This window comes from Scyliorhinus torazame, chromosome 23 (assembly GCF_047496885.1).
Source record: "Scyliorhinus torazame isolate Kashiwa2021f chromosome 23, sScyTor2.1, whole genome shotgun sequence".
NCBI classification, from domain to species: domain Eukaryota; kingdom Metazoa; phylum Chordata; class Chondrichthyes; order Carcharhiniformes; family Scyliorhinidae; genus Scyliorhinus; species Scyliorhinus torazame.
Window position 1 is genome coordinate 43017229 of NC_092729.1, and position 72089 is coordinate 43089317.

The window sequence follows — 72089 nt, forward strand, 5'->3', positions numbered from 1 at the left end:
CCTGACACCAGGCTGTGGATGGTCCTGTCAAATCTGATACAACAAGGTGCTGGTTACAGAACGGTGTTGCCTCCTTCAGCACGGCCTGGAGCCTGACACCAGGCTGTGGATGGTCCTGTCAAATCTGATATAACAAGGAGCTGGTTACAGAACGGTGTCACCTCCTTCAGCACGGCCTGTAGCCTGACACCAGGCTGTGGATGGTCCTGTCAAATCAGATAAACAAGGTGCTGGTTACAGAACGGTGTCACCTTCTTCAGCACGGCCTGGAGCCTGACACCAGGCTGTGGATGGTCCTGTCAAATCTGATATAACAAGGTGCTGGTTACAGAACGGTGTCACCTTCTTCAGCACGGCCTGGAGCCTGATACCAGGCTGTGGATGGTCCTGTCAAATCATGTTAGAACAAGGAGCTGGTTACAGAACGGTGTCGCCTCCTTCAGCACTGCCTCGAGCCTGACACCAGGCTGTGGATGGTCCTGTCAAATCTGATAGAACAAGGAGCTGGTTACAGAACGGTGTCGCCTCCTTCAGCACGGCCTGGAGCCTGACACCAGGCTGTGGATGGTCCTGTCAAATCTGATATAACAAGGAGCTGGTTACAGAACGGTGTCACCTCCTTCAGTACGGCCTGGGGCCTGATACCAGACTGTGGATCGTCCTGTCAAATCTGATATAACAAGGAGCTGGTTACAGAACGGTGTCGCCTCCTTCAGCACGGCCTGGAGCCTGACACCAGGCTGTGGATGGTCCTGTCAAATCTGAAACAACAAGGAGCTGGTTACAGAACGGTGTAACCTCCTTCAGTACGGCCTGGGGACTGACACCAGGCTGTGGATGGTCCTGTCAAATCTGATACAAGAAGGAGCTGGTTACAGAAAGGTTTCGCCTCCTTCAGCCCGGCCTGGAGCCTGACACCAGGCTGTGGATGGTCCTGTCAAATCTGATACAACAAGGTGCTGGTTACAGAACGGTGTCGCCTCCTTCAGCACGGCCTGGAGCCTGACACCAGGTTGTGGATGGTCCTGTCAAATCTGATATAACAAGGAGCTGGTTACAGAACGGTGTCACCTCCTTCAGCACTGCCTGGAGCCTGACACCAGGCTGTGGATGGTCCTGTCAAATAATGTTAGAACAAGGAGCTGGATACAGAACGGTGTCGCCTCCTTCAGCACGGCCTGGAGCCTGACACCAGGCTGTGGATGGGCCTGTCAAAATTGATACAACAAGGAGCTGGTTACAGATAGGTGTTGCCTCCTTCAGCACGGCCTGGAGCCTGACACCAGGCTGTGGATGGTCCTGTCAAATCTGTTATAACAAGGAGCTGGTTACAGAACGGTGTCGCCTCCTTCAGCACAGCCTGGAGCCTGAGACCAGGCTGTGGATGGTCCTGTCAAATCTGATACAACAAGGTGCTGGTTACAGAACGGAGTCACCTCCTTCAGCACGGCCTGGAGCCTGACACCAGGCTGTGGATGGTCCTGTCAAATCTGATATAACAAGGAGCTGGTTACAGAACGGTGTCGCCTCCTTCAGCACGGCCTGGAGCCTGACACCAGCCTGTGGATGGTCCTGTCAAATCTGATATAACAAGGAGCTGGTTACAGAACGGTGTCGCCTCCTTCAGCACCGCCTGGAGCCTGACACCAGGCTGTGGATGGTCCTGTCAAATCTGATACAACAAGGTGCTGGTTACAGAACGGTGTCACCTTCTTCAGCACGGCCTGGAGCCTGATACCAGGCTGTGGATGGTCCTGTCAAATCATGTTAGAACAAGGAGCTGGTTACAGAACGGTGTCGCCTCCTTCAGCACGGCCTCGAGCCTGACACCAGGCTGTGGATGGTCCTGTCAAATCTGATAGAACAAGGAGCTGGTTACAGAACGGTGTCGCCTCCTTCAGCACGGCCTGGAGCCTGACACCAGGCTGTGGATGGTCCTGTCAAATCTGATATAACAAGGAGCTGGTTACAGAACGGTGTCACCTCCTTCAGTACGGCCTGGGGCCTGACACCAGACTGTGGATCGTCCTGTCAAATCTGATATAACAAGGAGCTGGTTACAGAACGGTGTCGCCTCCTTCAGCACGGCCTGGAGCCTGACACCAGGCTGTGGATGGTCCTGTCAAATCTGAAACAACAAGGAGCTGGTTACAGAACGGTGTAACCTCCTTCAGTACGGCCTGGGGACTGACACCAGGCTGTGGATGGTCCTGTCAAATCTGATACAAGAAGGAGCTGGTTACAGAAAGGTTTCGCCTCCTTCAGCCCGGCCTGGAGCCTGACACCAGTCTGTGGATGGTCCTGTCAAATCTGATACAACAAGGTGCTGGTTACAGAACGGTGTCGCCTCCTTCAGCACGGCCTGGAGCCTGACACCAGGTTGTGGATGGTCCTGTCAAATCTGATATAACAAGGAGCTGGTTACAGAACGGTGTCACCTCCTTCAGCACTGCCTGGAGCCTGACACCAGGCTGTGGATGGTCCTGTCAAATAATGTTAGAACAAGGAGCTGGATACAGAACGGTGTCGCCTCCTTCAGCACGGCCTGGAGCCTGACACCAGGCTGTGGATGGGCCTGTCAAAATTGATACAACAAGGAGCTGGTTACAGATAGGTGTTGCCTCCTTCAGCACGGCCTGGAGCCTGACACCAGGCTGTGGATGGTCCTGTCAAATCTGTTATAACAAGGAGCTGGTTACAGAACGGTGTCGCCTCCTTCAGCACAGCCTGGAGCCTGAGACCAGGCTGTGGATGGTCCTGTCAAATCTGATACAACAAGGTGCTGGTTACAGAACGGAGTCACCTCCTTCAGCACGGCCTGGAGCCTGACACCAGGCTGTGGATGGTCCTGTCAAATCTGCTATAACAAGGAGCCGGTTACAGAACGTTGTCGCCTCCTTCAGCACGGCCTGGAGCCTGACACCAGGCTGTGGATGGTCCTGTCAAATCTGATATAACACGGAGCTGGTTACAGAACGGTGTCGCCTCCTTCAGCACGGCCTAGAGCCTGCACCAGGCTGTGGATGGATCTGTCAAATCTGATAGAACAAGGAGCTTTTTACAGAACGGTGTCGCCTACTTCAGCCCGGCCTGGAGCCTGACACCAGGCTGTGGATGGTCCTTTCAAATCTGTTACAACAAGGTGCTGGTTACAGAACGGTGTCACCTCCTTCAGCACGGCCTGGAGCCTGACACCAGGCTGTGGATGGTCCTGTCAAATCTGATATAACAAGGAGCTGGTTACAGAACGGTGTCGCCTCCTTCAGCACGGCCTGGAGCCTGACACCAGGCTGTGGATGGTCTTGTCAAATCTGATATAACAAGGAGCTGGTTACAGAACGGTGTCGCCTCCTTCAGCACGGCCTGGAGCCTGACACCAGGCTGTGGATGGTCCTGTCCAATCTGATATAACAAGGAGCTGGTTACAGAACGCTGTCGCCTCCTTCAGCACGGCCTGGAGCCTGACACTAGGCTGTGGATGGTCCTGTCAAATCTGACACAACAAGGTCCTGGTTACAGAATGGTGTCGCCTCCTTCAGCACGGCCTGGAGCCTGACACCAGGCTGTCGATGGTCCTGTCAAATCTGATATAACAAGGAGCTGGTTACAGAACGGTGCCGCCTCCTTTAGCACGGCCTGGAGCCTGACACCAGGCTGTGGATGGTCCTGTCAAATCTGATATAACAAGGAGCTGGTTACAGAACGGTGTCGCCTCCTTCAGCACGGCCTGGAGCCTGACACCAGGTTGTGGACGGTCCTGTCAAATCTGATATAACAAGGAGCTGGTTACAGAATGGTGTCGCCTCCTTCAGCACGGCCTGGAGTCTGACACCAGGCTGTGGATGGTCCTGTCAAATCTGATATAACAAGGTGCTGGTTACGGAACGGTGTCGCCTCCTTCAGCACGGCCTGGAGCCTGACACCAGGCTGTGGATGGTCCTGTCAAATCTGATATAACAAGGTGCTGGTTACAGAACGATGTCGCCTCCTTCAGCAGGGACTGGAGCCTGACACTAGGCTGTGGATGGTCCTGTCAAATCTGATAGAACAAGGAGCTTTTTACAGAACGGTGTCACCTCCTTCAGCACGGCCTGGAGCCTGACACCAGGCTGTGGATGGTCCGGTCAAATCTGATATAACAAGGAGCTGGTTGCAGAACGCTGTCACCTCCTTCAGCACGGCCTGGAGCCTTACACCAGGCTGTGGATGGTCCTGTCAAATCTGATATAACAAGGAGCTGGTTACAGAACGGTGTCGCCTCCTTCAGCACGGCCTGGAGCCTGACACCAGGCTGTGGATGGTCCTGTCAAATCTGAAACAACAAGGAGCTGGTTACAGAACGGTGTCACCTCCTTCAGCACGGCCTGGAGCCTGACACCAGGCTGTGGATGGTCCTGTCAAATCTGATATAACAAGGAGCTGGTTACAGAACGGTGTCACCTCCTTCAGCACGGCCTGGAGCCTGACACCAGGCTGTGGATGGCCCTGTCAAATCTGACATAACAAGGAGCTGGTTACAGAACGGTGTCACCTCCTTCAGCAGGGCCTGGAGCCTGACACCAGGCTGTGGATGGTCCTGTCAAATCTGATACAACAAGGTGCTGGTTACAGAACGGTGTTGCCTCCTTCAGCACGGCCTGGAGCCTGACACCAGGCTGTGGATGGTCCTGTCAAATCTGATATAACAAGGAGCTGGTTACAGAACGGTGTCACCTCCTTCAGCACGGCCTGGAGCCTGACACCAGGCTGTGGATGGTCCTGTCAAATCAGATAAACAAGGTGCTGGTTACAGAACGGTGTCACCTTCTTCAGCACGGCCTGGAGCCTGACACCAGGCTGTGGATGGTCCTGTCAAATCTGATATAACAAGGAGCTGGTTACAGAACGGTGTCGCCTCCTTCAGCACGGCCTGGAGCCTGACACCAGCCTGTGGATGGTCCTGTCAAATCTGATATAACAAGGAGCTGGTTACAGAACGGTGTCGCCTCCTTCAGCACCGCCTGGAGCCTGACACCAGGCTGTGGATGGTCCTGTCAAATCTGATACAACAAGGTGCTGGTTACAGAACGGTGTCACCTTCTTCAGCACGGCCTGGAGCCTGATACCAGGCTGTGGATGGTCCTGTCAAATCATGTTAGAACAAGGAGCTGGTAACAGAACGGTTTCGCCTCCTTCAGCACGGCCTGGAGCCTGACACCAGGCTGTGGATGGTCCTGTCAAATCTGATAGAACAAGGAGCTGGTTACAGAACGGTGTCGCCTCCTTCAGCACGGCCTGGAGCCTGACACCAGGCTGTGGATGGTCCTGTCAAATCTGATATAACAAGGAGCTGGTTACAGAACGGTGTCACCTCCTTCAGTACGGCCTGGGGCCTGACACCAGACTGTGGATCGTCCTGTCAAATCTGATATAACAAGGAGCTGGTTACAGAACGGTGTCGCCTCCTTCAGCACGGCCTGGAGCCTGACACCAGGCTGTGGATGGTCCTGTCAAATCTGAAACAACAAGGAGCTGGTTACAGAACGGTGTAACCTCCTTCAGTACGGCCTGGGGACTGACACCAGGCTGTGGATGGTCCTGTCAAATCTGATACAACAAGGAGCTGGTTACAGAAAGGTTTCGCCTCCTTCAGCCCGGCCTGGAGCCTGACACCAGGCTGTGGATGGTCCTGTCAAATCTGATACAACAAGGTGCTGGTTACAGAACGGTGTCGCCTCCTTCAGCACGGCCTGGAGCCTGACACCAGGTTGTGGATGGTCCTGTCAAATCTGATATAACAAGGAGCTGGTTACAGAACGGTGTCACCTCCTTCAGCACTGCCTGGAGCCTGACACCAGGCTGTGGATGGTCCTGTCAAATAATGTTAGAACAAGGAGCTGGATACAGAACGGTGTCGCCTCCTTCAGCACGGCCTGGAGCCTGACACCAGGCTGTGGATGGGCCTGTCAAAATTGATACAACAAGGAGCTGGTTACAGATAGGTGTTGCCTCCTTCAGCACGGCCTGGAGCCTGACACCAGGCTGTGGATGGTCCTGTCAAATCTGTTATAACAAGGAGCTGGTTACAGAACGGTGTCGCCTCCTTCAGCACAGCCTGGAGCCTGAGACCAGGCTGTGGATGGTCCTGTCAAATCTGATACAACAAGGTGCTGGTTACAGAACGGAGTCACCTCCTTCAGCACGGCCTGGAGCCTGACACCAGGCTGTGGATGGTCCTGTCAAATCTGCTATAACAAGGAGCCGGTTACAGAACGTTGTCGCCTCCTTCAGCACGGCCTGGAGCCTGACACCAGGCTGTGGATGGTCCTGTCAAATCTGATATAACACGGAGCTGGTTACAGAACGGTGTCGCCTCCTTCAGCACGGCCTAGAGCCTGCACCAGGCTGTGGATGGATCTGTCAAATCTGATAGAACAAGGAGCTTTTTACAGAACGGTGTCGCCTACTTCAGCCCGGCCTGGAGCCTGACACCAGGCTGTGGATGGTCCTTTCAAATCTGTTACAACAAGGTGCTGGTTACAGAACGGTGTCACCTCCTTCAGCACGGCCTGGAGCCTGACACCAGGCTGTGGATGGTCCTGTCAAATCTGATATAACAAGGAGCTGGTTACAGAACGGTGTCGCCTCCTTCAGCACGGCCTGGAGCCTGACACCAGGCTGTGGATGGTCTTGTCAAATCTGATATAACAAGGAGCTGGTTACAGAACGGTGTCGCCTCCTTCAGCACGGCCTGGAGCCTGACACCAGGCTGTGGATGGTCCTGTCCAATCTGATATAACAAGGAGCTGGTTACAGAACGCTGTCGCCTCCTTCAGCACGGCCTGGAGCCTGACACTAGGCTGTGGATGGTCCTGTCAAATCTGATATAACAAGGAGCTGGTTACAGAACGGTGCCGCCTCCTTTAGCACGGCCTGGAGCCTGACACCAGGCTGTGGATGGTCCTGTCAAATCTGATATAACAAGGAGCTGGTTACAGAACGGTGTCGCCTCCTTCAGCACGGCCTGGAGCCTGACACCAGGTTGTGGACGGTCCTGTCAAATCTGATATAACAAGGAGCTGGTTACAGAATGGTGTCGCCTCCTTCAGCACGGCCTGGAGTCTGACACCAGGCTGTGGATGGTCCTGTCAAATCTGATATAACAAGGTGCTGGTTACGGAACGGTGTCGCCTCCTTCAGCACGGCCTGGAGCCTGACACCAGGCTGTGGATGGTCCTGTCAAATCTGATATAACAAGGTGCTGGTTACAGAACGATGTCGCCTCCTTCAGCAGGGACTGGAGCCTGACACTAGGCTGTGGATGGTCCTGTCAAATCTGATAGAACAAGGAGCTTTTTACAGAACGGTGTCACCTCCTTCAGCACGGCCTGGAGCCTGACACCAGGCTGTGGATGGTCCGGTCAAATCTGATATAACAAGGAGCTGGTTACAGAACGCTGTCACCTCCTTCAGCACGGTCTGGAGCCTGACACCAGGCTGTGGATGGTCCTGTCAAATCTGATACAACAAGGAGCTGGTTACAGAACGCTGTCACCTCCTTCAGCACGGCCTGGAGCCTGACACCAGGCTGTGGATGGTCCTGTCAAATCTGATACAACAAGGAGCTGGTTACAGAACGGTGTCACCTCCTTCAGTACGGCCTGGGGCCTGACACCAGGCTGTGGGTGGTCCTGTCCAATCTGATACAACAAGGAGCTGGTTACAGAACGGTATCGCCTCCTTCAGCACGGCCTGGAGCCTGACACCAGGCTGTGGATGGTCCTGTCAAATCTGATATAACAAGGAGCTGGTTACAGAACGGTCTCGCCTCCTTCAGCACGGCCTGGAGCCTGACACCAGGCTGTGGATGGTCCTGTCAAATATGATACAACAAGGAGCTGGTTACAGAACGGTGTCACCTCCTTCAGTACGGCCTGGGGCCTGACACCAGGCTGTGGATGGTCCTGTCAAATCTGATACAACAAGGAGCTGGTTACAGAACGGTGTCGCCTCCTTCAGCCCGGCCTGGAGCCTGACACCAGGCTGTGGATGGTCCTGTCAAATCTGATACAACAAGGTGCTGGTTACAGAACGGTGTCGCCTCCTTCAGCACGGCCTGGAGCCTGACACCAGGCTGTGGATGGTCCTGTCAAATCTGATATAACAAGGAGCTGGTTACAGAACGGTGTCACCTCCTTCAGCACGGCCTGGAACCTGACACCAGGCTGTGGATGGTCCTGTCAAATCTGATATAACAAGGAGCTGGTTACAGAACAGTGTCGCCTCCTTCAGCACGGCCTGGAGCCTGACACCAGATTGTGGATGGTCCTGTCAAATCTGATATAACAAGGAGCTGGTTACAGAACGGTGCCGCCTCCTTCAGCACAGCTTGGAGCCTGACACCAGGCTGTGGATGGTCCTGTCAAATCTGATACAACAAGGAGCTGGTAACAGAACGGTGTCACCTCCTTCAGCACGGCCTGGAGCCTGACACCAGGCTGTGGATGGTCCTGTCAAATCTGATATAACAAGGTGCTGGTTACAGAACGATGTCGCCTCCTTCAGCACGGACTGGAGCCTGACACTAGGCTGTGGATGGTCCTGTCAAATCTGATAGAACAAGGAGCTTTTTACAGAACGGTGTCACCTCCTTCAGCACGGCCTGGAGCCTGACACCAGGCTGTGGATGGTCCTGTCAAATCTGACACTACAAGGTCCTGGTTACAGGACGGTGTCGCCTCCTTCAGCACGGCCTGGAGCCTGACACCAGGCTGTGGATGGTCCTGTCAAATCTGATATAACAAGGAGCTGGTTACAGAACGCTGTCACCTCCTTCAGCACGGCCTGGAGCCTGACACCAGGCTGTGGATGGTCCTGTCAAATCTGATATAACAAGGAGCTGGTTACAGAACGGTGTCGCCTCCTTCAGCACGGCCTGGAGCCTGACACCAGGCTGTGGATGGTCCTGTCAAATCTGATACAACAAGGAGCTGGTTACAGAACGGTGTCACCTCCTTCAGTACGGCCTGGGGCCTGACACCAGGCTGTGGATGGTCCTGTCAAATCTGATACAACAAGGAGCTGGTTACAGAACGGTGTCGCCTCCTTCAGCCCGGCCTGTAGCCTGACACCAGGCTGTGGATGGTCCTGTCAAATCTGATACAACAAGGTGCTGGTTACAGAACGGTGTCGCCTCCTTCAGCACGGACTGGAGCCTGACACCAGGCTGTGGATGGTCCTGTCAAATCTGATATAACAAGGAGCTGGTTACAGAACTGTGTCACCTCCTTCAGCACGGCCTGGAGCCTGACACCAGGTTGTGGATGGTCCTGTCAAATCTGATATAACAAGGAGCTGGTTACAGAACGGTGTCACCTCCTTCAGCACGGCCTGGAGCCTGACACCAGGCTGTAGATGGTCCTGTCAAATCTGATATAACAAGGAGCTGGTTACAGAACGGTGTCGCCTCCTTCAGCACGGCCTGGAGCCTGACACCAGGCTGTGGATGGTCCTGTCAAATCTGATACAACAAGGAGCTGGTTACAGAACGGTGTCACCTCCTTCAGTACGGCCTGGTCCTGACACCAGGCTGTGGATGGTCCTGTCAAATCTGATACAACAAGGAGCTGGTTCCAGAACGGTGTCGCCTCCTTCAGCCCGGCCTGGAGCCTGACACCAGGCTGTGGATGGTCCTGTCAAATCTGATACAACAATGTGCTGGTTACAGAACGGTGTCGACTCCTTCATCACGGCCTGGAGCCTGACACCAGGCTGTGGATGGTCCTGTCAAATCTGATATAACAAGGAGCTGGTTACAGAACGGTGTCACCTCCTTCAGCACGGCCTGGAGCCTGACACCAGGCTGTGGATGGTCCTGTCAAATCTGATATAACAAGGAGCTGGTTACAGAACGGTGTCGCCTCCTTCAGCACGGCCTCGAGCCTGACACCAGGCTGTGGATGGGCCTGTCCAATCTGATAGAACAAGGAGCTTTTTACAGAACGGTGTCGCCTCCTTCAGCACCGCCTGTAGCCTGACACCAGGCTGTGGATGGTCCTGTCAAATCTGATACAACACGTTGCTGGTTACAGAACGGTGTCACCTTCTTCAGCACGGCCTGGAGCCTGATACCAGGCTGTGGATGGTCCTGTCAAATCATGTTAGAACAAGGAGCTGGTTACAGAACGGTGTCGCCTCCTTCAGCACGGCCTCGAGCCTGACACCAGGCTGTGGATGGTCCTGTCAAATCTGATATAACAAGGAGCTGGTTACAGAACGGTGTCGCCTCCTTCAGCACGGCCTCGAGCCTGACACCAGGCTGTGGATGGGCCTGTCAAATCTGATATAACTAGGTCCTGGTTACAGAACGGTGTCACCTCCTTCAGCACGGCATGGAGCCTGACACCAGGCTGTGGATGGTCCTGTCAAATCTGATACAACAAGGTGCTGGTTACAGAACGGTGTCGCCTCCTTCAGCACGGCCTGGAGCCTGACACCAGGCTGTGGATGGTCCTGTCAAATCTGATATAACAAGGAGCTGGTTACAGAACGGTGTCACCTCCTTCAGCACGGCCTGGAACCTGACACCAGGCTGTGGATGGTCCTGTCAAATCTGATATAACAAGGAGCTGGTTACAGAACAGTGTCGCCTCCTTCAGCACGGCCTGGAGCCTGACACCAGATTGTGGATGGTCCTGTCAAATCTGATATAACAAGGAGCTGGTTACAGAACGGTGCCGCCTCCTTCAGCACAGCTTGGAGCCTGACACCAGGCTGTGGATGGTCCTGTCAAATCTGATACAACAAGGAGCTGGTAACAGAACGGTGTCACCTCCTTCAGCACGGCCTGGAGCCTGACACCAGGCTGTGGATGGTCCTGTCAAATCTGATATAACAAGGTGCTAGTTACAGAACGATGTCGCCTCCTTCAGCACGGACTGGAGCCTGACACTAGGCTGTGGATGGTCCTGTCAAATCTGATAGAACAAGGAGCTTTTTACAGAACGGTGTCACCTCCTTCAGCACGGCCTGGAGCCTGACACCAGGCTGTGGATGGTCCTGTCAAATCTGACACAACAACGTCCTGGTTACAGGACGGTGTCGCCTCCTTCAGCACGGCCTGGAGCCTGACACCAGGCTGTGGATGGTCCTGTCAAATCTGATATAACAAGGAGCTGGTTACAGAACGCTGTCACCTCCTTCAGCACGGCCTGGAGCCTGACACCAGGCTGTGAATGGTCCTGTCAAATCTGATATAACAAGGAGCTGGTTACAGAACGGTGTCGCCTCCTTCAGCACGGCCTGGAGCCTGACACCAGGCTGTGGATGGTCCTGTCAAATCTGATACAACAAGGAGCTGGTTACAGAACGGTGTCACCTCCTTCAGTACGGCCTGGGGCCTGACACCAGGCTGTGGATGGTCCTGTCAAATCTGATACAACAAGGAGCTGGTTACAGAACGGTGTCGCCTCCTTCAGCCCGGCCTGTAGCCTGACACCAGGCTGTGGATGGTCCTGTCAAATCTGATACAACAAGGTGCTGGTTACAGAACGGTGTCGCCTCCTTCAGCACGGACTGGAGCCTGACACCAGGCTGTGGATGGTCCTGTCAAATCTGATATAACAAGGAGCTGGTTACAGAACTGTGTCACCTCCTTCAGCACGGCCTGGAGCCTGACACCAGGTTGTGGATGGTCCTGTCAAATCTGATATAACAAGGAGCTGGTTACAGAACGGTGTCACCTCCTTCAGCACGGCCTGGAGCCTGACACCAGGCTGTGGATGGTCCTGTCAAATCTGATATAACAAGGAGCTGGTTACAGAACGGTGTCGCCTCCTTCAGCACGGCCTGGAGCCTGACACCGGGCTGTGGATGGTCCTGTCAAATCTGATACAACAAGGAGCTGGTTACAGAACGGTGTCGACTCCTTCATCACGGCCTGGAGCCTGACACCAGGCTGTGGATGGTCCTGTCAAATCTGATATAACAAGGAGCTGGTTACAGAACGGTGTCACCTCCTTCAGCACGGCCTGGAGCCTGACACCAGGCTGTGGATGGTCCTGTCAAATCTGATATAACACGGAGCTGGTTACAGAACGGTGTCACCTCCTTCAGCACGGCCTGGAGCCTGACACCAGGCTGTGGATGGTCCTGTCAAATCTGATACAACAAGGTGCTGGTTACAGAACGGTATCACCTTCTTCAGCACGGGCTGGAGCCTGATGCCAGGCTGTGGATGGTCCTGTCAAATCATGTTCGAACAAGGAGCTGGTTACAGAACGGTGTAGCCTCCTTCAGCATGGCCTGGAGCCTGACACCAGGCTGTGGATGGGCCTGTCCAATCTGATAGAACAAGGAGCTTTTTACAGAACGGTGTCGCCTCCTTCAGCACCGCCTGGAGCCTGACACCAGGCTGTGGATGGTCCTGTCAAATCTGATACAACAAGTTGCTGGTTACAGAACGGTGTCACCTTCTTCAGCACGGCCTGGAGCCTGATACCAGGCTGTGGATGGTCCTGTCAAATCATGTTAGAACAAGGAGCTGGTTACAGAACGGTGTCGCCTCCTTCAGCACGGCCTCGAGCCTGACACCAGGCTGTGGATGGTCCTGTCAAATCTGATATAACAAGGAGCTGGTTACAGAACGGTGTCGCCTCCTTCAGCACGGCCTCGAGCCTGACACCAGGCTGTGGATGGGCCTGTCAAATCTGATATAACTAGTTCCTGGTTACAGAACGGTGTCACCTCCTTCAGCACGGCATGGAGCCTGACACCAGGCTGTGGATGGTCTGTCAAATCTGATATAACAAGGTGCTGGTTACAGAACGGTGTCGCCTCCTTCAGCACGGCCTGGAGCCTGACACCAGGCTGTGGATGGTCCTGTCAAATCTGATACAACAAGGTGCTGGTTACAGAACGGTATCACCTCCTTCAGCACGGCCTGGAGCCTGACACCAGGCTGTGGATGGTCCTGTCAAATCTGATACAACAAGGTGCTGGTTACAGAACGGTATCACCTTCTTCAGCACGGGCTGGAGCCTGATGCCAGGCTGTGGATGGTCCTGTCAAATCATGTTCGAACAAGGAGCTGGTTACAGAACGGTGTAGCCTCCTTCAGCATGGCCTGGAGCCTGACACCAGGCTGTGGATGGGCCTGTCCAATCTGATAGAACAAGGAGCTTTTTACAGAACGGTGTCGCCTCCTTCAGCACCGCCTGGAGCCTGACACCAGGCTGTGGATGGTCCTGTCAAATCTGATACAACAAGTTGCTGGTTACAGAACGGTGTCACCTTCTTCAGCACGGCCTGGAGCCTGATACCAGGCTGTGGATGGTCCTGTCAAATCATGTTAGAACAAGGAGCTGGTTACAGAACGGTGTCGCCTCCTTCAGCACGGCCTCGAGCCTGACACCAGGCTGTGGATGGTCCTGTCAAATCTGATATAACAAGGAGCTGGTTACAGAACGGTGTCGCCTCCTTCAGCACGGCCTCGAGCCTGACACCAGGCTGTGGATGGGCCTGTCAAATCTGATATAACTAGTTCCTGGTTACAGAACGGTGTCACCTCCTTCAGCACGGCATGGAGCCTGACACCAGGCTGTGGATGGTCTGTCAAATCTGATATAACAAGGTGCTGGTTACAGAACGGTGTCGCCTCCTTCAGCACGGCCTGGAGCCTGACACCAGGCTGTGGATGGTCCTGTCAAATCTGATACAACAAGGTGCTGGTTACAGAACGGTATCACCTCCTTCAGCACGGCCTGGAGCCTGACACCAGGCTGTGGATGGGCCTGTCCAATCTGATAGAACAAGGAGCTTTTTACAGAACGGTGTCGCCTCCTTCAGCACGGCCTGGAGCCTGACACCAGGCTGTGGATGGTCCTGTCAAATCTGATACAACAAGGAGCTGGTTACAGAACGGTGTCACCTCCTTCAGTACGGCCTGGGGCCTGACACCAGACTGTGGATCGTCCTGTCAAATCTGATATAACAAGGAGCTGGTTACAGAACGGTGTCGCCTCCTTCAGCACGACCTGGAGCCTGACACCAGGCTGTGGATGGTCCTGTCAAATCTGATACAACAAGGAGCTGGTTACAGAACGGTGTCACCTCCTTCAGTACGGCCTGGGGCCTGACACCAGGCTGTGGATGGTCCTGTCAAATCTGATACAACAAGGAGCAGGTTACAGAACGGTTTCGCCTCCTTCAGCCCGGCCTGGAGCCTGACACCAGGCTGTGGATGGTCCTGTCAAATCTGATACAACAAGGTGCTGGTTACAGAACGGTGTCGCCTCCTTCAGCACGGCCTGGAGCCTGACACCAGGCTGTGGATGGTCCTGTCAAATCTGATATAACAAGGAGCTGGTTACAGAACGGTGTCACCTCCTTCAGCACGGCCTGGAGCCTGACACCAGGCTGTGGATGGTCCTGTCAAATCTGATATAACAAGGAGCTGGTTACAGAACGGTGTCACCTCCTTCAGCACGGCCTGGAGCCTGACACCAGGCTGTGGATGGTCTTGTCAAATCATGTTCGAACAAGGAGCTGGTTACAGAACGGTGTCGCCTCCTTCAGCACGGCCTGGAGCCTGACACCAGGCTGTGGATGGTCCTGTCAAATCTGATATAACAAGGAGCTGGTTACAGAACGGTGTCGCCTCCTTCAGCACGGCCTGGAGCCTGACACCAGGCTGTGGATGGGCCTGTCCAATCTGAGAGAGCAAGGAGCTTTTTACAGAACGGTGTCGCCTCCTTCAGCACCGCCTGGAGCCTGACACCAGGCTGTGGATGGTCCTGTCAAATCTGATACAACAAGGTGCTGGTTACAGAACGGTGTCACCTTCTTCAGCACGGCCTGGAGCCTGACACCAGGCTGTGGATGGTCCTGTCAAATCATGTTAGAACAAGGAGCTGGTTACAGAACGGTGTCGCCTCCTTCAGCACGGCCTCGAGCCTGACACCAGGCTGTGGATGGTCCTGTCAAATCTGATACAACAAGGTGCTGGTTACAGAATGGTGTCACCTCCTTAAGCGCGGCCTGGAGCCTGACACCAGGCTGTGGATGGTCCTGTCAAATCTGATATAACAAGGAGCTGGTTACAGAACGGTGTCACCTCCTTCAGCACCGCCTGGAGCCTGACACCAGGCTGTGGATAGTCCTGTCAAATCTGATATAACAAGGAGCTGGTTACAGAACGGTGTCACCTCCTTCAGCACGGCCTGGAGCCTGACACCAGGCTGTGGATGGTCCTGTCAAATCTGATATAACAAGGAGCTGGTTACAGAACGGTGTCGCCTCCTTCAGCATGGCCTGGAGCCTGACACCAGGCTGTGGATGGTCCTGTCAAATCTGACACAACAAGGAGCTGGTTACAGAACGGTGTCGCCTCCTTCAGCACGGCCTGGAGCCTGACACCAGGCTGTGGATGGTCCTGTCAAATCTGATATAACAAAGAGCTGGTTACAGAACGGTGTCGCCTCCTTCAGCACGGCCTGGAGCCTGACACCAGGCTGTGGATGGTCCTGTCAAATCTGATATAACAAGGAGCTGGTTACAGAACGGTATCACCTCCTTCAGCACGGCCTGAAGCCTGACAACAGGCTGTGGATGGTCCTGTAAGTGGCTGTTAACGTCACAGTTCCATTGTCCGTTTCTGTAACCGTAATTTAAAAACCCGTCTCAGTAATGGTGACCATTACACTGCGGGGGTTTGAGGCAACACTGCAGGGGCCCCTTGTATCACACGAAGGGGAATATTGAGAAAAAGTAAATGGTTAACTATATACAGCATAGAGGTCTCTCGGACAACTTTTTAATTGGGGTCTCCCAGAGCCACACTGCCTGTCCCCTGCTCCCAGGGATTATTGAGAAGTAAATGGTTAACTGTATACTGTCACAGGGTGTAGCACAATCAATCACTCACGAGACGAGCTGAGAAGGAGCCGATCGATGGCTTTATTACGCAGACTTGTTCCCCAGCAGCACAGTTACAGAATGTGGCTTCTGGGAGAACCCGGGCTCTTATACTCCTCCTTACTGGGTGGAGCTGGCAGGCTGCCGATCCAAACGGGATCCAGTGTCTATCCACCAATAGCCTCTCGGCCTCACACGGTACCTTAATACCCCTAATACATACCACCACATTCACCCCTTGTTGGAAAAGAACCCGTTGGGGTCGTGGGCCGTATGGTGGTAGGTGTTTACAGAGTCGGTACCTAGGATGCCGCTAACACGGCGGTTATGCTCCGATATCAACTACTAGTACTACTTACAATGTCGCTTTTACTGGGCAACCAAAAAATATATATTTCTAGAGACATTTCTTGCTTTACTATACTGATTCGATGAGTCGAATGGGTTCCCTGGTCGTCCTCGCCGATCGGCTTAGCCCCAGTGGTGATGCAGATGCTGGTTCGGGCCCCGTCGTCTCTGGGAACGTCGCAATGCCTCTCCCCGCTCCAATATCCCTATTCGGACGGGGGGAAGGACCGATCCACCCGGGAAGGGGGCGGCTGTGGGGTGCGCCGGTGGGAGGGAGGGGTGAATGGTGTTGGGGGCGGGGTGGAGCTCCAGAGGGGGTGACTGGTGTTGGGGGGGGCTGTGTGCAGCTCCGGAGGGGTCGGCTGTGGGGTGCGCCGGTGGGAGGGAGTGTGTGTGTGGAGCTCCGGCGGGTGCCATGTCCCGCAGGGAGACCGTGTCCTGTCGGCCGTCGGGGTACGCCACGTAGGCGTATTGAGGGTTCGCGTTGAGGAGATGAACCCTCTCGACCAACGGGTCCGATTTGTGCGTCCGCACATGCTTAAGGAGCAGGATGGGTCCCAGGGCTGCCAGCCAGGTTGGAAGTGACGTTCCGGAGGAGGACTTCCTAGGGAAGACAAGGAGGAGTCCCTGAGGTGTTTGATTTGTTGTTGTACAAAGCAGCGACCGGATGGTGTGGAGGTCGTCCGGGAGGACTTCCTGCAGCGGGATACTGGGAGATTCCTGGACCGTAGGGCCAGCAGGACGGTCTTCCAGACCGTTCCGTTCTCCCTCTCTACCTGACCATTCCCCCGGGGGTTGTAACTGGTCGGCCTGCTCGAGGCGATGTCCTTGCTGAGCAGGAATTGACGCAGTTCATTGCTCATGAAGGAGGACCCCCTATCGCTCTGTATGTCCGCGGGGAAACCGAATAGTGTAAAGACGGTGGTGAGGGCTCTAATTACCGTGTCCGCGGTCATGTCGGGACAGGGAATAGCTAATGGTAACAGGGAGTACTTGTCAATCACGTTCAGGAAGTACTAGTTGCGGTGGGTAGAGGGGAGGGGGCCTTTGAAGTCCAGACTGAGGCGCTCAAAGGGACGGGAAGCCTTTATCACATGTGCTTTATCTGGCCTGGAGAAGTGCGTTTTGCGCTCTGCGCAGATTTGGCAGTTCCTGGTGGCTGTCCTGACCTCCTCGATGGAGTAGGGTAGGTTGCGGGTCTTTACGAAGTGATAGAACCGAGTGACCCCCGGGTGGCAGAGGTCCTCGTGGAGGGTTCGGAGACGGTCCACTTGTGCGTTGGCACATGTGCCGTGGGATAGGGGTCCAGACGGCTCGTTCAGCTTTCCGGGACGATACAAGATCTCGGAGTTATAGGTGGAGAGTTCGACCCTCCACCGCAGGATCTTGTCGTTCTTGATCTTGCCCCGCTGTGCATTATCGAACATGAAGGCAACCGACTGTTGGCCAGTGAGGAGAGTGAATCTCGTCCCGGTCAGGTAATGTCTCCAATGCGGCACAGCTTCCACTATGGCCTGGGCCTCCTTTTCCACTGAGGAGTGGCGGATTTCTGAAGCGTGGAGGGTGCGTGAAAAGGAGGCCACGGGTCTGCCCGCTTGTTGAGTGTTGACTCCAGAGCTACGTCGGATGCATCGCTCTCGACCTGGAAGGGGAGGGACTCGTCGATCGCGTGCGTTGTGGCCTTTGCGATATCCGCTTTGATGCGGCTGAAGGCCTGGCGGGCCTCTGTCGACAGGGGAAAGACCGTGGACTGGATTAGCGGACGGGCCTTGTCCGCGTAGTTGGGGACCCACTGGGTGTAATAAGAGAAAAAGCCCAGGCAGCGTTTCAGGGCCTTGGAGCAGTGAGGGAGGGGGAACTCCATGAGGGGGCGCATGCGTTCGGGGTCTGGGCCTATCACTCCATTTCGCACTACGTAGCCGAGGATGGCTAGACGGTCGGGGCTAAACACGCATTTAGAACATAGAACATAGAACGATACAGCGCAGTACAGGCCCTTCGGCCCACGATGTTGCACCGACATGGGAAATCAAAAAACAAAATCCATCTAACCTACACTATGCCAGTATCATCCATATGCTTATCCAATAAACTTTTAATTGCCCTCAATGTTGGCGAGTTCACTCCTATTGCAGGTAGGGCATTCCACGGCCTCACCACTCTTTGCGTAAAGAACCTATCTCTGACCTCTGTCCTATATCTATTACCCCTCAGTTTAAGGCTATGTCCCCTCGTGCTAGCCATTTCCATCCGCGGGAGAAGGCTCTCACTGTCCACCCTATCTAACCCCCTGATCATTTTGTATGCTTTTATTAAGTCTCCTCTTAACCTCCTTCTCTCTAACAAAAATAACCTCAAGTCCATCAGCCTTTCCTCATAAGATTTTCCCTCCATACCAGGCAACATCCTGGTAAATCTCCTCTGCACCCGCTCCAAAGCCTTCACGTCCTTCCTATAATGCGGTGACCAGAACTGTACGCAATACTCCAAATGCGGCCGTACCAGAGTTTTGTGCAGCTGCAACATGACCTCATGACTCCGGAACTCAATCCCTCTACCAATAAAGGCAACACACTATAGGCCTTCTTCACCACCCTATCAACCTGGGTGGCAACTTTCAGGGATCTATCTAGATGGACACCGAGATCCCTCTGCTCATCCACATTTCCAAGAGTTTTACCATTAGCCAAATATTCCGCATTCCTGTTATTCCTTCCAAAGTGAATCACCTCACACTTCTCTACATTAAACTCCATTTGCCACCTCTCAGCCCAGCGCTGCAGCTTATCTATGTTCCTCTGTAACCTGCAACATCCTTCCACACTATCTACAACACCACCGACTTTAGTATCGTCTGCAAATTTACTCACCCACCCTTCTGCGCCTTCCTCTAGGTCATTTATAAAAATGACAAACAGCAACGGCCCCAGAACAGATCCTTGTGGTACGCCACTTGTAACTGAACTCCATTCTGAACATTTCCCATCAACCACCACCCTCTGTCTTCTTTCAGCTAGCCAATTTCTGATCCACATCTCTAAATCACCCTCAATCCCAGCCTCCGTATTTTATGCAATAGCCTACCGTGGGGAACCTTATCAAACGCTTTACTGAAATCCACATCAACTGCTCTATCCTCTTGTACCAGTTCAGTCACCTTCTCAAAGAACTCGATAAGGTTTGTTAGGCATGACCTACCCTTCACAAAGCCATGCTGACTATCCCTAATCATATTATTCCTATCTAGATGATTATAAATCTTGTCTCTTATAATCCCTACCAAGACTTTACCCACAACAGACGTGAGGCTCACCGGTCTATAGTTGCCAGGGTTGTCTCTACTCCCCTTCTTGAACAAAGGGACCACTTTTGCTATCCTCCAGTCCTCTGGCACTATTCCTGTAGCCAATGATGACATAAAAATCAAAGCCAAAGGCTCAGCAATCTCTTCCCTGCCCTCCCAGACAATCCTAGGATAAATCCCATCAGGCCCCGGGGACTTATCTATTTTCAGCCTGTCCAGAATTGCCAACACCTCTTCCCTACGTACCTCAATGCCATCTATTCTAATAGCCTGGGTCTCAGCATTCTCCTCCACAACATTATCTTTTTCCTGAGTGAATACTGACGAAAAATATTCATTTAGTATCGCTCCTATCTCTTCAGATTCCACACACAACTTCCCATCCCTGTCCTTGACTGGCCCTACTCTTACCCTAGTCATTCTTTTATTCCTGACATACCTATAGAAAGCTTTTGGGTTTCCCTTGATCCTACCTGCCAAATACTTCTCATGTCCCCTCCTTGCTCGTCTTAGCTCTCTCTTTAGATCCTTCCTCGCTACCTTGTAACTATCCATCGCCCCAACTGAAACTTCACACCTCATCTTCACATAGGCCTCCTTCTTCCTCTTAACAAGAGATTCCACTTCTTTGGTAAACCACGTTTCCCTGGCTCGACGCCTTCCTCCCTGCCTGATCGGTACGTACTTATCATGAACACGCAGTAGCTGTTCCTTGAACAAGCTCCACATATCCAGTGTGCCCAACACTTGCAACCTACTTCTCCAACCTATCCCCCCAAGTCATGTCTAATGGCATCATAATTGCGCTTCCCCCAGCTATAACTCTTGCCCTGCGGGGTATACTTATCCCTTTCCATCACTAATGTAAACGTCACTGAATTATGGTCACTGTCCCCAAAGTGCTCAACTACCTCCAAATCTAACACCTGGTGTTTCTCCCTGTTGTATGTGAGATTCAGGGCATTTGCGGTCTGGAGGAATTTGCGGAGGTTGGCGTCGTAGTCCTGCTGGTCGTGGCCGCAGATGATGATGTTGTCGAGGTGCGGGGACATGGTCCGCAAACCGTCCCGGTCAACCATTCGGTCCATCTCCCGTTGGAAGAACGAGACCCTGTTAGTGACTCCGAATAGAGCCCTTAAAAAGTGATAGAGCCACCCATCTGCTTCAAAAGCAGTGTATTTGCGGTCGCTCGGGCGGATGGGGAGCTGGTGGTAGGCGGACTTAAGGTCCACGGTGGAAAAGACCTTGTACTGTGCAATCCGATTGACCATGTCGGATATGCGGGGGAAAGGGTACGCATCCAGCTGCGTGTATCTATTGATGGTTTGACTATAGTCTACGACCATCCTCTGCTTCTTCCTGATCTTTACAACTACCACCTGGGCTCTCCAGGGACTATTGCTGGCCTGGGTTATGCCTTCCCTCAGCAGCCGCTGGGCCTCTGACCGGATAAATGTCCTGTCCTGGGCGCTGTACCATCTGCTCCTAGTGGCGACGGGTTTGCAATCCGGGGTGAGGTTCGCAAACAGGGACGGTGGGTCGACCTTGAGGGTCGCGAGGCCGCAGAAAGTGAGTGGGGGTACAGGGCCGCCAAATTTAAATGTTAAACTCTGGAGGTTACACTGAAAATCCAACCCCAGGAGTGTGGCAGCGCAGAGGTGGGGGAGGACGTAAAGCCGGTAGTTCTTGAACTCCCACCTCTGCACCGTGAGGTTCACGATGTAGAACCCTTTGATCTGTACGGAATGGGATCCTGCTGCCAGAATTTTCTTTTGATTACTCGGGTGGATTGGAAGGGAACAGCGTCTTACCGTATCGGAATGTATAAAACTCTCCGTGCTCCCAGTGTCGATCAGGCAGGGCGTCTCGTACCCGTTTATAAATCCTGTTGTTGTTGCTGTTTGGAGCGTTCGGGGCCGCGACTGGTCCAGGGTCACAGAAGCCAGTCGTAGTTGCTACATTGGGGCGTTTTCTTCAGGCCCCGTGGGGCCGTCCATCCCGGGGTCCTTAGCCATCAGCCAAGATGGCGGCTTCCACGGGTCGCACACGGTCGGGGGTGGACAAGGTGGCGCCGCCCATGGATCGCACATTGCCGGAGGAGCACAAAATGGCGGCGCCCATCCCTCCCGCATGGAGTCCGGGACCCAAGATGGCGGCGCCGGTTGGCCGCACATGGATTGCTGGGGGGGTGGGGGGGGGTTGAGTTTGTGGTTCTCCCCAGGAGATAGCGGCTACCTCCCGGGCCTGGCACACTGCTAAAAAGTGCCCCTATTTGCCGCACCCTTTACAGGGGGCCGAGCGGGCCGGGCAGCACATTCGGGGGTGTTTCCCTTGCCCACAAAAGTAGCAGCGGGGCCCCCCTGGGTGATCAGCTGCCCTGGCAGCGCAGGCCTGTGGGGGGGGGGGGGGCTGCCGCGCGGTCGGCGGCGTAGGCACGGGAGTTCTGCGATGCCACATCGAACGAGGCCGCGAGGGCCTGTGCGTCTTTGAGGCCTAGTGCGTCTTTTTCCAGCAAGCGCTGGCGAATTTGGGACGAAAGCATACCTGCCACGAACGCACCTCAGACCAGCAGCTCTGTGTGTTCGTTAGCCAAAACCGATGGGCAGTTGCAGTTTCTCCCCAATATTAAGAGCGCACTGTAGAATTCGTCCAGCGATTCCCCGGGGATTTGCCGTCTCGTCGCAAGCTGGTGGCCTGCGTAGACCTGGTTGATGGGCCGAATATAGATTTCTATCAGCATGGCGATCGCCGTCGGGGAAGCGTCCGCGTCCTCTATGAGAGTGTAGATTTCCGGGCTCACCCTGGCAGGACCTGCAGTTTCTGGTCTTCTGTAGTCATGCAGATGCTCGTTCGGAGGTATCCTTTGAACCAGGCTAGCCAGTGTTTAAAAGTGCCCGCTGAGTCTGCCGCGTGGGGGCTGACTCGCAGACACTCCGGAGTGAGTCGGAGCTCCATGTCATTTAAGTATGCGTAATAAATTGCAGCACAATCAATCACTCACGAGACGAGATGAGAAGGAGTCGATCGATGGCTTTATTACGCAGACTTGTTCCCCAGCAGCACAGTTACAGAATGCGGCTGCTGGGAGAACCCGGGCTCTTATACTCCGCCTTACTGGGTGGAGCCAGTAGGCAGCTGATCCACTCGGGACACAGTGTCTATCCACCAATAGCCTCTCGACATCACAGGGTACCGCAATACCCCTAATACAAACCACCACACAGAGGTGTCTGAAACAGCTTTTTAATTGGGGCTCCCTGACCACACTGCCTGTCCCCTGCTCCCAGGGATTATTGAGCAGTAAATGGTTAACTATATACAGGCACAGAGGTCTCTGAAACAACTTTTTAGTTGGGGGCTCCCGGAGCCACACTGCCTGTCACTTGCTCCCAGGAATTATTGAGAAGTTAATGGTTAACTATATACAGCACAAAGGTCACTGAAACAGTTTTTTAATTGGGGGCTCCCGAGGCCACACTGCCTGTCCCCTGCTCCCAGGGATTATTGAAAAGTAAATGGTTAACTATATACAGGCACAGAGGTCTCTGACACAGCTTTTTAATTATGGGCTCCCGAGGCCACACTGCCTGACCCCTGCTCCCAGGGATTATTGAGCAGCAAATGTTTAACTATATACAGCACAGAGGTCTCTGAAACAGCTGTTTAATTGGGAGCTCCCGAGGCCACACTGCCTGATCCCTGCTCCCAGGGATTATTGAGAAGCAAATGGTTAACTATATACTGCACAGAGGTCTCTGAAACAGCGTTTTAATTGGGGGTTCCTGAGGCCACACTGCCTCTCCCCTGTTCCCAGGGATTATTGAGCAGTAAATGGTTAACTATATACAGCACAGAGGTCTCTGAAACAGCTTTTTAATTGGAGGCTCCCGAGGACACACTGCCTGTCCCCTGCTCCGAGGGATTATTGAGCAGTAAATGGTTAACAATATACAGCACAGAGGTCTCTGAAACAGCTTTTTAATTGGGGGCTCCTGGACCACACTGCCTGTCCCCTGCTCCCAGGGATTATTGAGCAGTAAATGGTTAACTATATACAGCACAGAGGTCTCTGAAACAGCTTTTTAATTGGGGGCTCCCGAGGCCACACTGCCTGTCCTCTGCTCCCAGGGATTATTGAGCAGTAAATGCTTAAATATATACAGCACAGTTGTCACTGAAACTGCTTTTTCATTGGGGGCTCCCGAGGCCACACTGCCTGTCCCCTGATCCCAGGGATTATTGAGCAGTAAATGGTTAACTATATACAGCACAGAGGTCTCAGAAACAGCTTTTTAATTGGGGGTTCCCGGACGCACTGCCTGACCCCTGCTCCCAGGGATTATTGAGCAGTAAATGGTTAACTATATACAAGCACAGAGGTCTCTGAAACAGCGTTTTAATTGTTTTCTCCCGAGACCACACTGCCTGTCCCCTGCTCCCAGGGATTATTGAGCAGTAAATGGTAAAATATACACAGCACAGAGGTCCCTGAAACAGCTTTGTAATTGGGGGCTCCCGAGGCCACACTGCCTGTCCCCAGCATCCAGGGATTATTGAGCAGTAAATGGTTAACTATATACAGCACAGAGGTCTGTGAAACAGCATTTTAATTGTGGCTCACGGACCACACTGCATGTTCCCTGCTCCCAGGGTTAACTGAGAAGCAAATGGTTAACGACAGACTGCACAGAGGTCACTGAAACAGCTTTTTAATTGGGGGCTCCCGGAGCCACACTGCCTGTCCCCTGCTCCCAGGGATTATTGAGCAGTAAAATGTTAACTATGTAAAGGCACAGAGGTCTCTGAAACAACTTTTTAATTGGGGGCTCCCGGAGCCACACTGCCTGTCCCCTGCTCCCAGGGATTATTGAGCAGTAAATGGTTAACTATATACTGCACAGAGGTCTCTGAAACAGCGTTTTAATTGGGGGCACCCGAGGCCACACTGCCTGTCGCCTGCTCCCAGGGATTATTGAGCGGTAAATGGTTAACAATATACAGCACAGAATATCTGAAACACGTTTTTAACTGGGGGCTCCCGAGACCACACTGCCTGTCCACTGCTCCCAGGGATTATTGAGCTGTAAATGGTGAACTATATACAGGCCCAGTGGTCTCTGACACAGCATTTTAACCCCTGCTCCCACTGATTATTGAGCTGTAAATGGTTAATGATATGCTGCACAGAGGACACTGAAACAGCTTTTTAATTGGGGGCTCCCGGAGCCACACTGCCTGTCCACTGGTCCCAGGGATTATTGAGAAGTAAATGGTTAATTATATAGAACACAGAGGTCTCTGAAACAGCTTTTTAATTGGGGGCTCCCAAGGCCACACTGCCTGTCCCCTGCTCCCAGGGATTATTGAGCAGTAAATGGTTAACTATATACAGGCACAGAGGTCTCTGAAACAGCTTTTTAATTGGGGGTTCCCGAGGCCACACTGCCTGTCCCCTGCTCCCGGGGATTATTGAGCAGTAAATGGTTAACTATATACAGCACAGAGGTCTCTGAAACAGCTTCTTAATTGGGTGCTCCCGGAGCCACACTGCCTATCCCCTGCTCCCAGGGATTATTGAGCAGTAAATGGTTAACGATATACTGCACAGAGGTCACTGAAACAGCTTTTAATTGGGGGCTCCCGGAGCCTCACTGCCTGTCCCTTGCTCCCAGGGATTATTGAACAGTAAATGGTTAACTATATACAGGCACAGAGGTCTCTGAAACAACTTTTTAGTTGGGGGCTCCCGGAGCCACACTGCCTGTACCCTGCTCCCAGGGATTATTGAGCAGTAAATGGTTAACTATATACAGGCACAGAGGTCTCTGAAACAACTTTTTAATTGTGGGTTCCCGGGGCCGCACTGCCTGTCCCCTGCTCCCAGGGATTATTGAGCAGTAAATGGTTAGCTATATACAGGCGCAGAGTTCTCTGAACCAGCTTTTTATTTGGGAGCTCCCGAGGCCACACTGCCTGAATCCTGCTCCCAGGGATTATTGAGAAGCAAATGGTTAACTATATACTGCACAGAGGTCTCTGAAACAGCGTTTTAATTGGGGGCTCCTGAATCCACACTGCCTGTCACCTGCTCCTAGGGATTATTGAGCAGTATATGGTTAACTATATACAGCACAGAGTATCTGAAACACCTTTTTAACTATGGGCTCCCGAGGCCACACTGTCTGTCCCCTGCTCCCAGGGATTATTGAGTAGTAAATGGTTAACTATATACAGGCCCAGTGGTCTCTGACACAGCATTTTAACCCCTGCTCCCAGTGATTATTGAGCAGTAAATGGTTAACGATATACAGGGACAGAGTTCTCTGAACCAGCATTTTATTTGGGGCTCCCGGACCAAACTGCCTGTCCCCTGCTCCCACTGATTATTGAGCAGTAAATGGTTAACGATATACTGCACAGAGGTCACTGAAACAGCTTTTTAATTGGTGGCTCCCGGACCACACTGCCTGTCCCCTGCTCCCAGGGATTATTGAGAAGTAAATGGTTAATTATATATAGCACGGAACCTCTGAAACAGCTTTTTAATTGGGGGCTCCCAAGGCCACTCTGCCTGTCCCCTGCTCCCAGGGATTATTGAGCAGTAAATGGTTTACTATATACAGCAGAGAGGTCTCTGAAACAGCTTTTTAATTGGGGGCTCCCGGAGCCATACGGCCTGTCCCCTGCTCCCAGGAATTATTGCGCAGTAAATGGTTAACTATATACAGCACAGATGCCTCTGAAACAGCTTTTTAATTGGGTGCTCCCGGAGTCACACTGCCTGTCCCCTGATCCCAGGGATTATTGAGCAGTAAATGGTTAACTATATACAGCACAGAGGTCTGTGAAATAGCTTTTTAATTGTGGCTCACGGACCACACTGCATGTTCCCTGCTCCCAGGGATTATTGAGAAGCAAATGGTTAACGATAGACTGCACAGAGGTCACTGAAACAGCTTTTTAATTGGGGGCTCCCGGAGCCACACAGCCTGTCCCCTGCTCCCAGGGATTATTGAGCAGTAAATTGTTAACTATATACAGCACAGATGTCTCTGAACCAGCTTATTAATTGGGGGCTCCCAGACCACACTGCCTGACCCCTGCTCCCACTGATTATTGAGGAGTAAATGGTTAATGACATACAGGCACAGAGGTCTCTGAAACAACATTTTAATTGGGGGCTCCCGAGGCCACACTGCCTGTCCCCTGGTCCCAGGGATTATTGAGCAGTAAATGGTTAACTATATACAGCACAGAGGTCTCAGAAACAGCTTTTTAATTGGGGGTACCCGGACACACTGCCTGTCCCCTGCTCCCAGGCATTATTGAGCAGTAAATGGTTAACTATATACAGGCACAGAGGTCTCTGAAACAACTTTTTAATTGGGGGCTCCCGGGGCCGCACTGCCTGTCCCCTGCTCCCAGGGATTATTGAGCAGTAAATGGTTAACTATATACAGGCGCAGAGGTCTCTGAAACAGCTTTTTAATTCGGGCTCCCCGAGCCAACACAGGCCTGTCACCTGCTCCCAGGGATTATTGAGCAGTAAATGGTTAACTATATACAGCACAGATTATCTGAAACAGCTTTTTAACTATGGGCTCCCGAGGCCACACTGCCTGTCCCCTGCTCCCAGGGATTATTGAGCAGTAAATGGTTAACAATATACAGCACAGAGTATCTGAAACACCTTTTTAACTGGGGGCTCCCGAGGCCACACTGCCTGTCCCCTGCTCCCAGGGATTACTGAGCAGTAAATGGTTAACTATATACAGGGTCAGAGGTCTCTGAACCAGCATTTTATTTGGGGCTCCCGGACCAAACTGCCTGTCCCCTGCTCCCACTGATTATTGAGCAGTAAATGGTTAACGATATACTGCACAGAGGTCACTGAAACAGCTTTTTAATTGGTGGCTCCCGGACCACACTGCCTGTCCCCTGCTCCCAGGGATTATTGAGAAGTAAATGGTTAATTATATATAGCACGGAACCTCTGAAACAGCTTTTTAATTGGGGGCTCCCAAGGCCACTCTGCCTGTCCCCTGCTCCCAGGTATTATTGAGCAGTAAATGGTTTACTATATACAGCAGAGAGGTATCTGAAACAGCTTTTTAATTGGGGGCTCCCGGAGCCATACGGCCTGTCCCCTGCTCCCAGGAATTATTGCGCAGTAAATGGTTAACTATATACAGCACAGATGCCTCTGAAACAGCTTTTTAATTGGGTGCTCCCGGAGTCACACTGCCTGTCCCCTGATCCCAGGGATTATTGAGCAGTAAATGGTTAACTATATACAGCACAGAGGTCTGTGAAATAGCTTTTTAATTGTGGCTCACGGACCACACTGCATGTTCCCTGCTCCCAGGGATTATTGAGAAGCAAATGGTTAACGATAGACTGCACAGAGGTCACTGAAACAGCTTTTTAATTGGGGGCTCCCGGAGCCACACAGCCTGTCCCCTGCTCCCAGGGATTATTGAGCAGTAAATTGTTAACTATATACAGCACAGATGTCTCTGAACCAGCTTATTAATTGGGGGCTCCCAGACCACACTGCCTGACCCCTGCTCCCACTGATTATTGAGGAGTAAATGGTTAATGACATACAGGCGCAGAGGTCTCTGAAACAGCTTTTTAATTCGGGCTCCCCGAGCCACACAGGCCTGTCACCTGCTCCCAGGGATTATTGAGCAGTAAATGGTTAACTATATACAGCACAGATTATCTGAAACAGCTTTTTAACTATGGGCTCCCGAGGCCACACTGCCTGTCCCCTGCTCCCAGGGATTATTGAGCAGTAAATGGTTAACAATATACAGCACAGAGTATCTGAAACACCTTTTTAACTGGGGGCTCCCGAGGCCACACTGCCTGTCCCCTGCTCCCAGGGATTACTGAGCAGTAAATGGTTAACTATATACAGGGTCAGAGGTCTCTGAACCAGCTTTTTGTTTGGGGCTCCCGGACCATACTGCCTGTCTCCTGCTCCCACTGATTATTGAGCAGTAAATGGTTAACGATATACTGCACAGAGGTCACTGAAACAGCTTTTTAATTGGGGGCTCCCGGAGCCACACTGCCTGTCCCCTGCTCCCAGGGATTATTGAGAAGTAAATGATTAATTATATACAGCACAGAGGTCTGTGAAACAGCTTTTTAATTGGGGGCTCCCGAGGCCACACTGCCTGACCCCTGCTCCCAGGGATTATTGAGCAGTAAATGGTTAACTATATACAGGCACAGAGGTCTCTGAAACAGTGTTTTAATTGTTTTCACCCGAGACCAGACTGCCTGTCCCCTGCTCCCAGGGATTATGGAGAAGTAAATGGTTAAATATATACAGCACAGAGGTCCCTGAAACAGTTTTTTAATTGGAGGCTCCCGGAGCCACACTGCCTGACTCCTGCTCCCAGGGATTATTGAGCAGTAAATAGTTAACTATATATAGGAACAGAGGTCACTGAAACAGCTTTTTAATTGGGGGCACCCGGAGCCACGCTGCCTGTCCCCTGCTCCCAGCGATTATTGAGCAGTAAATGGTTAAATATATACAGCGCAGAGGTCTCTGAAACAGCTTTTTAATTGGGGGTTCCCAAGGCCACACTGCCTGTCCCCTGCTCCCAGGGATTATTGAGAACTAAATGGTTAAATATATACAGCACAGAGGTCTCTGAAAGTGTTTTTAATTGGGGGCTCCCGAGGGCACGCTGCCTGTCCCCAGCTCCCAGGGATTATTGAGCAGTAAATGGTTAACTATATACAGCACAGAGGTCTGTGAAACAGCTTTTTAATTGTGGCTCAAGGACCACACTGCATGTTCCCTGCTCCCAGGGATTATTGAGAAGCAAATGGTTAACGATAGACTGCACAGAGGTCGCTGAAAAAGTTTTTTAATTGGGGGATCTCGGAGCCACACTGCCTGTCCCCTGCTCCCAGGGATTATTGAGCAGTAAATGGTTAACTATATACAGGCACAGAGGTCTCTGAAACAGCTTTTTAATTGGGGGCTCCCGGGGCTGCACTGCCTGTCCCCTGCTCCCAGGGATTATTGAGCAGTAAATGCTTAACTATATACAGGCACAGAGGTCACTGAAACAGGTTTTTTATTGGGGGCACCCGGAGCCACGCTGCCTGTCCCCTGCTCCCAGGGATTATTGAGCAGTAAATTGTTAAATATATACAGCACAGAGGTCTCCGAAACAGCTTTTTAATTGGGGGCTCCCAAGTCCACACTGCTGTCCCCTGCTCCCAGGGATTATTGAGCAGTAAATGGTTAACTATTTACAGCACAGAGGTCTCTGAAACAGCTTTTTAATTGGGGGCTCCCGAAGCCACACTGCCTGTCCCCAGCATCCAGGGATTATTGAGCAGTAAATTGTTAACTATATACAGCACAGAGGTCTGTGAAACAGCTATTTAATTGTGCTCACGGACCACACTGCCTGTCCCTGCTCCCAGGGATTATTGAGAAGCAAATGGTTAACTATCTACAGCACAGAGGTCACTGAAACAGCTTTTTAATTGGGGGATCTCGGAGCCACACTGCCTGTCCCCTGCTCCCAGGGATTATTGAGCAGTAAATGGTTAACTATATACAGGCACAGAGGTCTCTGAAACAGCTTTTTAATTGGGGGCTCACGGGGCCGCACTGCCTGTCCCCTGCTCCCAGCGATTATTGAGCAGTAAATGGTTAAATATATACAGCTCAGAGGTCTCTGAAACAGCTTTTTAATTGGGGGCTCCCAAGGCCACACTGTCTGTCCCCTGCTCCCAGGGATTATTGAGAACTAAATGGTTAAATATATACAGCACAGAGGTCTCTGAAACAGCGTTTTAATTGGGGGATCTCGGAGCCACACTGCCTGTCCCCTGCTCCCAGGGATTATTGAGACGTAAATGGTTAAAAAACACAGTACAGAGGTCACTGAAACAGTTTTTTAATTGGGGGCTCACGGAGCCACACTGCCTGACTCCTGCTCCCAGGGATTATTGAGCAGTAAATAGTTAACTATATATAGGCACAGAGGTCACTGAAACAGCTTTTTAATTGGGGGCACCCGGAGCCACGCTGCCTGGCCCTGCTCCCAGGGATTATTGAGCAGTAAATGGTTAAATATATACAGCACAGAGGTCTCTGAAACAGCTTTTTAATTGGGGGCTCCCAAGGCCACACTGCTGTCCCGTGCTCCCAGGGATTATTGAGCAGTAAGTGGTTAACTATATACAGGCGCAGAGGTCTCTGAAACAGCTTTTTAATTCGGGCTCCCGGAGCCACACGGCCTGTTAACTGCTCCCAGGGATTATTGAGCAGTAAATGGTTAACTATATACAGCACAGTGTATCTGAAACACCTTTTTAACTATGGGCTCCCGAGGCCACACTGCCTGTCATCTGCTCCCAGGGATTATTGAGCAGTAAATGGTTAACAATATACAGCACAGAGTATCTGAAACACCTTTTTAACTGGGGGCTCCCGAGGCCACACTGCCAGCCCCCTGCTCCCAGGAATTATTGAGCAGTAAATGGTTAACTATATACAGGCCCAGTGGTCTCTGACACATCATTTTAACCCCTGCACCCAGGGATTATTGAGCAGGAAAAGGTTTAACTATATACAGGGACAGAGGTCTCTGAACCAGCATTTTTTTGGTGGCTCCCGGACCACACTGCCTGTCCCCTGCTCCCAGGCATTATTGAGAAGTAAATGGTTAATTATATATAGCACAGAGTCCTCTGAAACAGCTTTTTAATTGGGGGCTCCCGGACCACACTGACTGTCTCCTGCTCCCAGGGAATATTGAGCAGTAAATGGTTAACTATATACAGCACAGAGGTCTCAGAAACAGCTTTTTAATTGGGGGTTCCCGGACACACTGCCTGTCCCCTGCTCCCAGGGATTATTGAGCAGTAAATGGTTAACAATGTACAGCACAGAGGTCTCAGAAACAGCTTTTTAATTGGGGGTTCCCGGACACACTGCCTGTCCCCTGCTCCCAGGGATTATTGAGCAGTAAATGGTTAACTATATACAGGCACAGAGGTCTCTAAAACAGCGTTTTAATTGTTTTCTCCCGAGACCACACTGTCTGTCCCCTGCTCGCAGGGATTATTGAGCAGTAAATGGTAAAATATACACAGCACAGAGGTCCCTGAAACAGCTTTTTAATTGGGGGCTCCCGAGGCCACACTGCCTGTCCCCAGCATCCAGGGATTATTGAGCAGTAAATGGTTAACTATATACAGCACAGAGGTCTGTGAAAGAGCTATTTAATTGTGCTCACGGACCACACTGCATGTTCCCTGCTCCCAGGGATTATTGAGAAGCAAATGGTTAACTATTTACAGCACAGAGGTCACTGAAACAGCTTTTTAATTGGGGGATCTCGGAGCCACACTGCCTGTCCCCTGCTCCCAGGGATTATTGAGCAGTAAATGGTTAACTATATACAGGCACAGAGGTCTCTGAAGCAGCTTTTTAATTGGGGGCTCCCGGGGCCGCACTGCCTGTCCCCTGCTCCCAGGGATTATTGAGCAGTAAATGGTTAACTATATACAGGCGCAGAGGTCTCTGAAACAGCTTTTTAATTCGGGCTCCCTGAGCCACACGGCCTGTCACCTGCTCCCAGGGATTATTGAGCAGTAAATGGTTAACTATATACAGCACAGTGTATCTGAAACACCTTTTTAACTGGGGGCTCCCGAGGCCACACTGCCTGTCATCTGCTCCCAGGGATTATTGAGCAGTAAATGGTTAACTATATACAGCACAGAGGTCTCAGAAACAGCTTTTTAATTGGGGGTTCCCGGACACACTGCCTGTCCCCTGCTCCCAGGGATTATTGAGCAGTAAATGGTTAACAATATACAGGCACAGAGGTCTCTGAAACAGCGTTTTAATTGTTTTCTCCCGAGACCACACTGCCTGTCCCCTGCTCCCAGGGATTATTGAGCAGTAAATGGTAAAATATACACAGCACAGAGGTCCCTGAAACAGCTTTTTAATTGGGGGATCTCGGAGCCACACTGCCTGTCCCCTGCTCCCAGGGATTATTGAGCAGTAAATGGTTAACTATATACAGCACAGTGTTTCTGAAACACCTTTTTAACTATGGGCTCCCGAGGCCACACTGCCTGTCATCTGCTCCAAGGGATTATTGAGCAGTAAATGGTTAACAATATACAGCACAGAGTATCTGAAACACCTTTTTAACTGGGGGCTCCCGGGGCCACACTGCCTGTCCCCTGCTCCCAGGGATTATTGAGCAGTAAATGGTTAACTATATACAGGCGCAGAGGTCTCTGAAACAGCTTTTTAATTCGGGCTCCCTGAGCCACACGGCCTGTCACCTGCTCCCAGGGATTATTGAGCAGTAAATGGTTAACTATATACAGGCGCAGAGGTGTCTGAAACAGCTTTTTAATTGGGAGCTCCCGAGGCCACACTGCCTGTCCCCTGCTCCCAGGGATTATTGAGCAGTAAATGGATAACTATATACAGGCGCAGAGGTCTCTGAAACAGCTTTTTAATTCGGGCTCCCTGAGCCACACGGCCTGTCACCTGCTCCCAGGGATTCTTGAGCAGTGAATGGTTAACTATATACAGCACAGTGTATCTGAAACACCTTTTTAACTATGGGCTACCGAGGCCACACTGCCTGTCATCTGCTCCCAGGGATTATTGAGCAGTAAATGGTTAACAGTATACAGCACCGAGTATCTGAAACACCTTTTTAACTGGGGGCTCCCGAGGACACACTGCCTGTCCCCTGCTCCCAGGTATTATTGAGCAGTAAATGGTTAACTATATACAGGCCCAGTGGTCTCTGACACATCATTTTAACCCCTGCTCCCAAGGATTATTGAGCAGGAAAAGGTTTAACTATATACAGGTACAGAGGTCTCTGAACCAGCATTTGTTTTGGGGCTCCCGGACCACACTGCCTGTCCCCTGCTCCCAGGGATTATTGAGAAGTAAATGGTTAATTATATATAGCACAGATTCCTCTGAAACAGCTTTTTAATTGGGGGCTCCCAAGGCCACACTGCTGTCCCCTGCTCGCAGGGATTATTGAGAACTAAATGGTTAAATATATAAAGCACAGAGGTCTCTGAAAGTGTTTTTAATTGGGGGCTCACGAGGCCACACTGCCTGCCCCCAGCTCCCAGGGATTATTGAGCAGTAAATGGTTAACTATATACAGCACAGAGGTCTGTGAAACAGCTTTTTAATTGTGGCTCACGGACCACACTGCATGTTCCCTGCTCCCAGGGATTATTAAGAAGCAAATGGTTAACGATAGACTGCACAGAGGTCACTGAAAAAGTTTTTTAATGGGGGGATCTCGGAGCCACACTGCCTGTCCCCTGCTCCCAGGGATTATTGAGCAGTAACTGGTTAACTATATACAAGCGCAGAGGTCTCTGAAACAGGTTTTTAATTCGGGCTCCCGGAGCCACACGGCCTGTCCCCTGCTCCCAGGGATTATTGAGACGTAAATGGTTAAATATACACAGTACAGAGGTCACTAAAACAGTTTTTTAATTGGGGGCTCACGGAGCCACACTGACTGTCTCCTGCTCCCAGGGATTATTGAGCAGTAAATGGTTAACTATATACAGCACAGAGGTCTCAGAAACAGCTTTTTAATTGGGGGTTCCCGGACACACTGCCTGTCCCCTGCTCCCAGGGATTATTGAGCAGTAAATGGTTAACTATATACAGGCACAGAGGTCTCTAAAACAGCGTTTTAATTGTTTTCTCCCGAGACCACACTGCCTGTCCCCTGCTCCCAGGGATTATTGAGCAGTAAATGGTAAAATATACACAGCACAGAGGTCCCTGAAACAGCTTTTTAATTGGGGGCTCCCGAGGCCACACTGCCTGTCCCCAGCATCCAGGGATTATTGAGCAGTAAATGGTTAACTATATACAGCACAGAGGTCTGTGAAAGAGCTATTTAATTGTGCTCACGGACCACACTGCCTGTCCCCTGCTCCCAGGGATTATTGAGCTGTAAATGGTTAACTATATACAGGCACAGAGGTCTCTGAAGCAGCTTTTTAATTGGGGGCTCCCGGGGCCGCACTGCCTGTCCCCTGCTCCCAGGGATTATTGAGCAGTAAATGGTTAACTATATACAGGCGCAGAGGTCTCTGAAACAGCTTTTTAATTCGGGCTCCCTGAGCCACACGGCCTGTCACCTGCTCCCAGGGATTATTGAGCAGTAACTGGTTAACTATATACAAGCGCAGAGGTCTCTGAAACAGGTTTTTAATTCGGGCTCCCGGAGCCACACGGCCTGTCCCCTGCTCCCAGGGATTATTGAGACGTAAATGGTTAAATATACACAGTACAGAGGTCACTAAAACAGTTTTTTAATTGGGGGCTCACGGAGCCACACTGACTGTCTCCTGCTCCCAGGGATTATTGAGCAGTAAATGGTTAACTATATACAGCACAGAGGTCTCAGAAACAGCTTTTTAATTGGGGGTTCCCGGACACACTGCCTGTCCCCTGCTCCCAGGGATTATTGAGCAGTAAATGGTTAACTATATACAGGCACAGAGGTCTCTAAAACAGCGTTTTAATTGTTTTCTCCCGAGACCACACTGCCTGTCCCCTGCTCCCAGGGATTATTGAGCAGTAAATGGTAAAATATACACAGCACAGAGGTCCCTGAAACAGCTTTTTAATTGGGGGCTCCCGAGGCCACACTGCCTGTCCCCAGCATCCAGGGATTATTGAGCAGTAAATGGTTAACTATATGCAGCACAGAGGTCTGTGAAAGAGCTATTTAATTGTGCTCACGGACCACACTGCATGTTCCCTGCTCCCAGGGATTATTGAGAAGCAAATGGTTAACTATTTACAGCACAGAGGTCACTGAAACAGCTTTTTAATTGGGGGATCTCGGAGCCACACTGCCTGTCCCCTGCTCCCAGGGATTATTGAGCAGTAAATGGTTAACTATATACAGGCACAGAGGTCTCTGAAGCAGCTTTTTAATTGGGGGCTCCCGGGGCCGCACTGCATGTCCCCTGCTCCCAGGGATTATTGAGCAGTAAATGGTTAACTATATACAGGCGCAGAGGTCTCTGAAACAGCTTTTTAATTCGGGCTCCCTGAGCCACACGGCCTGTCACCTGCTCCCAGGGATTATTGAGCAGTAAATGGCTAACTATATACAGCACAGTGTATCTGAAACACCTTTTTAACTGGGGGCTCCCGAGGCCACACTGCCTGTCATCTACTCCCAGGGATTATTGAGCAGTAAATGGTTAACTATATACAGCACAGAGGTCTCAGAAACAGCTTTTTAATTGGGGGTTCCCGGACACACTGCCTGTCCCCTGCTCCCAGGGATTATTGAGCAGTAAATGGTTAACTATATACAGGCACAGAGGTCTCTGAAACAGCGTTTTAATTGTTTTCTCCCGAGACCACACTGCCTGTCCCCTGCTCCCAGGGATTATTGAGCAATAAATGGTAAAATATACACAGCACAGAGGTCCCTGAAACAGCTTTTTAATTGGGGGATCTCGGAGCCACACTGCCTGTCCCCTGCTCCCAGGGATTATTGAGCAGCAACGGGTTAACTGTATACAAGCGCAGAGGTCTCTGAAACAGGTTTTTAATTCGGGCTCCCGGAGCCACACGGCCTGTCCCCTGCTCCCAGGGATTATTGAGACGTAAATGGTTAAATATACACAGTACAGAGGTCACTAAAACAGTTTTTTAATTGGGGGCTCACGGAGCCACACTGCCTGACTCCTGCTCCCAGGGATTATTGAGCAGTAAATAGTTAACTATATATAGGCACAGAGGTCACTGAAACAGCTTTTTAATTGGGGGCACCCGGAGCCACGCTGCCTGGCCCTGCTCCCAGGGATTATTGAGCAGTAAATGGTGAAATATATACAGCACAGAGGTCTCTGAAACAGCTTTTTAATTGGGGGCTCCCAAGGCCACACTGCCTGTCCACTGCTCCCAGGGGTTATTGAGCAGTAAATGGTTAACTATATGCAGCACAGAGGTCTCAGAAACAGCTTTTTAATTGGGGGTTCCCGGACACACTGCCTGTCCCCTGCTCCCAGGGATTATTGAGCAGTAAATGGCTAAATACATACAGCACAGTGGTCTCTGAAACTTCTTTTTAATTTGGGCCACACGAGGCCACACTGCCTGTCCTCCGCTCCGAGCGATTATTAAGACAAAGTAAATGGTTAACTATATACAGGCGCAGAGGTCTCTGAAACAGGTTTTTAATTGGGGGCTCCCGAGGACACACTGCCTATCCCCTGCTCCCATGGATTATTGAGCAGTAAATGGTCAACAATATACAGCACAGAGGTCTCTGAAACAGCTTTTTAATTGGGAGCTCCCGACCACACTGCCTGTCCCCTGCTCCCAGGGATTATTGAGAAGAAAATGGTTAAATACATACAGCACAGATGTCTCTGAAACAGCTTTTTAATTGGGGCTGACGACGCCACACTGCCTGTCCCCTGCTCCCAGGGATTATTGAGCAGTAAATGGTGAACTATACCCAGCACAGAGGTGTCTGAAACAGCTTTTTAATTGGGGGATCCCTAGGCCACGCTGCCTGTCCCCTGCTCCCAGGGATTATTGAGCAGTAAATGGTTAACTATATACAGCACTGAGGTCTCTGAAACAGTTTTTTAATTGGGGGCTCTCGAGACCACACTGCCTGACTCCTGCTCCCAGGGATTATTGAGCAGTAAATAGTTAACTATATACAGGCACAGAGGTCACTGAAACAGCTTTTTAATTGGGGGCACCCGGAGCCACGCTGCCTGGCCCTGCTCCCAGGGATTATTGAGCAGTAAGTGGTTAACTATATACAGGCGCAGAGGTCTCAGAAACAGCTTTTTAATTCGGGCTCCCGGAGCCACACGGCCTGTCACCTGCTCCCAGGGATTATTGAGCAGTAAATGGTTAACTATATACAGCACAGTGTATCTGAAACACCTTTTTAACTATGGGCTCCCGAGGCCACACTGCCTGTCATCTGCTCCCAGGGATTATTGAGCAGTAAATGGTTAACAATGTACAGCACAGAGTATCTGAAACACCCTTTTAACTGGGGGCTCCCGAGGCCACACTGCCTGTCCCCTGGTCCCAGGAATTATTGAGCACTAAATGGTTAACTATATACAGGCCCAGTGGTCTCTGACACATCATTTTAACCCCTGCTCCCAGGGATTATTGAGCAGGAAAAGGTTTAGCTATATACAGGGACAGAGGTCTCTGAACCAGCATTTTTTGGGGGGCTCCCGGACCACACTGCCTGTCCCCTGCTCCCAGGGATTATTGAGAAGTAAATGGTTAATTATATATAGCACAGAGTCCTCTGAAACAGCTTTTTAATTGGGGGCTCCCGGACCACACAGCCTGTCTCCTGCTCCCAGGGATTATTGAGCAGTCAATGGTTAACTATATACAGGCACAGAGGTCTCTGAAACAGCGTTTTCATTGTTTTCTCCCGAGACCACACTGCCTGTCCCCTGCTCCCAGGGATTATTGAGAAGTAAATGGTTAAATATACACAGCACAGAGGTCCCGGAAACAGCTTTTTAATTGGGGGCTCCCGGAGCCACACTGCCTGTCCCCTGCTCCCAGGGATTATTGAGCAGTAAATGGCTAAATGTATACAGCACAGAGGTCTCTGAAACTGCTTTTTAATTTGGGCCACACGAGGCCACACTGCCTGTCCTCCGCTCCGAGCGATTATTAAGACAAAGTAAATGGTTAACTATATACAGGCGCAGAGGTCTCTGAAACAGGTTTTTAATTCGGGCTCCCGGAGCCACACGGCCTGTCCCCTGCTCCCAGGGATTATTGAGACGTAAATGGTTAAATATACACAGTACAGAGGTCACTAAAACAGTTTTTTAATTGGGGGCTCACGGAGCCACACTGCCTGACTCCTGCTCCCAGGGATTATTGAGCAGTAAATAGTTAACTATATATAGGCACAGAGGTCACTGAAACAGCTTTTTAATTGGGGGCACCCGGAGCCACGCTGCCTGGCCCTGCTCCCAGGGATTATTGAGCAGTAAATGGTGAAATATATACAGCACAGAGGTCTCTGAAACAGCTTTTTAATTGGGGGCTCCCAAGGCCACACTGCCTGTCCACTGCTCCCAGGGGTTATTGAGCAGTAAATGGTTAACTATATGCAGCACAGAGGTCTCAGAAACAGCTTTTTAATTGGGGGTTCCCGGACACACTGCCTGTCCCCTGCTCCCAGGGATTATTGAGCAGTAAATGGCTAAATACATACAGCACAGTGGTCTCTGAAACTTCTTTTTAATTTGGGCCACACGAGGCCACACTGCCTGTCCTCCGCTCCGAGCGATTATTAAGACAAAGTAAATGGTTAACTATATACAGGCGCAGAGGTCTCTGAAACAGGTTTTTAATTGGGGGCTCCCGAGGACACACTGCCTATCCCCTGCTCCCATGGATTATTGAGCAGTAAATGGTCAACAATATACAGCACAGAGGTCTCTGAAACAGCTTTTTAATTGGGAGCTCCCGACCACACTGCCTGTCCCCTGCTCCCAGGGATTATTGAGAAGAAAATGGTTAAATACATACAGCACAGATGTCTCTGAAACAGCTTTTTAATTGGGGCTGACGACGCCACACTGCCTGTCCCCTGCTCCCAGGGATTATTGAGCAGTAAATGGTGAACTATACCCAGCACAGAGGTGTCTGAAACAGCTTTTTAATTGGGGGATCCCTAGGCCACGCTGCCTGTCCCCTGCTCCCAGGGATTATTGAGCAGTAAATGGTTAACTATATACAGCACAGAGGTCTCTGAAACAGTTTTTTAATTGGGGGCTCTCGAGACCACACTGCCTGACTCCTGCTCCCAGGGATTATTGAGCAGTAAATAGTTAACTATATAGAGGCACAGAGGTCACTGAAACAGCTTTTTAATTGGGGGCACCCGGAGCCACGCTGCCTGGCCCTGCTCCCAGGGATTATTGAGCAGTAAGTGGTTAACTATATACAGGCGCAGAGGTCTCAGAAACAGCTTTTTAATTCGGGCTCCCGGAGCCACACGGCCTGTCACCTGCTCCCAGGGATTATTGAGCAGTAAATGGTTAACTATATACAGCACAGTGTATCTGAAACACCTTTTTAACTATGGGCTCCCGAGGCCACACTGCCTGTCATCTGCTCCCAGGGATTATTGAGCAGTAAATGGTTAACAATGTACAGCACAGAGTATCTGAAACACCCTTTTAACTGGGGGCTCCCGAGGCCACACTGCCTGTCCCCTGGTCCCAGGAATTATTGAGCACTAAATGGTTAACTATATACAGGCCCAGTGGTCTCTGACACATCATTTTAACCCCTGCTCCCAGGGAATATTGAGCAGGAAAAGGTTTAGCTATATACAGGGACAGAGGTCTCTGAACCAGCATTTTTTGGGGGGCTCCCGGACCACACTGCCTGTCCCCTGCTCCCAGGGATTATTGAGAAGTAAATGGTTAATTATATATAGCACAGAGTCCTCTGAAACAGCTTTTTAATTGGGGGCTCCCGGACCACACTGCCTGTCTCCTGCTCCCAGGGATTATTGAGCAGTCAATGGTTAACTATATACAGGCACAGAGGTCTCTGAAACAGCGTTTTCATTGTTTTCTCCCGAGACCACACTGCCTGTCCCCTGCTCCCAGGGATTATTGAGAAGTAAATGGTTAAATATACACAGCACAGAGGTCCCGGAAACAGCTTTTTAATTGGGGGCTCCCGGAGCCACACTGCCTGTCCCCTGCTCCCAGGGATTATTGAGCAGTAAATGGCTAAATGTATACAGCACAGAGGTCTCTGAAACTGCTTTTTAATTTGGGCCACACGAGGCCACACTGCCTGTCCTCCGCTCCGAGCGATTATTAAGACAAAGTAAATGGTTAACTATATACAGGCGCAGAGGTCACTGAAACAGGTTTTTAATTGGGGGCTCCCGAGGACACACTGCCTTTCCCCTGCTCCCATGGATTATTGAGCAGTAAATGGTTAACAATATACAGCACAGAGGTCTCTGAAACAGCTTTTTAATTGGGAGCTCCCGACCACACTGCCTGTCCCCTGCTCCCATGGATTATTGAGAAGTAAATGGTTAACGATATACAGCACAGAGGTCTCTGAATCAGCTTTTTAATTTGGGGCTCCCGAGGCCACACTGCTGTCCCCTGCTCCCAGGGATTATTGCGAAGTAAATGGTTAAATATATACAGCACAGAGGTCTCTGAAACAGCTTTTTAATTGGGGGCTGACGACGCCACACTGCCTGCTCCCTGCTCCCAGGGAATATTGAGCAGTAAATTGTTAACTATATACAGGCACAGAGGTCTCTGAAACAGCTTTTGAATTGGGGGCTCCCGAGGCCACACTGCTGTCCCCTGCTCCCAGGGATTATTGAGCAGTAAATTGTTAACTATATTCAGGCACAGAGGTCCCTGAAACAGTTTTTTAATTGGGGGCTCCCGAGGCCACACTGCCTGTCCCCTGCTCCCAGGGATTATTGAGCAGTAAATGGTTAACTATATACTGCACAGAGGTCTCTGAAACAGCTTTTGAATTGGGGGCTCCCGAGGCCACACTGCTGTCCCCTGCTCCCAGGGATTATTGAGAAGTAAATGGTTAAATATGTACAGCACAGAGGTCTCTGAAACAGCTTTTCAATTGGGGGCTCCTGGAGCCACATTGCCTGTCCCCTGCTCCCAGGGATTATTGAGAAGTAAATGGTTAACTATATACAGGCACAGAGATCTCTGAAACAGCGTTGTAATTGTTTTCTCCCGAGACCACACTTCCTGTCCCCTGTTCCAAGGGATTATTGAGAAGTAAATGGTTAAATATACACAGCACAGAGGTCCCTGAAACAGCTTTTTAATTGGGGGCTCCCGGAGCCACGCTGCCTGTCCCCTGCTCCCAGGGACTATTGAGCAGTAAATGGTTAAATATATATAGCACAGTGGTCACTGAAACAGCTTTTTAATTGGGGGCACCCGAGGGCTCGCTGCCTGTCCCCTGCTCCCAGGGATTATTGAGCAGTAAATGGTTAAATATATACAGCACAGAGATCTCTGAAACAGCTTTTTAATTGGGGTCTCTCGAGGCCACACTGCCTGTCCCCTGCTCCCAGGGATTATTGAGAAGTAAATGGTTAACTATATACAGCACAGAGGTCTCTGAAACAGTTTTTTAATTGGGGGCTCTCGAGACCACACTGCCTGTCCCCTGCTCCCAGGGATTATTGAGAAGTAAATGGTTAACTATATACAGCACAGAGATCTCTGAAACAGCTTTTTAATTGGGGGCTCCCGGAGCTACACTGCCTGTCCCCTGCTCCCAGGGATAATTGAGAAGTAAATGGTTAACTATATACAGCACAGAGATCTCTGAAACAGATTTTTAATTGGGGGCTCTCGGAGCCACACTGCCTGTCCCCTGCTCCCCAGGATTATTGAGACGTAAATGGTTAACTATATTTAGGCACTGAGATCACCGAAACAGCTTTTTAATTGGGTGCTGCCGAGGCCACACTGCCTGTCCCCTGCACCCAGGGATTATTAAGCAGTAAATGGTTAACTATATACAGGCACAGAGGTCTCTGAAACAGAGTTTTAATTGTTTTCTCAAGAGACCACACTGCCTGTCCCCTGCTCCCAGGGATTATTGAGAAGTAAATGGTTAAATATACACAGCACAGAGGTCACTGAAACAGCTTTTTAATTGGGAGCTCACGACCACACTGTCTGTCCCCTGCTCCCAAGGATTATTGAGAAGTAAATGGTTAACGATATACAGCACAGAGGTCTCTGAATCAGCTTTTTAATTGGGGGCTCCCGAGGCCACACTGCTGTCCCCTACTCCCAGGGATTATTGAGAAGAAAATGGTTAAATATATACAGCACAGACGTCTCTGAAACAGCTTTTTAATTGGGGGCTCACGACGCCACACTGCCTGTCCCCTGCTCCCAGGGATTATTGAGCAGTAAATTGTTAACTATATTCAGGCACAGAGGTCCCTGAAACAGTTTTTAAATTGGGTGCTTCCGAGGCCACACTGCCTGTCCCCTGCTCCCAGGGATTATTGAGCAGTAAATGGTTAACTATATACAGCACAGAGGTCTCTGAAACAGCTTTTTAATTGGGGGCTGCCGGAGCTACACTGCCTGTCCCCTGCTCCCAGTGATAATTGAGAAGTAAATGGTTAACTATATACAGCACAGAGATCTCTGAAACAGAATTTTAATTTGGGGCACCCGGAGCCACACTGCCTGTCCCCTGCTCCCCAGGATTATTGAGACGTAAATGGTTAACTATATTTAGGCACTGAGATCACTGAAACAGCTTTTTAATTGGGTGCTCCCGAGGCCACACTGCCTGTCCCCTGCACCCAGGGATTATTGAGCAGTAAATGGTTAACTATATACAGGCACAGAGGTCTCTGAAACAGAGTTTTAATTGTTTTCTCAAGAGACCACACTGCCTGTCCCCTGCTCCCAGGGATTATTGAGAAGTAAATGGTTAAATATACACAGCAGAGAGGTCACTGAAACAGCTTTTTAATTGGGAGCTCCCGACCACACTGTCTGTCCCCTGCTCCCAAGGATTATTGAGCAGTAAATTGTTAACTATATTCAGGCACAGAGGTCCCTGAAACAGTTTTTAAATTGGGGTCTCCCGAGGCCACACTGCCTGTCCCCTGCTCCCAGGGATTATTGAGAAGAAAATGGTTAAATATATACAGCACAGACGTCTCTGGAACAGCTTTTGAATTGTGGGCTCCCGAGGCCACACTGCTGTCCCCTGCTCCCAGGGATTATTGAGAAGTAAATGGTTAAATATATTCAGCACAGAGGTCTCTGAAACAGCTTTTTAATTGGGGGCTCCTCGAGCCACACTGCCTGTCCCTTGCTCCCAGGGATTATTGAGAAGTAAATGGTTAACTATATACAGACCCAGTGGTCTCTGACACATCATTTTAACCCCTGTTCCCAGGGATTATTGAGCAGGAAAAGGTTTAACTATATACAGGGACAGAGGTCTCTGAACCAGCATTTTTTTGGGGGCTCCCGGACCACACTGCCTGTCCACTGCTCCCAGGGATTATTGAGAAGTAAATGGTTAATTATATATGGCACAGAGTCCTCTGAAACAGCTTTTTAATTGGGGGCTCCCGGACCACACTGCCTGTCTCCTGCTCCCAGGGATTATTGAGCAGTAAATGGTTAACTATATACAGCACAGAGGTCTCAGAAACAGCTTTTTAATTGGGGGTTCCCGGACACACTGCCTGTCCCCTGCTCCCAGGGATTATTGAGCAGTAAATGGTTAACTATATACAGGCACAGAGGTCTCTGAAACAGCGTTTTCATTGTTTTCTCCCGAGACCACACTGCCTGTCCCCTGCTCCCAGGAATTATTGAGAAGTAAATGGTTAAATATACACAGCACAGAGGTCTCTGAAACTGCTTTTTAATTGGCGGCTCCCGGTGCCACACTGCCTGTCCCCTGCTCCCAGGGATTATTTAGCAGTAAATGGCTAAATATATACAGCACAGGGGTCTCTGAAACTGCTTTTTAATTTGGGCCACACGAGGCCACACTGCCTGTCCTCCGCTCCGAGCGATTATTAAGACAAAGTAAATGGTTAACTATATACAGGCGCAGAGGTCTCTGAAACACGTTTTTAATTGGGGGCTCCCGAGGACACACTGCCTATCCCCTGCTCCCATGGATTATTGAGCAGTAAATGGTTAACAATATACAGCACAGAGGTCTCTGAAACAGCTTTTTAATTGGGAGCTCCCGACCACACTGCATGTCCCCTGGTCCCAAGAATTATTGAGAAGTAAATGGTTAACTATATACAGCACAGAGGTCTCTGAATCAGCTTTTTAATTGGGGGCTCCCGAGGCCACACTGCTGTCCCCTGCTCCCAGTGATTATTGAGAAGAAAATGGTTAAATATATACAGCACAGAGGTCTCTGAAACAGCTTTTTAATTGGGGGCTGACGACGCCACACTGCCTGTCCCCTGCTCCCAGGGATTATTGAGCAGTAAATGGTTAACTATATACAGGCACAGAGGTCTCTGAAACAGCTTTTGAATCGGGGGCTCCCGAGGCCGCACTGCTGTCCCCTGCTCCCAGGGATTATTGAGAAGTAAATGGTTAACTATATACAGGCACAGAGGTGTCTGAAACAGCGTTTTAATTGTTTTCTCCCGAGACCACACTGCCTGTCCCCTGCTCCCAGGGATTATTGAGAAGTAAATGGTTAACTATATACAGCACAGAGGTCACTGAAACAGCTTTTTAATTGGGGGCTCCCGGAGCTACGCTGCCTGTCCCCTGCTCCCAGGGACTATTGAGCAGTAAATGGTTAAATATATATAGCACAGTGGTCACTGATACAGCTTTTTAATTGGGGGCACCCGAGGGCTCGCTGCCTGTCCCCTGCTCCCAGGGATTATTGAGCAGTAAATGGTTAACTATATACAGGCGCAGAGGTCTGTGAAACACGTTTTTAATTGGGGGCTCCCGAGGACACACTGCCTATCCCCGGCTCCCATGGATTATTGTGCAGTAAATGGTTAACAATATACAGCACAGAGGTCTCTGAAACAGCTTTTTAATTGGGGGATCCCTAGGCCACACTGCCTGTCCCCTGCTCCCAGGTATAATTGAGAAGTAAATGGTTAACTACATACAGCACAGACATCTCTGAAACAGCTTTTTAATTGGGGGCTCCCGAGGCCACACTGCCTGTCCCCTGCACCCAGGGATTATTGAGCAGTAAATGGTTAACTATATACAGGTACAGAGGTCTCTGAAACAGAGTTTTAATTGTTTTCTCAAGAGACCACACTGCCTGTCCCCTGCTCCCAGGGATTATTGAGAAGTAAATGGTTAACGATATACAGCACATAGGTCTCTGAATCAGCTTTTTAATTGGGGGCTCCCGAGGCCACACTGCTGTCCCCTGCTCCCAGGGATTATTGAGAAGAAAATGGTTAAATATATACAGCACAGGCGTCTCTGAATCAGCTTTTTAATTGGGGGCTCCCGAGGCCACACTGCTGTCCCCTGCTCCCAGGGATTATTGAGAAGAAAATGGTTAACGATATACAGCACAGATGTCTCTGAATCAGCTTTTTAATTGGGGGCTCCCGAGGCCACACTGCTGTCCCCTGCTCCTAGGGATTATTGAGAATAAAATGGTTAAATATATACAGCACAGACGTCTCTGAAACAGCTTTTTAATTGGGGATTCACAACGCCACACTGCCTGTCCCCTGCTCCCAGGGATTATTGAGCAGTAAATTGTTAACTATATTCAGGCACAGAGGTCCCTGAAACAGTTTTTAAATTGGGGGCTCCCGAGGCCACACTGCCTGTCCCCTGCTCCCAGGGATTATTGAGCAGTAAATGGTTAACTATATACAGCGCAGAGGTCTCTGAAACAGCTTTTTAATTGGGGGCTCCCGAGGCCACACTGCCTGTCCCCTGCTCCCAGGGATTATTGAGAAGTAAATGGCTAAATATATACAGCACAGAGGTCTCTGAAACAGCTTTTTAATTGGGGGCTCCTGGAGCCACACTGCCTGTCCCTTGCTCCCAGGGATTATTGAGAAGTAAATGGTTAACTATATACAGGCACAGAGGTCTCTGAAACAGCGTTTTAATTGTTTTCTCCCAAGACCACACTGCCTGTCCCCTGCTCCCAGGGATTATTGAGCAGTAAATGGTTAAATATATATAGCACAGTGGTCACTGAAACAGCTTTTTAATTGGGGGCACCCGAGGCCACGCTGCCTGTCCCCTGCTCCCAGGGATTATTGAGCAGTAAATGGTTAAATATATACAGCACAGAGATCTCAGAAACAGCTTTTTAATTGGGGGGTCCCTAGGCCACACTGCCTGTCCCCTGTTCCCAGGGTTTATTGAGCAGTAAATGGTTAACGATACACAGCACAGAGTTCTCTGACACAGCTTTTTAAATGGGGGCTCCCGAGACCACACTGCCTGTCCGCTGCTCCCAGAGATTATTGAGAAGTAAATGGTTAACTATATACAGCACAGAGGTCTCTGAAACAGTTTTTTAATTGGGGGCTCTCGAGACCACACTGCCTGTCCCCTGCTCCCAGGGATTATTGAGCAGTAAATGGTTAATTATATACAGCACAGAGGTCTCTGAAACAGCGGTTTAATTGGGGGCTCCCGAGGCCACACTGCCTGACCCCTGCTCCCAGGGATTATTGAGCAGTAAATTGTTAACTATATACAGCACAGAGATCACTGAAACAGCTTTTTAATTGGGGGCTCCCGAGGCCACGCTGCCTGTCCCCTGCTCCCAGGGATTATTGAGCAGTAAACGGTTAAATATATACAGCACAGAGGTCACTGAAACAGCTTTTTAATTGGGGGCTCCCGAGGCCACACTGTCTGCCCCCCTGCTCCCAGGGATTATTGAGCAGTAAATGCTTAATTATATACAGCACAGAGGCCTCTGAAACAGCTTTTTAATTGGGGGCTCCCAAGGCCACACTGCCTGTCTCCAGCTCCCAGGGTTTATTAAGGCAAAGTAAATGGTTAAATATACACAGCACAGAGGTCACTGAAACAGCTTTTCAATTGGAGGCTCCCGGAGCCACACTGCCTGTCCCCTGCTCCCAGGGAATATTGAGAAGTAAATGGTTAACTATATTCAGGCACAGAGGTCTCTGAAACAGGTTTTTACTGGGGGCTCCCGAGGCCACACTGTCTGTCCCCCTGCTCCCAGGGATTATTGAGCAGTAAATGGTTAATTATATACAGCACAGAGGCCTCTGAAACAGATTTTTAATTGGGGGCTCCCAAGGCCACACTGCCTGTCCCCTGCTCACAGGGATTATTGAGCAGTAAATGGTTAACTGTATACAGGCACAGAGGACTCTGAAACAGCTTTTTAATTGGGGGCTCCCGAGGCCACACTGCCTGTCCCCTTCTCCCAGGGACTATTGAGAAGTAAATGGTTAATTATATACAGCACAGAGGCCTCTGAAACAGCTTTTTAATTGGGGGCTCCCAAGGCCACACTGCCTGTCCCCTGCTCACAGGGATTATTGAGCAGTAAATGGTTAACTCTATACAGCAGAGGTTACTGAAACAACTTTTTAATTGGGGGCTCCGGAAGCCAGACGGCCTGTTCCCTGCTCCCACGGATTAATGAGCAGTAAATGGTTAACTATATACAGCACAGAGATCTGTGAAACATCTTTTTAATTGGGGGTTCCCGGACCACACTGCCTGTCCCCTGCTCCCAGGGATTATTGAGAAAAAAATGGTTAAATATATACAGCACAGAGGTCTCTGAAACAGCTTTTTAATTGGGGGCTCCCGAGGCCACGCTGCCTGTCCCCTGCTCCCAGGGATTATTGAGCAGTAAATGGTTAACTATGTACTGCACAGAGGTCACTGAAACGGCTTTTTAATTATGGGCTGCCGAGGTCACACTGACTGTCTACAGCTCCCAGGGATTATTAAGACAAAGTAAATGGTTAAATATACACAGCACAGAGTTCACTGGAACAGCTTTTTAATTGGGGGCTCCCGAGGCCATACTGCCTGTCACCTGCTCCCAGGGACTATTGAGAAGTAAATGGTTAATTAGATACAGAAAATGGGCCTCTGAAACAGCTTTTTAATTGGGGGCTCCCAAGGCCACACTGCCTGTCCCCTGCTCACAGGGATTATAGAGCAGTAAATGGTTAACTCTATACAGCAGAGGTTGCTGAAACAACTTTTTAATTGGGGGCTCCGGGAGCCAGACTGCCTGTCCCCTGCTCCCACGGATTATTGAGCAGGAAATGGTTAACTATATACAGCACAGAGATCTGTGAAACATCTTTTTAATTGGGGGCTCCCGAGGCCACACTGCTGCCCCCTGCTCCCAGGGATTATTGAGAAGAAAATGGTTAAATATATACAGCACAGAGGTCTCTGAATCAGCTTTTTAATTGGGGGCTCACGACGCCACACTGCCTGTCTCCAGCTCCCAGCGATTATTAAGACAAAGTAAATGGTTAAACATATACAGCACAGTTGTCACTGAAATTGCTTTTTAATTGGGGGCTCCCGAGGCCACAACGCATCACCCAACCTCCCAGGGATTATTGAGCAGTAAATGGTTAACTATATACAGGCACAGAGGTCTCTGAAACAGCTTTTTAATTGGGGGCTCTCGGAGCCACACTGCCTGTCCCCTGCTCCCAGGGATTATTGAGAAGTAAATGGTTAACTATATTTAGGCAGAGGTCTCTGAAACAGCATTTTAATTGGGGGGCTCCCGGAGCCACACTGCCTGCTCCCTGCTCCCAGGGATTATTGAGCAGTAAATGGTTAACTACGTACAGCACAGAGGTTTTTGAAACAGCTTTTTCATTGGGTGCTGCGATGCCACACTGCCTGTCCCCTGCTCCCAGGGATTATTGACCAGTAAATGGTTAACTATACACAGCACCGAGGTCACTGAAACAGCTTTTTAACTGGGGGCTCCTGGACCACACTGCCTGTCGCCTGCTCCCAGGGATTATTGAGAACTAAATGGTTAACTATATACAGGCGCAGAGGTCTCTGAAACAGCTTTTTAATTGGGGGCTCCCGGACCATACTGCCTGTCCCCTGCTCCCAGGGAATATTGAGCAGTAAATGGTTAACTATATACAGGCGCAGAGGTCTCTGAAACACATTTTTAATTGGGGGCTCCCGGACCACACTGCCTGTCCCCTGCTCCCATGGATTATTGAGCAGTATATACAGGCAAGAGTTCTCTGAAACAGCTTTTTAATTGGGGGCTCCCGGACCACACTGCCTGACCCCTGCTCCCAGGCATTATTGAGCAGTAAATGGTTAACTATATACAGCACAGAATATCTGAAACACCTTTTTATCTGGGGGCTCCCGAGCCCACACTGCCTGTCCCCTGCTCCCAGGGATTATTGAGCAGTAAATGGTTAACTATATACTGCACAGAGGTCACTGAAACACCTTTTTATCTGGGGGCTCCCGAGCCCACACTGCCTATCCCCTGCTCCCAGGGATTATTGAGCAGTAAATAGTTAACTGTATACAGCACAGAGGCCTCTGAAACAGCTTTTCAATTGGGGCTCCCGAGGCCACACTGCTCCCAGGGATTATTGAGCAGTAAATGGTTTACTACATACAGCACAGAGGTCTCTGACACAGCATTTTAATTGGGGGCTCCCGCACCACACTGCCTGTCCCTTATCCCAGGGATTATTGAGTAGTAAATGGTTAACTATATAAAGGCACAGACGTCTCTGAAACAGCTTTTTAATTGTGGGCTCCCGGAGCCACACTGCCTGTCCCCTGCTCCCAGGGATTATTGAGCAGTAAATGGTTAACGATATACTGCACAGAGGTCACTGAAACAGCTTTTTAATTGGGGGCTCCCGGAGCCACACCGCCTGGCCCCTGCTCCCAGGGATTATTGAGCAGTAAATGGTTAACTATATACAGCACAGAGGTCTCTGAAACAGCTTTTTAATTGGGGGCTCCCGGAGCCACACTGCCTGCTCCCTGCTCCCAGGGATTATTGAGCAGTAAATGGTTAACTATGTACAACACAGAGGTCTTTGAAACAGCTTTTTCATTGGGTGCTGCGAGGCCACACTGCCTGTCCCCTGCTCCCAGGGATTATTGACCAGGAAATGGTTAACTATACACAGCACCGAGGTCACTGAAACAGCTTTTTAATTGGGGCTCCCGAGGCCACACTGCTCCCAGGGATTATTGAGCAGTTAATTGTTTACTACATACAGCACAGAGGTCTCTGACACAGCATTTTAATTGGGGGCTCCCGAGGCCACAATGCCTGTCCCCTGCTCCCAGGGATTATTGAGCAGTAAATGGTTAGCTATATACAACACAGAGGTCTCTGAAACAGCTTTTTAATTGGGGGCTCCCGGAGCCTCACTGCCTGTCCCCTGCTCCCTGGGATTATTGAGCAGTAAATGGTTAACTATATGCAGGCACAGAGGTCTCTGAAACAGCTTTTTAATTGGGGGCTCCCGGACCACACTGCCTGTCCCTTCTCCCAGGGATTATTGAGTAGTAAATGGTTACCTATATAAAGGCACAGACGTCTCTGAAACAGCTTTTTAATGGTGGGCTCCCGGAGCCACACTGCCTTTCCCCTGCTCCCAGGGATTATTGAGCATTAATGGTTAACTATATACAGCACAGAGGTCACTGAAACATCTTTTTAATTGGGGGCGCCTGAGGCCACACTGCCTGTACCCTGCTCCCAGGGATTATTGAGCAGTAAATGGTTAACTATATACAGCACAGAGGTCTCTGAAACAGCTTTTTAATTGGGGGCTCCCGGAGCCACACTGCCTGTCCCCTGCTCCCAGGGATTATTGAGAAGTAAATGGTTAACTATATACAGGCACAGAGGTATCTGAAACAGCTTTTTAATTGGCGGCTCCCGGACCACACTGCCTGTCCCTGCTCCCAGGGATTATTGAGCAGTAAATGGTTAACTATTTACAGCACAGAGGCCTCTGAAACAGCTTTTTATTTGGGGCTCCTGAGGCCACACTGCCTGTCCCCTGCTCCCAGGGATTATAGAGCAGTAAATGGTTAGCTATATACAGCACAGAGGCCTCTGAAACAGCTTTTTAATTGGGGCTCCTGAGGCCACACTGCCTGTCCCCAGCTCCCAGCGATTATTGAGCAGTAAATGGTTAACTATATACAGCACAGAGGTCTCTGAAACAGCTTTTTAATTGGGGGCTCCCGGAACCACACTGCCTGTCCCTGCTCCCAGGGATTATTGAGCAGTCAATGGTTTACGATATACTGCACAGAGGTCAATGAAACAGCGTTTTAATTGGGGGCTCCCGAGGCCACACTGCCTGTCCCCTGCTCCCAGGGATTATTGAGCAGTAAATGGTTAACTATATACAGCACAGAGGCCTCTGAAACAGCTTTTTAATTGGGGGCTCCCTGACCACACAGCCTGTCCCCTGCTCCCAGGGATTATTGAGAAGTAAATGGTTAACTATATACAGCACAGAGGTCACTGAAACTGCTTTTTAATTGGGGGCACCTGAGGCCACGCTGCCTGTCCCCTGCTCCCAGGGATTTAAAAAAAATATATATATCTTATTCAAATTTTCCGGCCAAAAACAGTACAAAGGTTTTTCCCTTTTTTCAGCAACAAAACAACATAAATAACAGCGACCGTTTTTTGACAAATCAGTAGATATGATATATACTAAATGGCAACTGCCATAATAAAAATAATAACTCTTCCAAATAATAAAATCAAACAATCCAATATACATAACCAAGTACAAATATCTATACATAAACACCCCTGAGGACCCGCTCGAGCATTCCCCCCCCCCCTCCCCCCATGGGTTTCTGCCTCTACCTTCCCATTTCCATTATCGTTCTGCGAAGTAGTCAATGAACGGTTGCCACCGCCTGGTGAACCCTTGAGCCGAACCCCTTAGTGCGAACTTTATCCGTTCTCGTTTTATAAACCCTGCCATGTCATTTATCCAGGTCTCCACCCCCGGGGGCTTGGCTTCCTTCCACATTAACAATATCCTGCGCTGGGCTACTAGGGACGCAAAGGCCAAGACATCAGCCTCTCTCGCCTCCTGCACTCCCGGCTCTTCTGCAACCCCAAATATAGCCAACCCCCAGCTTGGTTCGACCCGGACTCCCACCACCTTATAAGCACATTCGCCACCCCCACCCAGAACCCTTGCAGTGCCGGACATAACCAGAACATGTGGGTGTGGTTCGCTGCGCTTCTCGAGCGTCTCCCACACCTATCCTCTACCCCTAAAAATTTACTGAGCCTTGCTCCGGGCATATGCGCCCTGTGTAGAACCTTGAATTGTATCAGGCTTAGCCTGGCGCACGAGGACGATGAGTTTACCCTACGTAGGGCATCTGCCCACAGCCCCTCTTCAATCTCTTCCCCCAGCTCTTCTTCCCATTTCCCCTTCAGCTCATCCACCATTATCTCCCCCTCGTCTCTCATTTCCCTGTATATATCTGACACCCTACCATCCCCCACCCATGTCTCTGAGATCACTCTATTCTGAATCTCCTGCGTCGGGAGCTGCAGAAATTCCCTCACCTGTTGCCTCGCAAAAGCCCTCAGTTGCATGTATCGAAATTCATTCCTTTGGGGAAACCCATATTTTTCCGTCAGTGCTTCCAGACTCGCAAACGTCCCGTCCAAGAACAGATCCATCAGTTGTACAATCCCAACTCTCTGCCATGCTCCAAATTCCCCGTCTATTCTCCCCGGGACAAACCTATGATTATTTCTTATCGGGGACCGCACCGAGGCTCCCGTCCTTCCCCTATGTCGCCTCCACTGCCCCCAAATTTTCAGTGTTGCCACCACCACTGGACTTGTGGTGTATTTCTTCGAGGAGAACGGCAACGGCGCCGTCGCCAGTGCTTGTAGGCTGGTTCCTTTGCAGGACACCATCTCCAATCTCTTCCACGCCGCTCCCTCCCCTTCTCCCATCCACTTACACACCATTGAGATATTGGCGGCCCAGTAGTATTCACTTAGGCTCGGTAGTGCCAGTCCCCCCCCCTATCCCTGCTACGCTCAAAAAAAACCCTCCTCACTCTCAGGGTCTTCCCAGCCCACACAAAACTCATGACACTTTTCTCGATTTTCTTGAAAAAAGCCTTCGTGACCATCACCGGAAGACACTGAAACACAAAGAGAAATCTCGGGAGGACTACCATTTTAACCGCCTGCACCCTACCCACCAGTGACGTGCACCATGTCCCATCACTTAAAATCCTCCTCCACCTGTTCCACCAATCGTGTTAAATTAAACCTATGTAAGGTTCCCCAACTCCTGGCTATCTGAATCCCTAAGTACCGGAAATCTCTTGTTACCTTACTCAGCGGTAAATCATCGATTCCCCTGCTCTGCTCCCCCGGATGCACCACAAACAACTCACTCTTCCCCGTATTCAATTTGTACCCTGAGAATTCCCCAAACTCCCTGAGTGTCCGCATTATCTCAAGCATCCCCTCCACTGGGTCCGCAACATACAGCAATAAATCACCTGCATACAAGGATACCCGGTGTTCTTCTCCTCCCCTGAGCACTCCCCTCCACTTCCTGGAGCCCCTCAGTGCTATGGCCAGGGGCTCAATTGCCAAGGCAAACAGTAACGGAGACAGGGGACACCCCTGCCTCGTCCCTCTATAAAGACGGAAGTAGTCAGATCTCTGCCTGTTCGTGACCAAACTTGCCACCGGGGCCCTAGAGAGCAGCTGTACCCATCCAATAAACCCTTCTCCAAAGCCAAATCTCCTCAACACTTCCCACAGACAGTCCCACTTCACTCTGTCAAATGCTTTCACGGCGTCCATCGCCACCACTATCTCCGCCTCCCCCTCTGGTGGGGGCATCATCATCACCCCTAGCAGCCTCCGTATGTTCGTGTTCAGCTGTCTCCCCTTAACGAACCCAGTTTGATCCTCGTGGACCACCCCCGGGACACAATCCTCTATCCTCGTCGCCATCACCTTGGCCAGGAGCTTAGCATCTACGTTCAAAAGGGAAATGGGCCTGTAGGACCCACACTGCAGCGGGTCTTTTTCCTTCTTCAAAAGGAGCGATATTGTCGCCTCCGACATAGTCGGGGGCAACTTCCCCCTTTCCCTGGCCTCATTAAAGGTTCTCGTCAAAAGCGGGGCCAGTAGGTCCATATATTTCCTATAAAATTCCACCGGGAACACATCCGGTCCCGGGGCCTTCCCCGCCTGCATGCTCCCAATCCCCTTTACCACCTCCTCCATCTCAATCTGTGCTCCCAGTCCCGCCCTCTCCTGCTCCTCCACCTTCGGGAATTCCAGCTGATCCAGGAAACACATCATTCCCTCCTTCCCTTCCGGGGGCTGAGCCTTATATAACCTCTCATAGAATGCCTTGAACACCCCGTTCACTCTCTCCGCTCCCCCTTCCATCTCTCCCTCCTCATCTCTCACCCCACCTATCTCCCTCACCGCTCCCCTCTTCCTCAATTGGTGGGCCAGTAGCCGACTCGCCTTCTCTCCATACTCATACTGTACACCCTGTGCCCTCCTCCACTGTGCCTCTGCCTTACCCATGGTCAGCAGGTCAAATTCCACATGTAACCTTTGTCTTTCCCTGTACAGTCCCTCCTCCGGTGCCTCTGCATATTGCCTGTCCACCCTCAGAAGTTCTCTCAACAATCGCTCCCTTTCTTTACCCTCTTGCTTCCCTTTATGTGCCCTTATGGATATCAGTTCCCCTCTGACCACCGCCTTCAACGCCTCCCAGACCACTCCCACCTGAACCTCTCCGTTGTTATTAAGCTCCAAGTACCTTTCGATGCACCCCCTCACCCTTAGACATACCCCCTCATCCGCCAATAAGCCCATATCCATTCTCCAGAGTGGGTGCTGTTCTTTTTCCTCTCCTACCTCCAGATCTACCCAATGTGGAGCGTGGTCCGAAATGGCTATGGCCGTATACTCCATCCCTATCACCTTCGGAATCAGTGCCCTTCCCAAGACAAAAAAGTTTATCCGTGAATATACCTTGTGAACATGGGAGAAAAATGAGAACTCCTTACTCCTAGGTCTAAAAATCTCCAGGGGTCTACTCCTCCCATCTGCTCCATGAAGTCCTTGAGCACCCTGGCCGCTGCCGGCCTCCTCCCGGTCCTGGACCTCGATCGGTCCAGCCCTGGATCAAGCACCGTATTGAAATCTCCCCCATTACCAACTTTCCCGCCTCCAGGTCCGGGATACGTCCCAACATACGCCTCATGACGTTTGCATCATCCCAGTTCGGGGCATATACGTTCACCAGAACCACCGCCTCCCCTTGCAATCTGCCACTTACCATCACATATCTACCCCCACTATAGTCTTTGCCTCAAACAGTACCCGTTTCCCCACTAAGATAGCCACCCCCCTATTCTTCGCATCTAAACCCGAATGAAACACCTGCCCCACCCATCCTTTACGTAGTCTGACCTGGTCTATCAGTTTCAGATGCGTCTCCTGCAACATAACCACATCTGCCTTTAATTTCTTTAGGTGTGCGAGTACCCGTGCCCTTTTAATCGGCCCGTTCAGCCCTCTCACGTTCCACGTGATCAGCCGGGTTGGGGGGCTCTTTACCCCACCCCCCCTTGTCGACTAGCCATCCCCTTTTTTAACCCAGCTCCTCACCCGGTTCCCACGTACCCGTATATCCCCCCGACGGTGCCCCCCACCTCGACCACCCCGTCCCATAACAGCTCCCCCTTCTCCTTAGCAGCAGTAACCCAGTTGACCCCCCCCTCCGCTAGATCCCCCTCTAGCGTAGTTGCACCCCCCATGTTGCTCCCAGAAGTCAGTGAACTCTGGCTGACCTCGGCTTCCCCCCTTGTCCTCGGCCCCTCACTGTGCGAGGCCCCCTCCTTCCTGCGTCCCCGTTCCCGCCACAATTACCATAGCGCGGGAACAAAGCCCGCGTTTCACACTCGGCCCCGCCCCTACTGGGGCATTTCCCTTCTCCTTCCCCTTTCCTTCCCACGGCGCCCACAGTTCCTCATACTCCCCCCCCCCACCCCCCACCCCAACGAGGGGAAGAGAGAAAAGTTACAGGGTCGAAGAATTAACAAATTGAAAAATCATCCCCCCCCCATTCCCCTTCCTCGCCCCACATAGTCACCCCACCACTTTATCCCAGAAGCTCTTTCTCTCGCCAGACTATTCCAGCTTCTCGTCCACTATGAATGTCCACGCCTCTTCTGCCGTCTCAAAGTAGTGGTGCTTCCCTTGGTATGTGACCCACAGTCTCGCCGGTTGCAGCATTCCAAATTGAACCTTTTTGTGAAGCACCGCCTTAGCCCGATTGAAACTTGCCCTCCTTCTCGCCACCTCCGCACTCCAATCCTGGTAAACACGGATCACCGCATTCGCCCACCTACAGCTCCGAGTTTTCTTGGCCCATCTTAGGACCGTCTCTCTGTCGTTGTAGCGGTGAAACCTCACCACTATAGCTCGAGGTATTTCTCCAGCCTTTGGTCTTCGCGCCAGAACTCGATAAGCTCCCTCCACCTCCAAGGGGCCCGTCGGGGCCTCCGATCCCATTAGTGAGTGAAGCATCGTGCTTACATATGCCCCGACGTCCGCCACCTCTGCGCCTTCGGGAAGACCCAGGACTCTTACATTCTTCCTCCTTGAATTATTCTCCAGTGCTTCCAACCTGTCCACACACCTTTTGTGCTGTCTCTGTCTTCACCACCAGGCCCTGTATTTCAACTTCGTTTTCAGCAGTCTTTGCCTTCACGACCCGAAGCTCCAGCTCCTGGGTCCTCTGCTCCTCCTTTAGCCCTTCAATCGCCTGTAATATCGGGGCCAACAGCTCCTTCTTCAGCTCCTTCTTCAGCTCTTCCACACAGCGCCGTAGGAACTCTTGTTGCTCCGGGCCCCATAACAAGCGGCCTCCTTCCGACGCCATCTTGCTTCGAGCTTCCCTTCCTTGCCGCTGCTCCAGAGGATCTTCTGCAATCCGGCCGCTCCACCCAGGGATTATTGAGAAGTAAATGGTGAACTATATACAGCACAGAGGTCTCTGAAACAGCTTTCTAATTGGGGGCTCCCAAGGCCACACTGCCTGTCTCCTGCTCCCAGGGATTATTGAGCAGTAAATGGTTAACTATATACAGCACAGAGGTCTCTGAAACAGCTTTTTAATTGGGGGCTCCCAAGGCCACACTGTCTGTCCCCTGTTCCCAGGGATTATTGAGCAGTAAATGGTTAACTATATACAGGCACAGAGGTCACTGAAACAGCTTTTTAATTGGGGGCTCCCGGAGCCACACCGCCTGTCCACTGCTCCCAGGGATTATTGAGCAGTAAATGGTTAATTATATACAGCACAGAGGTCTCTGAAACAGCTTTTTAATTGGGAGTTCCCGAGGCCAAACTGCCTGTTTCCTGCTCCCTGGGATTATTGAGCAGTAAATGGTTAATTATATACAGCACAGAGGTCTCTGAAACAGCTTTTTAATTGGGGGCTCCCGAGGCCACACTGCCTGTCCCCTTCTCCCAGGGACTATTGAGAAGTAAATGGTTAATTATATACAGCACAGAGGCCTCTGAAGCAGCTTTTTAATTGGGGGCTCCCAAGGCCACACTGCCTGTCCCCTGCTCACAGGGATTATTGAGCAGTAAATGGTTAACTCTATACAGCAGAGGTTACTGAAACAACTTTTTAATTGGGGGCTCCGGGAGCCAGACTGCCTGTTCCCTGCTCCCACGGATTAATGAGCAGTAAATGGTTAACTATATACAGCACAGAGATCTGTGAAACATCTTTTTAATTGGGGGTTCCCGGACCACACTGCCTGTCCCCTGCTCCCAGGGATTATTGAGAAAAAAATGGTTAAATATATACAGCACAGAGGTCTCTGAAACAGCTTTTTAATTGGGGGCTCCCGAGGCCACGCTGCCTGTCCCCTGCTCCCAGGGATTATTGAGCAGTAAATGGTTAACTATGTACTGCACAGAGGTCACTGAAACGGCTTTTTAATTATGGGCTGCCGAGGTCACACTGACTGTCTACAGCACCCAGGGATTATTAAGACAAAGTAAATGGTTAAATATACACAGCACAGAGTTCACTGGAACAGCTTTTTAATTGGGGGCTCCCGAGGCCATACTGCCTGTCCCCTGCTCCCAGGGACTATTGAGAAGTAAATGGTTAATTATATACAGAAAAGGGGCCTCTGAAACAGCTTTTTAATTGGGGGCTCCCAAGGCCACACTGCCTGTCCCCTGCTCACAGGGATTATAGAGCAGTAAATGGTTAACTCTATACAGCAGAGGTTACTGAAACAACTTTTTAATTGGGGGCTCCGGGAGCCAGACTGCCTGTTCCCTGCTCCCACGGATTAATGAGCAGTAAATGGTTAACTATATACAGCACAGAGATCTGTGAAACATCTTTTTAATTGGGGGTTCCCGGACCACACTGCCTGTCCCCTGCTCCCAGGGATTATTGAGAAAAAAATGGTTAAATATATACAGCACAGAGGTCTCTGAAACAGCTTTTTAATTGGGGGCTCCCGAGGCCACGCTGCCTGTCCCCTGCTCCCAGGGATTATTGAGCAGTAAATGGTTAACTATGTACTGCACAGAGGTCACTGAAACGGCTTTTTAATTATGGGCTGCCGAGGTCACACTGACTGTCTACAGCACCCAGGGATTATTAAGACAAAGTAAATGGTTAAATATACACAGCACAGAGTTCACTGGAACAGCTTTTTAATTGGGGGCTCCCGAGGCCATACTGCCTGTCCCCTGCTCCCAGGGACTATTGAGAAGTAAATGGTTAATTAGATACAGAAAAGGGGCCTCTGAAACAGCTTTTTAATTGGGGGCTCCCAAGGCCACACTGCCTGTCCCCTGCTCACAGGGATTATAGAGCAGTAAATGGTTAACTCTATACAGCAGAGGTTGCTGAAACAACTTTTTAATTGGGGGCTCCGGGAGCCAGACTGCCTGTCCCCTGCTCCCACGGATTATTGAGCAGGAAATGGTTAACTATATACAGCACAGAGATCTGTGAAACATCTTTTTAATTGGGGGCTCCCTAGGCCACACTGCTGCCCCCTGCTCCCAGGGATTATTGAGAAGAAAATGGTTAAATATATACAGCACAGAGGTCTCTGAATCAGCTTTTTAATTGGGGGCTCACGACGCCACACTGCCTGTCTCCAGCTCCCAGCGATTATTAAGACAAAGTAAATGGTTAAACATATACAGCACAGTTGTCACTGAAATTGCTTTTTAATTGGGGGCTCCCGAGGCCACAACGCATCACCCAACCTCCCAGGGATTATTGAGCAGTAAATGGTTAACTATATACAGGCACAGAGGTCTCTGAAACAGCTTTTTAATTGGGGGCTCTCGGAGCCACACTGCCTGTCCCCTGCTCCCAGGGATTATTGAGAAGTAAATGGTTAACTATATTTAGGCAGAGGTCTCTGAAACAGCATTTTAATTGGGGGCTCCCGGAGCCACACTGCCTGCTCCCTGCTCCCAGGGATTATTGAGCAGTAAATGGTTAACTACGTACAGCACAGAGGTTTTTGAAACAGCTTTTTCATTGGGTGCTGCGATGCCACACTGCCTGTCCCCTGCTCCCAGGGATTATTGACCAGTAAATGGTTAACTATACACAGCACCGAGGTCACTGAAACAGCTTTTTAACTGGGGGCTCCTGGACCACACTGCCTGTCGCCTGCTCCCAGGGATTATTGAGAACTAAATGGTTAACTATATACAGGCGCAGAGGTCTCTGAAACAGCTTTTTAATTGGGGGCTCCCGGACCATACTGCCTGTCCCCTGCTCCCAGGGAATATTGAGCAGTAAATGGTTAACTATATACAGGCGCAGAGGTCTCTGAAACACATTTTTAATTGGGGGCTCCCGGACCACACTGCCTGTCCCCTGCTCCCATGAATTATTGAGCAGTATATAAAGGCAAGAGTTCTCTGAAACAGCTTTTTAATTGGGGGCTCCCTGACCACACTGCCTGACCCCTGCTCCCAGGCATTATTGAGCAGTAAATGGTTAACTATATACAGCACAGAATATCTGAAACACCTTTTTATCTGGGGGCTCCCGAGCCCACACTGCCTGTCCCCTGCTCCCAGGGATTATTGAGCAGTAAATGGTTAACTATATACTGCACAGAGGTCACTGAAATACCTTTTTATCTGGGGGCTCCCGAGCCCACACTGCCTATCCCCTGCTCCCAGGGATTATTGAGCAGTAAATAGTTAACTGTATACAGCACAGAGGCCTCTGAAACAGCTTTTCAATTGGGGCTCCCGAGGCCACACTGCTCCCAGGGATTATTGAGCAGTAAATGGTTTACTACATACAGCACAGAGGTCTCTGACACAGCATTTTAATTGGGGGCTCCCGCACCACACTGCCTGTCCCTTCTCCCAGGGATTATTGAGTAGTAAATGGTTAACTATATAAAGGCACAGACGTCTCTGAAACAGCTTTTTAATTGTGGGCTCCCGGAGCCACACTGCCTGTCCCCTGCTCCCAGGGATTATTGAGCAGTAAATGGTTAACGATATACTGCACAGAGGTCACTGAAACAGCTTTTTAATTGGGGGCTCCCGGAGCCACACCGCCTGGCCCCTGCTCCCAGGGATTATTGAGCAGTAAATGGTTAACTATATACAGCACAGAGGTCTCTGAAACAGCTTTTTAATTGGGGGCTCCCGGAGCCACACTGCCTGCTCCCTGCTCCCAGGGATAATTGAGCAGTAAATGGTTAACTATGTACAGCACAGAGGTCTTTGAAACAGCTTTTTCATTGGGTGCTGCGAGGCCACACTGCCTGTCCCCTGCTCCCAGGGATTATTGACCAGTAAATGGTTAACTATACACAGCACCGAGGTCACTGAAACAGCTTTTGAATTGGGGTCTCCCGGACCACACTGCCTGTCCCCTGGTCCCAGAGCTTATTGAGCATTAAATGGTTAACTATATACAGGCACAGAGGTCTCTGAAACAGCTTTTTAATTGGGGCTCCCGAGGCCACCCTGCTGCCAGGGATTATTGAGCAGTAAATGGTTTACTACATACAGCACAGAGGTCTCTGACACAGCATTTTAATTGGGGGCTCCCGAGGCCACACTGCCTGTCCCCTGCTCCCAGGGATTATTGAGCAGTAAATGGTTAACTATATACAACACAGAGGTCTCTGAAACAGCTTTTTAATTGGGGGCTCCCGGAGCCTCACTGCCTGTCCCCTGCTCCCTGGGATTATTGAGCAGTAAATGGTTAACTATATGCAGGCACAGAGGTCTCTGAAACAGCATTTTAATTGGGGGCTGCCGGAGCCTCACTGCCTGTCCCCTGCTCCCAGGCATTATTGAGCAGTAAATGGTTAACTATATACAGCACAGAGTATCTGAAACACCTTTTTACCTGGGGGCTCCCGAGCCCACACTGCCTGTCCCCTGCTCCCAGGGATTATTGAGCAGTAAATGGTTAACTATATACTGCACAGAGGTCACTGAAACACCTTTTTAATTGGGGGCTCCCGGACCACACTGCCTGTCCCTGCTCCCAGGGATTATTGAGCAGTAAATAGTTAACTGTATACAGCACAGAGGCCTCTGAAACAGCTTTTTAATTGGGGCTCCCGAGGCCACACTGCTCCCAGGGATTATTGAGCAGTAAATTGTTTACTACATACAGCACAGAGGTCTCTGACACAACATTTTAATTGTGGGCTCCCGAGGCCACAATGCCTGTCCCCTGCTCCCAGGGATTATTGAGCAGTAAATGGTTAACTATATACAACACAGAGGTCTCTGAAACAGCTTTTTAATTGGGGGCTCCCGGAGCCTCACTGCCTGTCCCCTGCTCCCTGGGATTATTGAGCAGTAAATGGTTAACTATATGCAGGCACAGAGGTCTCTGAAACAGCTTTTTAATTGGGGGCTCCCGGACCACACTGCCTGTCCCTTCTCCCAGGGATTATTGAGTAGTAAATGGTTAACTATATAAAGGCACAGACGTCTCTGAAACAGCTTTTTAATTGGGGGCTCCCGGAGCCACAATGCCTTTCCCCTGCTCCCAGGGATTATTGAGCATTAATGGTTAACTATATACAGCACAGAGGTCACTGAAACATCTTTTTAATTGGGGGCGCCTGAGGCCACACTGCCTGTACCCTGCTCCCAGGGATTATTGAGCAGTAAATGGTTAACTATATACAGGCACAGAGGTATCTGAAACAGCTTTTTAATTGGCGGCTCCCGGACCACACTGCCTGTCCCTGCTCCCAGGGATTATTGAGCAGTAAATGGTTAACTATTTAGAGAACAGAGGCCTCTGAAACAGCTTTTTATTTGGGGCTCCTGAGGCCACACTGCCTGTCCCCTGCTCCCAGGGATTATAGAGCAGTAAATGGTTAGCTATATACAGCACAGAGGCCTCTGAAACAGCTTTTTAATTGGGGCTCCTGAGGCCACACTGCCTGTCCCCAGCTCCCAGCGATTATTGAGCAGTAAATGGTTAACTATATACAGCACAGAGGTCTCTGAAACAGCTTTTTAATTGGGGGCTCCCGGAGCCTCACTGCCTGTCCCCTGCTCCCAGGGATTATTGAGCAGTAAATGGTTAACTATATACAGCACAGATGTCACTGAAACAGCTTTTTAATTGGGGGCTCCCGCACCACACTGCCTGTCCCCTGCTCCCAGGGATTATTGAGCAGTAAATGGTTATCTATATACAGGCACAGAGGTCTCTGAAACTGCTTTTTAATTGGGGGCTCCCGGACCACACTGCCTGTCCCTGCTCCCAGGGATTATTGAGCAGTCAATGGTTTACGATATACTGCACAGAGGTCACTGAAACAGCGTTTTAATTGGGGGCTCCCGAGGCCACACTGCCTGTCCCCTGCTCCCAGGGATTATTGAGCAGTAAATGGTTAACTATATACAGCACAGAGGCCTCTGAAACAGCTTTTTAATTGGGGGCTCCCTGACCACACAGCCTGTCCCCTGCTCCCAGGGATTATTGAGAAGTAAATGGTTAACTATATACAGCACAGATGTCACTGAAACTGCTTTTCAATTGGGGGCACCTGAGGCCACGCTGCCTGTCCCCTGCTCCCAGGGATTTAAAAAATATATATATACCTTATTCAAATTTTCCGGCCAAAAACAGTACAAAGGTTTTTCCCTTTTTACAGCAACAAAACAACATAAATAACAGCGACCGTTTTTTGACAAATCAGTAGATATGATATATACTAAATGGCAACTGCCATAATAAAAATAATAACTCTTCCAAATAATAAAATCAAACAATCCAATATACATAACCAAGTACAAATATCTATACATAAACACCCCTGAGGACCCGCTCGAGCATTCCCCCCCCCCTCCCCCCATGGGTTTCTGCCTCTACCTTCCCATTTCCATTATCGTTCTGCGAGGTAGTCAATGAACGGTTGCCACCGCCTGGTGAACCCTTGAGCCGAACCCCTTAGTGCGAACTTTATCCGTTCTCGTTTTATAAACCCTGCCATGTCATTTATCCAGGTCTCCACCCCCGGGGGCTTGGCTACCTTCCACATTAACAATATCCTGCGCCGGGCTACTAGGGACGCAAAGGCCAAGACATCAGCCTCTCTCGCCTCCTGCACTCCCGGCTCTTCTGCAACCCCAAATATAGCCAACCCCCAGCTTGGTTCGACCCGGACTCCCGCCACCTTTGAAAGCACATTCGCCACCCCCACCCAGAACCCTTGCAGTGCCGGACATAACCAGAACATGTGGGTGTGGTTCGCTGCGCTTCTCGAGCATCTCCCACACCTATCCTCTACCCCTAAAAATTTACTGAGCCTTGCTCCGGGCATATGCGCCCTGTGTAGAACCTTGAATTGTATCAGGCTTAGCCTGGCGCACGAGGACGATGAGTTTACCCTACGTAGGGCATCTGTCCACAGCCCCTCTTCAATCTCTTCCCCCAGCTCTTCTTCCCATTTCCCCTTCAGCTCATCCACCATTATCTCCCCCTCGTCTCTCATTTCCCTGTATATATCTGACACCCTACCATCCCCCACCCATGTCTCTGAGATCACTCTATCCTGAATCTCCTGCGTCGGGAGCTGCAGAAATTCCCTCACCTGTTGCCTCGCAAAAGCCCTCAGTTGCATGTATCGAAATTCATTCCTTTGGGGAAACCCATATTTTTCCGTCAGTGCTTCCAGACTCGCAAACGTCCCGTCCAAGAACAGATCCATCAGTTGCACAATCCCAACTCTCTGCCATGCTCCAAATTCCCCGTCTATTCTCCCCGGGACAAACCTATGATTATTTCTTATCGGGGACCGCACCGAGGCTCCCGTCCTTCCCCTATGTCGCCTCCACTGCCCCCAAATTTTCAGTGTTGCCACCACCATTGGACTTGTGGTGTATTTCTTCGAGGAGAACGGCAACGGCGCTGTCGCCAGTGCTTGTAGGCTGGTTCCTTTGCAGGACACCATCTCCAATCTCTTCCACGCCGCTCCCTCCCCTTCTCCCATCCACTTACACACCATTGAGATATTGGCGGCCCAGTAGTATTCACTTAGGCTCGGTAGTGCCAGTCCCCCCCCCTATCCCTGCTACGCTCAAAAAAAACCCTCCTCACTCTCAGGGTCTTCCCAGCCCACACAAAACTCATGACACTTTTCTCGATTTTCTTGAAAAAAGCCTTCGTGACCATCACCGGAAGACACTGAAACACAAAGAGAAATCTCGGGAGGACTACCATTTTAACCGCCTGCACCCTACCCACCAGTGACGGGCACCATGTCCCATCACTTAAAATCCTCCTCCACCTGTTCCACCAATCGTGTTAAATTAAACCTATGTAAGGTTCCCCAACTCCTGGCTATCTGAATCCCTAAGTACCGGAAATCTCTTGTTACCTTACTCAGCGGTAAATCATCGATTCCCCTGCTCTGCTCCCCCGGATGCACCACAAACAACTCACTCTTCCCCGTATTCAATTTGTACCCTGAGAATTCCCCAAACTCCCTGAGTGTCCGCATTATCTCAAGCATCCCCTCCACTGGGTCCGCAACATACAGCAATAAATCACCTGCATACAAGGATACCCGGTGTTCTTCTCCTCCCCTGAGCACTCCCCTCCACTTCCTGGAGCCCCTCAGTGCTATGGCCAGGGGCTCAATTGCCAAGGCAAACAGTAACGGAGACAGGGGACACCCCTGCCTCGTCCCTCTATAAAGACGGAAGTAGTCAGATCTCTGCCTGTTCGTGACCAAACTTGCCACCGGGGCCCTAGAGAGCAGCTGTACCCATCCAATAAACCCTTCTCCAAAGCCAAATCTCCTCAACACTTCCCACAGACAGTCCCACTTCACTCTGTCAAATGCTTTCTCGGCGTCCATCGCCACCACTATCTCCGCCTCCCCCTCTGGTGGGGGCATCATCATCACCCCTAGCAGCCTCCGTATGTTCGTGTTCAGCTGTCTCCCCTTAACGAACCCAGTTTGATCCTCGTGGACCACCCCCGGGACACAATCCTCTATCCTCGTCGCCATCACCTTGGCCAGGAGCTTAGCATCTACGTTCAAAAGGGAAATGGGCCTGTAGGACCCACACTGCAGCGGGTCTTTTTCCTTCTTCAAAAGGAGCGATATTGTCGCCTCCGACATAGTCGGGGGCAACTTCCCCCTTTCCCTGGCCTCATTAAAGGTTCTCGTCAAAAGCGGGGCCAGTAGGTCCATATATTTCCTATAAAATTCCACCGGGAACACATCCGGTCCCGGGGCCTTCCCCGCCTGCATGCTCCCAATCCCCTTTACCACCTCCTCCATCTCAATCTGTGCTCCCAGTCCCGCCCTCTCCTGCTCCTCCACCTTCGGGAATTCCAGCTGATCCAGGAAACACATCATTCCCTCCTTCCCTTCCGGGGGCTGAGCCTTATATAACCTCTCATAGAATGCCTTGAACACCCCGTTCACTCTCTCCGCTCCCCCTTCCATCTCTCCCTCCTCATCTCTCACCCCACCTATCTCCCTCACCGCTCCCCTCTTCCTCAATTGGTGGGCCAGTAGCCGACTCGCCTTCTCTCCATACTCATACTGTACACCCTGTGCCCTCCTCCACTGTGCCTCTGCCTTACCCATGGTCAGCAGGTCAAATTCCACATGTAACCTTTGTCTTTCCCTGTACAGTCCCTCCTCCGGTGCCTCTGCATATTGCCTGTCCACCCTCAGAAGTTCTCTCAACAATCGCTCCCTTTCTTTACCCTCTTGCTTCCCTTTATGTGCCCTTATGGATATCAGTTCCCCTCTGACCACCGCCTTCAACGCCTCCCAGACCACTCCCACCTGAACCTCTCCGTTGTTATTAAGCTCCAAGTACCTTTCGATGCACCCCCTCACCCTTAGACATACCCCCTCATCCGCCAATAAGCCCATATCCATTCTCCAGAGTGGGTGCTGTTCTTTTTCCTCTCCTACCTCCAGATCTACCCAATGTGGAGCGTGGTCCGAAATGGCTATGGCCGTATACTCCATCCCTATCACCTTCGGAATCAGTGCCCTTCCCAAGACAAAAAAGTTTATCCGTGAATATACCTTGTGAACATGGGAGAAAAATGAGAACTCCTTACTCCTAGGTCTAAAAATCTCCAGGGGTCTACTCCTCCCATCTGCTCCATGAAGTCCTTGAGCACCCTGGCCGCTGCCGGCCTCCTCCCGGTCCTGGACCTCGATCGGTCCAGCCCTGGATCAAGCACCGTATTGAAATCTCCCCCATTACCAACTTTCCCGCCTCCAGGTCCGGGATACGTCCCAACATACGCCTCATGACGTTTGCATCATCCCAGTTCGGGGCATATACGTTCACCAGAACCACCGCCTCCCCTTGCAATCTGCCACTTACCATCACATATCTACCCCCACTATAGTCTTTGCCTCAAACAGTACCCGTTTCCCCACTAAGATAGCCACCCCCCTATTCTTCGCATCTAAACCCGAATGAAACACCTGCCCCACCCATCCTTTACGTAGTCTGACCTGGTCTATCAGTTTCAGATGCGTCTCCTGCAACATAACCACATCTGCCTTTAATTTCTTTAGGTGTGCGAGTACCCGTGCCCTTTTAATCGGCCCGTTCAGCCCTCTCACGTTCCACGTGATCAGCCGGGTTGGGGGGCTCTTTACCCCACCCCCCCTTGTCGACTAGCCATCCCCTTTTTTAACCCAGCTCCTCACCCGGTTCCCACGTACCCGTATATCCCCCCGACGGTGCCCCCCACCTCGACCACCCCGTCCCATAACAGCTCCCCCTTCTCCTTAGCAGCAGTAACCCAGTTGACCCCCCCCCTCCGCTAGATCCCCCTCTAGCGTAGTTGCACCCCCCATGTTGCTCCCAGAAGTCAGTGAACTCTGGCTGACCTCGGCTTCCCCCCTTGTCCTCGGCCCCTCACTGTGCGAGGCCCCCTCCTTCCTGCGTCCCCGTTCCCGCCACAATTACCATAGCGCGGGAACAAAGCCCGCGTTTCACACTCGGCCCCGCCCCTACTGGGGCATTTCCCTTCTCCTTCCCCTTTCCTTCCCACGGCGCCCACAGTTCCTCATACTCCCCCCCCCACCCCCCACCCCAACGAGGGGAAGAGAGAAAAGTTACAGGGTCGAAGAATTAACAAATTGAAAAATCATCCCCCCCCCCCATTCCCCTTCCTCGCCCCACATAGTCACCCCACCACTTTATCCCAGAAGCTCTTTCTCTCGCCAGACTATTCCAGCTTCTCGTCCACTATGAATGTCCACGCCTCTTCTGCCGTCTCAAAGTAGTGGTGCTTCCCTTGGTATGTGACCCACAGTCTCGCCGGTTGCAGCATTCCAAATTGAACCTTTTTGTGAAGCACCGCCTTAGCCCGATTGAAACTTGCCCTCCTTCTCGCCACCTCCGCACTCCAATCCTGGTATACACGGATCACCGCATTCGCCCACCTACAGCTCCGAGTTTTCTTGGCCCATCTTAGGACCGTCTCTCTGTCGTTGTAGCGGTGAAACCTCACCACTATAGCTCGAGGTATTTCTCCAGCCTTTGGTCTTCGCGCCAGAACTCGATAAGCTCCCTCCACCTCCAAGGGGCCCGTCGGGGCCTCCGATCCCATTAGTGAGTGAAGCATCGTGCTTACATATGCCCCGACGTCCGCCACCTCTGCGCCTTCGGGAAGACCCAGGACTCTTACATTCTTCCTCCTTGAATTATTCTCCAGTGCTTCCAACCTGTCCACACACCTTTTGTGCTGTCTCTGTCTTCACCACCAGGCCCTGTATTTCATCTTCGTTTTCAGCAGTCTTTGCCTTCACGACCCGAAGCTCCAGCTCCTGGGTCCTCTGCTCCTCCTTTAGCCCTTCAATCGCCTGTAATATCGGGGCCAACAGCTCCTTCTTCAGCTCCTTCTTCAGCTCTTCCACACAGCGCCGTAGGAACTCTTGTTGCTCCGGGCCCCATAACAAGCGGCCTCCTTCCGACGCCATCTTGCTTCGAGCTTCCCTTCCTTGCCGCTGCTCCAGAGGATCTTCTGCAATCCGGCCGCTCCACCCAGGGATTATTGAGAAGTAAATGGTGAACTATATACAGCACAGAGGTCTCTGAAACAGCTTTCTAATTGGGGGCTCCCAAGGCCACACTGCCTGTCTCCTGCTCCCAGGGATTATTGAGCAGTAAATGGTTAACTATATACAGCACAGAGGTCTCTGAAACAGCTTTTTAATTGGGGGCTCCCAAGGCCACACTGTCTGTCCCCTGTTCCCAGGGATTATTGAGCAGTAAATGGTTAACTATATACAGGCACAGAGGTCACTGAAACAGCTTTTTAATTGGGGGCTCCCGGACCACACTGCCTGACCCCTGCTCCCAGGGATTATTGAGCAGTAAATGGTTAACTATATACAGCACAGAGGTCTCTGACACAGCTTTTTAATTGGGGGCTCCCAAGGCCACACTGTCTGTCCCCTGTTCCCAGGGGTTATTGAGCAGTAAATGGTTAACTATATACAGGCACAGAGGTCACTGAAACAGCTTTTTAATTGGGGGCTCCCGGACCACACTGCCTGACCCCTGCTCCCAGGAATTATTGAGCAGTAAATGGTTAACTATACACAGCTCAGAGGTCACTCAAACAGCTTTTTAATTGGGGGCTCCCGAGGCCACACTGCCTGTCCCCTGCTCCCAGAAATTATTGAGCAGTAAATGGTTAGCTATATACAGGCTCAGAGGTCTCTGAAATAGCTTTTTAATTGGGGGCTCCCGAGACCACACTGCCTGTCCCCTGCTGCCAAAGATTATTGACAAGTAACTGGTTAACTACATACAGCACAGAGGTCTCTGAAACAGCTTTTTAATTGGGGCTCCCGGAGCCACGCTGCCTGTCCCCTGCACCCAGGGATTATTGAGCAGTAAATGGTTAACTATATACAGCACAGAGGTCTCTGAAACAGCTTTTTAATTGGGGCTCCCGAGGCCACACTGTCTGTCCCCTGCTCCCAGGGATGATTGAGAAGTGTGGTAGTATGTATTAGGGGTCATGTGGGACTGTGAAGCCGTGATGCTGTTGGCTGACAGATCCCGGGTCCTGGTTGGCTGTTGACCCCTAGCTCCGCCCTGAAGGCGGAGTATAAGAACCCAAGCTTCTCCCCGCCGCTTCATTATGTTGCTGAACTGCTGGGGACAAGTCTCGCTTAATAAAGCCTGAATCGACTTCATCACTTCTCGTCTCTCTCGTAAGTCATTGTGCGCTACAATTTATTAAGCGAGGTTAAAGGACTATGGAGCTCCGGATCGCCCCGGAATGCCTGCGGATCAGCCCCCACGCAGCGAACTCGGCAGCAGTTTTTAAACACTGGCAAGCTTGTTTTGAAGGCTACCTCCGAACGGCCCCCGGCCGGATCACAGAAGACCAGAAACTGCAGGTCCTGCACTCGAGGGTAAGCCCGGAAATTTACCCTCTCATAGAAGACGCAGAGGATTTCCAGACGGCGCTCGCAGCACTGATGAGCATCTACGTTCGCCCCGTGAACCAGGTCTACGCACGCTACCAACTCGCAACGAGACGGCAAAGTCCCGGAGAATTGTTAGAGGAGTTCTACGCCGCGCTGCTAATTTTGGGACGGGGCTGCAGCTGCCCGCCGGTGAACGCGATCGAACACTAGGACATGTTAATTTGCGATGCGTTTGTGGCAGGTATGAACTCTCCCCAAATCCGCCAAAGACTTTTAGAAAGAGAGTCGCTAGGACTCTCAGAGGCATGGGCCATTGCAGCTTCCCTAGATGTGGCCTCGCAAAACGCCCGCGCCTACGGCCCCGACCGCGCGGCAGCCCCTTGGGCTCCGTGGACCCCCGTCGCGACAAAACCCCCCTCCCTCACAGGCTTGCGCGGTTAAAGCGCCAGATCATCCTGGGGGGGCCCGCTGCTATTTCTGCGGGCAAGCGAAACACCCCCGGCAGCGCTGCCCGGCCCGCGCAGCTATTTGCAAAAGCTGCGGCAAGAAGGGCCATTACGCGGCTGTGTGCTGGTCCCGGGGGTCGCCGCAATCCCCGGAGAAGAACGAGCCCAGCACATCCCAAACGCTCCCCAACCCCCCCCCCCCCCAGCACCCCATGTGCGACCCGCGGGCGCCGCCATTTTATTTTGGGTCCCGGGCACCACGAGGGGAGGATGGGCGCCGCCATCTTGTGACTCCCCAGCCACGTGCGATTCATGGGGGCGGCCATTTTGTCCACCGCCGGCCACGTGCGATTCATGGACGCCACCATCTTGGATGACAACAAAGGACCCCAGCATCAACGGCTCCACGGGGTCCGAAGAAGACGCCGAGACACTACGACCACGACTGGCTTCGGTGACACTGGACCAAGCACGGCCCCGGACGCTCCAGACGAGGACAACAACGGTGCTGATCAACGGACACGAGACACCATGCCTGATCGACTCCACGAGCACCGAAAGTTTCATTCACCCAGACACGGTAAGACGCTGTTTTCTGACCATCCATCCAAGTACGCAAAAGATTTCCCTAGCTGCAGGATCCCACTCCGTAGAGATCAAAGGGTTCTGCATCGCGAACCTAACGGTGCAAGGGAGGGAGTTTAAAAACTACAGGCTCTATGTCCTTCCCCAACTCTGCGCGCCCACATTACTGGGATTAGATTTCCAGTGTAACCAGCAGAGCCTAACATTTCAATTCGGCGGCCCAATACCCCCACTCACTATCTGCGGCCTCGCGACCCTCAAGGTTGAACCGCCGTCCTTGTTTGCAAACCTCACCCCGGATTGCAAACCCGTCGCCACTAGGAGCAGACGGTACAGCGCCCAGGACCGGATGTTTATTCGGTCTGAAGTCCAGCAGTTGCTGAAGGAAGGCATAATCCAGGCCAGCAATAGTCCCTGGAGAGCCCAGGTGGTAGTTGTTAAGACCGGGGAGAAACAGAGGATGGTCATAGACTATAGCCAGACCATCAACAGGTACATACAGCTAGATGTGTACCCTCTCCCCCGCATATCCAACATGGTAAATCGGATTGCCCAGTATAAGGTTTTCTCCACCGTGGACCTCAAGTCCGCCTACCACCAGCTCCCCATCCGCCCAGGTGACCGCAAGTACACAGCCTTCGAGGCAGACGGGCGGCTATACCACTTCCTAAGGGTCCCATTTAGTGTCACGAACGGGGTCTCGGTCTTCCAACGGGAGATGGACCGAATGGTTGACCAGCACGGGTTGCAGGCCATGTTCCCGTACCTCGACAACGTAACCATCTGCGGCCACGATCAGCAGGACCACGACGCCAACCTCCAAAAATTCCTCCAGACCGCTAAAGCCTTGAACCTCACATACAACG